Raw genomic sequence first — 67,552 nt, forward strand, 5'->3', positions numbered from 1 at the left:
TGCTGGCTCTGACACCTCAGCCCGGGACTGGCTTTTCACATGGTAGGTGCCAGGGCAAATTGTTGGATATGGATGTGGAGGGCACAGGCAGCTGATTGCAGCTATTGTGTCACCAAAGGCCAGGAAACTTACCTTTCCTTGGGCCACTTCTGATGTCTGGATCATTCTTAAAGAAGCAGAGTGTTTTACAGACCATCATCCCAGCATCTGGTCATGTAACAATGGGTATTGTTAAATCAGCCAGTCATAGCTGTTGGCTCCAGATAGCCAGACAGGCTGCAGCAGCCACAGTGGAACTCGTGCTGGTGGTCCTGTTTCTCAGGTTAGGAGTCTGCAGCTCAGCCCCACTTGGTGTTTTGGAAACCCATGTCATGTGGGGCTGACTGTGGTTACTCAAGGGAGAGGACTGGGGAGGAGAAATTACTCTGCACGTACACTTCACAGTTCTGAGCCTGGCACTGAAATGGGTTTAGGGGATGGATCCTGGTTCCATGTAAGAGAAGGAAATTAGTACCAATTCCCCTCCTGCTGGACGGCCTCCAAAGCCACCTCAGTTGTGAGGAGTTTTTACCCCACCTCAGATTCTCCTGAGATCTCCTGACACAAAGCCTCCCTCCCCAAGATGTGAGTCGGCTTCTTAAGGAGGGTGGGGTGAGTTGCAACCCACCAGGAAAGACGAAGTGCCACTGCCTGGGTCCATAGAAGAGGCAGGCAGCCAGCCAGCCAGCCAGCATCACCTCTATGTCATTCCATTTGTCCTTGCCCAACCCATGACTGACTCCAGGCACAGCCCTTCCTGGTACAGACACTGTCAGCACAGGGGAACTGCAGCTGAAGCACCTAAACCTCTTCTAAACTCCTTCTCCCTTGACTGAGGCATTCCGTAGTTGATGGCCCGGAAGGTGGCTCCTTGGAGAGACAGCGTAACCTCTTGTCTTATTCCACCAGGGTAGCCGAGGCCACGTTAGTTCCAAAGCTGGTCCAGAAGGATCAGGGTTTTCCAAAAGCAGCCAGGAGAGAGCGCCATCATCTACGACAGCGCATTACTTTGATATGCAGGCCTTGCTGCTAACATGCCTTGCCCATGGAACTGATGCGCCAGTCGGGTCAGAGAGGAAAGAGGAAGCCTTGGATCTGGGGCTTCTGCTCAGAACTCCTTGCAAATAAGAATCACCGTCCTGGCATAGAGCAGTATGGGAAAAGGATGGGACCTTGAGAGGCCCAGCCATGGAGCAACCGCCATGGATGCCCAGCCTTGACCCCAAAAGCCCTTGCAGTGTTGGAAGGCACGCGATGCCCCCAGCCATTGGTTGCACAGACAAGCAGCTTGCAGACAAGGCCGTCACAGAGCACTGAGAAGCCCATGAGAGGGGTGGCAGAGCAGACTCTCTTTCCCCACCCTACCACTTTTGGGAAGCAAACCTATTTGTGTTAAAAATGAAGGCAAAGGTGATTTTAAAAGGTGCCTTGATGATAAACTGGTATTGGCTTCCTGGTCTGAAGGATTCTGTTGTCCATGAAATTACTCTGTTCCATTGACCACAGATGGATTAATGTTGATCAGTTTGGGGTTAGACAATGCAGGGAATTTCCGGTGTGTTGTAAAACTCTGTTTTCCAGCAAGGCTACAGCTGAGAAGGTACTGGTTAACTGTATTGCATCTTCCAGAAGTGCATCTTGATATAATAAATGTGGCTTCCTTGTTTGGAAGAAACTTCAACTGAATTGAGCCATGAAGCTGGACAGGTACCAATCAATCAGAAAGAACAGCCAAGCCTATCCCTTCAAGCAGCAGCAGCCGAAGGCACAAAATTTGGCCTGACACCTTTCCCAGCACTGCAACGGTTTCCAGAGGGGTCACAGCTGTCTTACTCTATTGCAGCAAAAACAACTAAGAGTTGAGTGGTACCTTCAAGACAAATGCATTTATTCTGGCAAGAGTTTCCAGCTTCCTAGTGTGAAAGCTGCCACGGGTCTCCTCATGGTTTTTCTTTTGTGGCATGGATATTGCTAGCTGCAGATTGTGGCAAACCAAACTAAATTTAGAGGGCACTGGAGCCTTGCAGGGACTGGAAATTCCTCTCCTCTTCATGCTTTTCTCTTCCTGGTTTCTGTGTTACTCAACAAAAACATTCAGTGGCAAAGAGGATGGACATTTCTTGGAATTTGTGGCACAGATGATGTTGCAAAGCAGAGTTTAACTGAGGAGAACAGCTCTTTGGGTTCCCTGTTTGGAAAAGCCAATGTCCTAGCCTGCCAGCCTAAGGAGGTTAAAAGGGCTTTTCTCTAGCAAGCTTCAAGGCAACTTCGAGGGGGTCAATGCAGCTGAATTTAAGAGGTCTCACCCAGAGCAGTGGATTTGCCGTAGGTGCTCTTGTAACAGACGAGCTTGGAGTAAGGGACAGAGCATGCTGAAGAGATGGGGCACTCTGGGAGAAAGGAATTGGTGGGGGTGGCTGGCCACCCAGGCTGCCCCTCCTTCCCTCTGCCATGCAGAAGCTGGTTGGGCTCCCTAGTGCCATCTGGACAGGGCAAATCAGTGAAGCCTGAAAGAGGCCCTTAGCTTTTGGTGGCGTTTGCCTCCGTTCTGCCAGCCTGCCCTGGTAATGAGGGGCTGTAAGTACTTACCAGAGGGATGATTTATAAATCATCCAGAGGATTGCAAAAATTGTGTTTTTAACATGGATCTTCTGCAGAGACGCAAGCAGGGAGGGTATCCTGCCACTGTGGTTGCTGCCTAGGGAGAAGCTCTAATTGGAGGGCAGGCTGGTGAGAGAGAGGTTATGAAGGAAGTAGAGCAGAGGGATCCGTAACAGTCCGAAAGGAGAGGAAGCTGTTCTGGTGCCCTGCGTGGGGGGACATGGGGGGAAGGCTGCAGAGGATGGCTTGAAAGGGCAGGCAGGGCGAATGTTCAGCTGAAATACCTCTGCATGGGTTGAGTAGCAGTGTGACTCTCTTGCATCAGTAAACATTGGAAAGCTGCCCTCTGTCCACATGGGGCTTTCTCCTTGCTTCAGCCCAGAGTAGATGAAGAGATCAGACCCCCACCCAGCCACCAGGGACACTCCTTGAGTGGGTCTCTTGTAGGCCGTGGGCACCGCTCTTCCGGTGCTTCCATCAAGGGTTGCCTTGGACAGAGGATGGCCTCAGAGTGGGAGCAAGCCAGCTTCTCTTGGGCAATCCCACCAGGCTGCAGAGGCAGACTTGTGGTAACTTTCCAAAAAACCTGCTAAGAATGGACTGCCGTTTGGCTGGTGAGCCAGCCAGTTTGCCCAGCCAGAAAGCTCCAAGCAGCTGTGCCATCCCCTGATTAGGATGGAGAGACTCAATTCAGTTCTTGGGGGTCTTTCCAGAAAGGCAGGCTGGGGGATTTCTGTCCCTGGGTGGAGGTGTTCCTAATCAGTTCTGCATTCAGCCTGACTGCCCCACACAGACTTCCTTCAACCAACCTTGTTTCCTTGTTTTCTTTCTGTGATGGCTGCCAATCGAAAGTCCAGCTAAACCAGCCAGCAGAGCTGGGGGACTTTCCCTCCCTACTCCAGAAATGCTTCTGGGCTCTCCTCAGAAGACTGGGAAGGAAGAACAGAACTTCTGGCTGGCCTTGAGAGGACGGCTGTGGTCTGGCCCATGGCTGTGTCTATAGAAAAGCACTTTGTGTGTGCCCCGCAGTGATTGCTCATTTATTGGAAGGGATGCAGAGCTACTGAAAGCAAGCACCTGTAGAGGATGAACTGGATCCTCCTTTTTCCCCCAAGAAGAAATTAAGGCAGGTGGCTGGCCAGTTGAAGCTTCTCTGGTAACGCAAGGCCACCTGTAGGTTTCTGAGGCCCTCAGGACCCCCCCCCCAGTAAGCAGGTCTTCTCACTGCATAGTCAAAAGCTGCTGGGCCTCCTCTTCCTCACCAGGTTTGGCAACAGCACTCGGGCTGGCTGTCGCAACTTGCTCCGGCTCCTCTTTCCCCTTTCTTGCTTGGAGCAGAGCAAGAGGTAGCAAGCCAGTTGCAGTGGGGAGAGGAAGGTGCAAGGGGGCACTTGCCAGGGGTGGGCCCTTGGCACCTTCTCAACCACGTCTACTAGTCCTGAAGTCAGGCCACAGCCAATTCTGTGGCTGGAATCAAGTCCAATTTCCTGGTAGCACTCCAAGAACTTGGTGGTGTTCATTTCAGCTGCCCTATTATCTCCATCATCTGCTGTTTGCAGTTCAGCAACCTCACACAATCGCTGCTCTGGAGAGAAACACCGAGAACCCCCAGACGGGACACCATGCCTGGAGACCAGCACAGCCACCATGAACCCCTCGCCTCTCTCCAGCTGGACCCATCTGGCCTCTGAGGAGCCCTTCACGGGAGGGTGTTGTGCTGCAGAGGAAGCACCTGTTGCGTTCAGCTGCTTTCCACAAGTGCGGGTGCAGGATGCATAAAGCCAAGGGGAAGCCGTTTCATCTGCCCTACAGGCAGGCCTGTTCTGGAGTGTGAATGGCACTGGCACATGATCCGTGCCCCTTGGCAGGTTTGCACATCCTTTGCGGTCTCCACTCCTCCCTTGTCGTCGCTCAGGACTGACCTGTGCGGAGCCTGTGAGTTCAGGGGGAGGTGCCGGTGCCACACTCACCATGGAGATCAGAAATGGACTCAGTTGGATTGGCATCCCGCCTCACCCAGCAATGCAGGGAGGCTGGTTTTTCTGGTAACTGTTGGGCACTGCCCCTGAGTGCTCACTCCCACGTCACGGGCACATGCCGCTTTCCCCAGGCACAGGGGAAGAGAAACAGCCGCCTGGAGTGTGCGCGAGCCGCGGTGGTGGAGCCGCTGGGCCTGCTGGACTGTGGTGCAAGATCCTGGCCCCCAAAGCATGGGGGCACCCCCTTGATCAGCCCAAGTGGAGAGTGATGCAGCTGCCCAAGTTGGCCCTGACTGGGGGAGCAGCAGCCTTTCCAATTATTTAAAAACATACTTTCACCAGGTAGCAACCAGGTATGCCCATGGTCTCAGGTGCTCAAGCAGAGCTGCATTACAGATCTGTGCTAGCTTTTAGTTATTTATTTAAAACTTTTCTATACTGTCCCATACCAGATGTCTTGGGACAGTTTGCAGCCATTGTTTAAAAAATGGGCAGAGAAATGGTACATGAAACAGATCTATGGTGTATGTCATGTGTGTGCCTTCTCTTGCTGCTCGTCCCCGCTGTCAGCCCCTTCATGAAAGTAGCTGGGCAAAATTGTTCACCCATTCTGGGAGCCAGCGGCAAGAGCCTCTGCTTCCCCACTGCCCCACAACAGAAGTTCCATTTATGGGAAGAAGCCCTGCAGGCGCCAAGCAACAGGCAAGCATGCATGTGAGGAGAAATACTTGGAGCAGCCACTTCAAGAATTCTGTGCCATTTCCTTGTACTTCAGGGATCTTCACATAGAAACAGAGCGAGTCAGAAGGGGCCTCCCAGGCCATCTAGTCTGGCCCCCGGCTCCAGCCAGCTTCGCTCATGACATGCTCTTTATAAGAGCCATTTTCCCCATTACCGAACAGAGACGGATGGGAATATCCCCAAGGCCCCTTATCAAGTGGGGAGGAGACACACTTAAATCCAGCACATGGTGTTTTGCAAATGAAGCAAAGGTGGTTTTATTTCTGCCTTTAACACGTGTGAATCCCCTCAGAGCCTCCAAGGGGGAACTCTGACTTAAGAGGCTCCTGTGGCAATGCGTGGCGTTAGTAGCCACAGGTTCCAGGACCGGACAAACGTCATGGGGGGCTGGGGCAGGAATGAGGCAGCCTGGTGACTTGGCACCACCCGCCCTCTTCTGTGGTGCCCAGCAACGAGTGTGGAGGGCCACGTGGTTCTCCCAGGACGCTGTTCCCTTGCTCCGTGGGTGCATCTGCACCTGCCCGCTGCCGAGCTCTCCGGCTCCCTGGGTCCGCATCCAGGACTCAGGAGGAGAGGCTCCCTCCTCCGTGGCTGGAAGCTTCGGCCTTGCATCACCTTCGCAGTTCCTAGTCCAGCACGAGGGCATCCCGGGCGGCCTCCTCACTGGCGCAGAAGGGAGCCGTTCAAGAGCGCAGCTCTAGCTGGGTGACCCTCCTAAAGAGGGGTTTTGGGGGCGGGGGGCGATCAGCGGGTGCGCCTCGCTCCGTGAGAGCCCACGGGGAGAGGGAGACCGTCTCAGCGGGCTGCTCCCGCGGAGCGGGCTGCAGCGCAGTCTGCACATGGCCAGAGGCACGCTCCGTCAGCGATCGTGCTGAGCTGGCCCGGCGGACGGGCCGGGAGAAGGAGGCCGGCCCGGGGCCTGGGCAGCGAGCCCCGGAGGGAGGGGCCGGCTCGGCCCGGCCGGGGCGCGAGGAAGGGGGCGGGAGGTGGCCGCTTAAAAGGCTTCGCCCGGCGGCGCGGCGCTATCGCGTCCGCCCCGTCCAGGCGCTGCCATGGCTCCGTCGCCGCCGCTGCGCTGGCTGCTGCGCTGCAAGAGCCTCGCCACGCTGCTGGGGGCGCCGCTCGCCCTGCTGCCGCTGCCGCTGCTCGTGCCCACCCAGGTAGGCGCCCCCGCTCGCTTCGCCTCCGCCGCCGGGATGCCGCGAGCGCCGCCCGCCCAGGCGCCGTCCCAGGGGCCCCGTCGGGGCGGGAGTGGCCCTTGCCGGCCGAGCGAGGGCTCGTCCGTCGCCAGGTGGGGGCGGCGGGCGGCGGGCGAGCCCTCGTAGGGGACCGCGGGCGCGGGCAGAGCCGCCCCAGCCTTGCGCCCCGCGCCCGCCCGCCCGCGAAGCACAGGAAGACATTGGCGGCCGAGTGGGTTGGGGTTGGGGTTGGGGTTGGGCCTGGGCCTCGGAGAGCGCCGTCACCGGCTCGGCGTCCGGCACCCCCACGCCGTCAGGTCGGGAGCCCGGGCGGAGGGAGCGGCGGGCGCAGCCGGCGCAGCGTCGGAGCCACGCGGAAGGCTTCGCCCGTTCCTGGAAGCTTCACTCCCGAAGCGCCGGCGAACGAGCGCGAAACGGGAATGCCGGCAGTGCGGCCGCGGGTCAGCTGCTGGCCGCGGGTCGCCAGCCCCCCGGCGCCCGGTCTCGGCCTGGGGCGCCTGCCGCGTCCCGCGAGCGCCGCTCGGGCCCGCTTGCCCCCCCCCCCCGTCCTGGAAGGCTTTGGGCAGGTGGCACACGCAAATCAGCGCCGGTAGGATCGGCGGGGGCGAAAGCAGGACCGCGCTGCTCGGCGGGGCCTGGGAGGCCATCCCTGCTCGGCCCCGGTGCCAGAGGGGCGGGCAGGCGAGCGCTCGTTCCGGCTGGTCCATCTCAGCTTTTTCTCCCTCGGGAGGATCCAAGGGCTGCACCGTTCACTCTTCCTCGCGGGGGTGGGGGCAGAAGGGGGCACGTTTTCTTCCACCTCCTCTCCTTATGTGGGTGTGCGAAAGGACAGTGTAGTCCACAGGCCACCTGGTCCAGAACATGCCAAGGGTGACCTTCTCCACAGTACCCATCGTTAACTTGTGGAACTCCTCGCCACAAGGTGGCATTTTAGGGAACGTCACCTTGCCCGGGAACGTCACAGTCACCTCCCAGGTATCCAAGCTGGATACCTGCTGAGGCAAGCAGCAGGAGAGATTCTGCCGGGGGCCCCACAGCTGGCCACATTCTTGCCACTGCATCCTGTGCAGCTGAACAGGAAGCTGCCAGTGATTTCTCTGTCCTCTCCCTCTTCTTCGCCATGCGGCACCCACCATAGCAGGCATTGCCCTATTAGCCGCTGTGAAGTGGCGAGCCACGCAAGCAGGGAGTTTCCTGTTTTAATTGTGGTGGTTTGTATTTTACAAGCAAAGATCATGTCTCTTCCTTAGAATCAGAGAATAGCAGAGTTGGAAGGGGCCATGAAGGCCATTGCAGGACACCAAGTTACACCATCCCACTCAGAGGGCTGTCCAGTTCCTTTTTGAGTGTCTCCAGTGTGGGAGAGCCCACCACCTCCCGAGGCAGCTGGTCCCACTGTCGTGTTGCTCTGACAGTGAGGAAGCTTTTATGATGTTCAGCCTGAATCTGGGTTGTTATACCTTGCCTTGATTATTCCGTGTCCTGCACTCTGGTGTCAGCAAGAAGAGATCTTGACCTTCCTCTTTGTGACTGCCTTTGAAGTACTTCTAGAGGGATCTCATGTCCCCCCTCAGTCTTCTCTTCTCAAGGTTGAACATGCCCAGTTCTCTCCGTCTCTCCTCACAGGGCAGTGTTTCCAAACCCTGGATCATTTTTGTTGCCCTCCTCTGGACCTTTTCTAATTTTTCTGCATCTTTCTTAAATCTTGGTGTCCAGAACTGGACACAGTATTCCAGATGAGATCCAACTAGTGAGGAGTATAGAGGAATGACTACTTCTCATGATTTGGAAGTAAAACTTCTGTTTATGCATCCCAAAAGAGCATTTCCCCTTTTGGTGGCTGCATCGCATCATTGGCTCATGCTTGGCCTATTATCCACAATTATCTGTGATCTTTTTCTTCTTCAGTTCTGTTGAGCCACGTGTTCCCCATCTTGTATCGATGCCTTTGGTTTTTCTTTTTTCCTAGGTGGAGGACTTGGCACTTGTCCTTATGGAATCTCATTCTGTTGCTTTCAGCCCATCGTTCAAGTTATCAAGATCGCCCTCGATCTTCATTCTGTCTCCTAGGGTGTTTGCTAGTCCATCCAGTTTTGTGTCATTTGCAAATTTGATTATCTTTCCTTGTAGTTCCTCATTCAAATAATTAATAAATTTGTTGAAGAGGACTTGGTTTTTGGTCCTTGGTTTTCTTAACTTCATCTCAAGTTAATTGCTAAGCCCAGGTATATTCTTTAACTTTAAATCAATGATTTGCTCCTGGTGGGGTCAGAAACTTCAACCAGTGTTGATGAAAGTAGAGAAGTTTGAGGTTGCACCGGGCTTCTTCTTCAGGCAGAATGGAAAAGCTAAAGAGCACACTGACACTGCAAGCAAACCAAGGTCCGATCCAAAGCAGTATGTGGAGCCCGTAAGCAGCCTCATCACTGAAGGGCAGGCTTACCCCTCTTCCCCAGTGTATATCTGCTGTCATTCTTTCCCTTCTAATCTGCTCTTGTGATAGAGTAAGCACACTCTTTGGGTGGTTCTGCTGGGATGCGTTTTCCTAGAACTGGGTACTGCTTGACAGGTGTTCTCTGGAGCACACAAAGCAATGCACATGAAACAGACAGTTTGTTTCTTTTAAGTTAAATTATTAGAAACTCTCCTACCCCCCCCCCCCCAGTTGCAGAAGGTAAGCATTGTATTGTAGCTGCCCAGGTGGGTGCCAGCTGTGTCAGTCTGCAGCCATAAAATGAGAAGGAGTTATTTAGCAACCAGCCAATTAATTTGTTTGACTTGGGGCTGCCCCGGGACTCTTTACTGCCACAGCACAACAAATCTCCCCTCCCTACAGGCAGAGGAGACTCAACACTAAAACCCAGCACCTTAGCAAAAGCCTTCTGTTTGTTCTGGAGGAGTGTGATTAAGTGCATGTGGTTGCCCCAGCCTAGAGTGAAGCATGATAAATAGTCATTCTGGCCAAAAGGGAATTGAGATGCAGGAGGTATTTGCACCAAAGCACCGTTTCCAGCCAGTTAATTGGTCTTCCCACAGGAAAATTGCCTTAACAAATTCTAGACCATTTCAGTCCCTTGTCAGCAGTTTAAGCTGGCGTGTTTATGCAGCATTAATCCAGAAAGTCTCAGTTGTGGACAGTTTAATTGTGGCTCAAAAGAAATTCATTCTGATTGCAGGCAGAGGCATGATTTTCCTGCCAGGATTTCACAGTGTAGGTGTTTCCACAGGAGGAAAGTCTCTCTTGTGTGCTAGTAACAGTCCCTCCTTCACACGACCAATCCCTTAAAAAGTTACCTCTCACCTGTTCTCAAATACTTCTTGGAAAGCTCTTTTAGTGTCACCCAGGGAGACACTTAATTTACTCTGCAATCAGTCATGCCGGTTTCTGAAGCAGGAGAGGTACCAGGTAAACAACGAGGTTCCTATTTCAGGACTGTTGCAGCTCAGTCTGGCATTGCTTCAGAACGGCCTCAGCTCAAGCACATTCTGCTACATTTGCTTTGGAAAGCAGCTATTTGGGGAGGGGGTGGCATGGAAGCTAGTGGGTGTGAGTGCCCAGAATCACAGGCTGGGGTGGGGGGCAATGACTGAGCCTGATCCTGGTGTGTTGGGACCACGGGGGCAGGGCACAGTCTCCTGCACCTCTTGCCGTGTCCAGTGGCTCCTTGGGATGCCCTGAGGAAAAGGGCCTCAAGCCTCAGCCACCTCACAGCTGCTTCCTGCAACCAGCATCCCATTCCTTCTCTGCAGGAGGCCCGCTGTGCCTACGTGATCATCCTCATGGCCGTGTTCTGGTGCACAGAAGTGATCCCTTTGGCCATCACGGCGCTGCTACCTGTAGTTTTGTTCCCCATGTTCGGCATCCTGGAGTCCAAGAAGGTAAGAGACCCAGGCAATGCAGGAAAAACAGCCTTTTGAACATTTTTTTAAAATATACACTTTGTAAATCAGCTGCAACCAGTAAAATTTTCAGGGAAACAATCTGGGGGAAAGACAGAAACAAACTGAGGAATGGCTAGAACAGATGGATGGAGGAAGGGGGGAAGGAGAAGAGTGGAAGGGGCTGCAGTGTGACTTCTGCAGAGAAGAGTCTCCTTACCATGCTTTCCTTCTGATACTGGAGTTGCAAGTTGCAGCATTATGGATTAGGCAAAGACACTCTCCACATGTTCAGAGTTACATTGCTAAGGCTTCTGCTAAGGCATTCCAGACTGGGCTGAGCGTGGACCCCAGAGAAGGTCTTGCACCAGAGCAGGCAGAGAAGCAGGGAGAGATGGGGAGGGCCCTGCTAAGTCAGGGCCATGGGCTGGGAAGCGATGGAGAGGGAGAGGAGGTGTCTGCCGGAGAAGAGAGGGGACGGGAGGAGGGTGCAGCTTATTCCAGATCTTGTCGTTCGCGCACAACAGCCAAGGCTGAGTGATGGTGAGTTGGTCCTCTTCTCCCTCCCCAGGTATGCATGCAGTACCTGAAGGATACCAACATGCTCTTTGTGGGGGGGCTGATTGTGGCAGTTGCAGTGGAGCATTGGAACCTGCACAAGCGGATTGCACTGCGGGTGCTACTGATTGTTGGTGTAAAGCCTGCGCTGTAAGCAACTCTCCCCACTTCCTAGACTAGGTCAGGATGAGCTAGGGCGCACCTCTGGTCCAGAGGTAGGTGGTGGGCACCCCTGCAGTCTGAGGAGCCCCCCGGAGCCCCCCCCCCGCACTCCAGCAGGTGCACAGCCAGCTGTGCTGGAGCAGAAGGAGGCTGCAGATCCTTTGCTTGCTGCTTGGAGGGGATCCTGCCTGCTGCTGGGACGGGCAGCCCGCTGTTTCCCCTCCGCTGGCTCAGAGAACGCCGCTGTGTCTCCCGCAGCCTGATGCTGGGCTTCATGGGTGTCACAGCCTTCCTGTCTATGTGGATCAGCAACACGGCTACCACGGCCATGATGGTGCCGATCGTCCAGGCAGTTCTTGACCAGATGAACAGCTCAGACCAGGATCCGGCCTTCACAGATTTGGCTGCTGGACACATCAGCGCTGGGTCTGAACTGGAGGGCAAGAAGGTCTTCAGCGTCTCTGTGGTGCAAGGTAAAAGCCCCCCCCGCCCCACCCCCCCACACACACACAGCCATGCCTGGTAGGGTGTCAGTTGGGAAGTGTAAAGAGGAACACTTCTGGGGGAAATGGGATCCACACTAGTAGATGCTCGGGGGGAAAAAGAGGGCCAGACTCCTCAACCAGCCAAGATAGAGTGCTGGTAGTTCAGGAGGACAGGGAAGGGGCTTGTGGTGGGTTCAAGGCAGACAGAGTTCAACTCTCTCAGGTGCAGCCCCACTTGACGAAGTGGACGGGGAGTTCTCCTCCGCTGACAAAGGCATCTCTGCCAGCAGGGTTCAGATTGGGGCAGTCTTCCCTGGACATGCCGGACTGCATGGAAGGAAGCTGCTGCATAAAGTGACTAGAAGGCTCTAGGTGGGAAAGGCTGCGCCACAGAGAGACAAAATAGAGAAGAGCAGGTCCAGTGACTGCAGCATCGAGCGAATATTTCACACAATGGGGACTGTGTTTCCCTGGGTGTGTTTCCAGGGCTTTTGGCTGGCTGTTTACCTCCTTGTTTTTCAAACTTTCCTGCCTAGTGGTTACGACCCCTCATGCCTCTGACACTTCCGGTTGTGTCCCCCATGGGCCACTCAGCCTTTAAGCAGTCTTATCATTCCCTTTTGAGGAGTGCGGTGGTGGTAGGGAAGTCACACAGAAGTCCCACGAGGACTGAAAACTGCCTCCTGCAAGCAAGAATCCAGTTCTCTGGGCATGAGCCCCACTGGACTGGGTGAAATCTAGTTCTGAGAAGAAGGCAGACCATTAGCTCTTGGAAGATGTAGCAAGAGCTACCAGTTAGATGGCTTTTAAAAAGAAAAACTACTACTGCCCCGGATATCAGGTATCAGTTGTAGTAGGTGAGTGGCCCAGGCCAGGTACCTTTCAGTCCTGTCAAAGTAGCTTTCAGCTGAGGGAAGAGAGCCAACTCAGGAGATCTGGGTTTGAGTCCCCGCTTGGTCATTCAGCTTACAGGGAAACTTTGGGCCAGTCCCTCTCAGCCTAAGTGATTTCACAGTGTCGTTGTGAGGATAAGGTGGAGAGAGGAAGAGGACTGCAAAAGCCCCTTTGACTTCGTGGAGGAAAAAGGTGGGAAATGCACACGCAGCCAACAGAAACTGGCTGGCTGGGGCAGGAGGCCAGAGGGGGTGGGTCTGTCCGGACAGCCTGGCAGTGGTCTTCATGCAGCGCCATCTCTGCTGCTCCACACCCCACGTCCCTGCAAGATGCCAAGCTGTGCTTGTGTCCCTTCATTTCAGCCAACGGCCACCTTTCTGAAGACTGCAAGGAGCAAGAGAGGGAAGCCAAGAAGCGGATCAACAAGGGGATGACTCTGTGCGTCTGCTACGCTGCCAGCATTGGGGGAACGGCCACGCTGACTGGGACGGGGCCCAACCTGGTCCTGAAAGGCCAGATGAACCAGTAAGTCTCCCCTGAAGCACGGGGAGGGAGCTCCGGCTCTGCACTCTCCAGTCCTGCCCAGTGGAGGTCTGTGTGGTGGCAGGCCCCTTCCTCCAGCCCCCCAGGCAGCTGGCGTATCTTGCACAGGCTACGGTGAAAGCCCTTGAAATGCCTCCCCACCTGCCCTCCCCGCACAGGAAGGGCCTGCCCCAGACTGGGAGGCCCCCGGAGCAGCCTTTTGCCCCAGACGGACTCCCCCCCACCCCCGGGCTGTTGGGAGGGCATGGAGCACACGTCCCCTGCCTGTCGGCTGCCTCACACTGCCCCAACCTCCCTCCACAGGTTGTTCCCCGAGAATGGCGACATCCTGAACTTTGCCTCCTGGTTTGGCTTTGCCTTCCCCAACATGCTGCTGATGTTGGTGCTGGCCTGGCTGTGGCTCCAGTTCTCCTTCATGGGCTTCAAGTACGGACTCGTGCTGGCAGGGAGGGGGACGCGGGGGGAGGAAACCGCTTGGCGGCTGATTTTTGGCCACAGCGAGCTTGCCTCGGCTATCGCCTTCTCCAGTGCAAATGGGCTGGGAGACGAGCAGGATCTCCTGGCTGCTGCTGGGGCGGCTGTCGAGGCGCTCTGTGGGGCAGGAGCGTTTTGCAGGCCAATCCAGGCTGCCCTTTGAAGTGGGGCAACAAAAGCCATGTGGGGCCAGGAAGGCAAACGGGGGCTTCACAGGGAGTTTGACCAGAAATATCAGGAGGACCTTCCTCGACCACTTTGTCTTCTGCACCTGATGTGGCAGATGGTTCCCTGCCAGCCATGTGGAGCCATCAGCAAGACCCTGAGCAGAAGGCAGCCCCGTTCCCGGGAGGCCACCTGCTCATCTGGCTAGTGCTGTGGCTTCTGTCTGGCAGGGACCCTGCCCAGTGGCCACCGTGCGCTCGCTGTTCTGGCCACTTGCTGCCTCCACCCATGCAGCATGCTGGCCCCTGCCCTGGCCCCTCTCCAGGGCCCCCTTTCTGGATCTGCCTCCCTCCCTCTGCTTCCTCTTCCATTCCTCTGGACAGTTACTGCTCCTGCTTGAGTTCCACTTGGCCCAGGAGGCCCCAGGGCCTGGTCCAGCCCAGCTGCCCTTGCCCTGGGCCCCGTCCCCGGCTGCAGTGGGAGAGGCCGACCAGCCAGCCCCGACCTGCCCAAGACACAGCTTCGCAAAAAGGCAGGGCTGCAGCCGGGGTCCAACCCTCCTGCCCCTCTCTCTGCAGCTTCCGGAAGACGTGGGGCTGTGGGACCCAAAGGACCGAGAAGGAGAAGGCTGCCCTCAGCATGCTGAAGGAGGAGCACCGGAAGCTGGGCCCCGTGTCCTTTGCTGAGCTCAACGTGCTGCTTACCTTCATGCTGCTCGTCGTCCTCTGGTTCACCAGGGACCCCGGCTTCATCCCAGGCTGGGCCACCTTCCTCTTCAACAAAGACAAGGAGTGAGTGCTGCTGGCAGCTGTCCGGTGGCCTGCTGCCTCTGTGTGACCTCTCTCTTCTCACCAGGGCTGGGCCTGGGCCTTCTCCCTCCCGAATTTCTCTGGGCTTCCACGGGGTAAGGGCTCAGCTTCAGCAGGACGCAATCCAGGGAGGAGGGAAACGCAGCTAACCAGAAGCAGCCACCAGCACAACTTGGGGTGGGTTGGACCTGGGCTGTGGAGCATGGGGCATGAGTGCCACACTTGGTCCAGCCTGTTCTGAGTTCCAGTTGCTGCTCAGCTGTGGAAACGCAGCAGGGCAAGTCCAGTCTCCACCCTGAGGGGACTTCTGAGGGTAAGGAGGTGGGACCCTGTCCTGAGCAGTTTGCTGGCAGTGGCTGGCATCAGAGCAGTCCTCTGCCTTGGGTGCCCGTTGGCTCGAGTGGGCAGGAGATGCAGGCTGCAGGTGCCTCGAGGCAGCCCAGACTCTGGACCAGAGATGCCAAACCGCTTCCTGCCCGAGGGCCAGTTAATCTTTCCAAGCGGGCCCGTCCCCCACTGCTCCTCCTTTCTCCTGCCCCCAACCCAGGTATGTGACGGACGCCACGGTGGCCATCTTCGTAGCCCTGCTGCTATTCATCATTCCCGCCACCTGGCCCCGGTGCGGCTTCTGTGGCCAAGGCAGCTGCGATGTGGAGGCGGCCGGGGAAGGTAAAGGAAGGAGGGCTTCCCCCGGCACGGGGGCACTTCGGCCCTTGCCCCACGGGGCTCTGGGGAGAGCAGAACCGGCACCGGTGGTGGGGCTGTTGAGCGAAGGCACGTCAGGCCAAGCCGCCGCCGCCTCCCCCCGACGCACGTGGGGTTGGCTGTGGGAGGCCTTTCCTGCCGCCTCTGACCACCTGTGACCTTCTTGCAGCTGCAAGGGAACCATTTCTCCCAGCCCCACTGCTGGACTGGGCAGTGACCCAGAGAAAGATGCCGTGGAGCATCGTGCTGCTGCTCGGGGGAGGCTTTGCCCTGGCCAGCGGAAGCGACGTAAGTTTGGGGCGGGGGGGCTGGCCCCATTCTTGGAAGAGGGGAGGGGAGGGGAGGGGAGGGGAGGGAGGCTGGGGGTGCTGTGCAGGCCGGGGTGCCCTCCAGCCCCCATGAGGCTCAGTCCAGAGCTGGCGGTGGGGCAATGGCCCCCAAAGCGGCAGGCAGGTGCCCTCCCAAGGAGTGACCTCAAATGATTGGTGCGCATCCGAATGCAGCCGTGAGAGTGATGGGTGGCCACAGGCCACCCGTGACCTGTCTTCAGGGAATGGGGAGTCCCCACCCCCGACCCCAGGTAGTCCCACCTCTTATCTTCGTCAGGCTCAGCTGTTTTCAGAGAACAAGATGGCTGTGCTTCTGGGCATGTGCAAAGTACACTTTCCTTTTCAACTAAGTGAGCCCCAGGTCTTCTCTGCCATGAAATTGTGGGTGGCAGGGGAGCTTCTGAACTAGTAAGCACAGTTCCCAGGGAGCATTTAGTCTGGCTCTGTTTTGGAACCTGGAGGGCCTGTGCAGCAGCGTTCATCAGAGATGCTGACCCCGTTTTCAGGGAAACCCTCGAAGCAGCACGGGGTGGGAAAACCTCCCAGGACAGCACTTGTGGAATGGCTTCCCCAGGGTGGTTCCCAAGCCCACTGCAGAAGCTGGCATGAGAAGCTGGCCGCTGCCCCAGCCCGGGCCCCTTGCTCCACGCAAGCTGCAGCTTTGGCAGGTTTGGCTGCTCCCCATGGTGGGAGGCACCCATTGCTCAGTGCCGCCCCCCTTGCGTGAGTCACCCTGTCCAGCTTTTCCGGGGGCTGGCCTTTGCCATGCCTCCTGTGACTGCTGGAGAGGATGCATCCGGCGCTGTCCGTGTGCTGGGTCAGGGCAGCGCGCTCCACGTGGCTGCTGCCGGCCGTATAAGCTGCTGCTCTTTGCATTCAGGCGACATTAGGACAGGGAGAGGCTGGCCTGCAGGGAACTGGTTTGGAAAGTGAATCTCAGTACTAGGCTGCAAGCTGCCACTGTTCGTTCAGACAGGCCTGCCTGTCTTTCCCAGGCTTTACCTCACAGGTTTGGAGCGAAAAGATCAGGCATTCAGCTGGAAGAGTCTGTAAAACAGGCTCCCTTTGTCCTCCTCTAGGGCCTTGGCTAGATCAGAGAGATGCAGAGCCCAGACAAAGAGGATTCTGTGTGCTTCTGTCCCAGCTGGCCAGCCACCGCAGGGTCGGGAGGAAGCCTCTTTGGCCTGGCTGTGCGAGTGCCGGCACTCGGAGGGGGCCCTGCTGGGCCTGCCCGTCCTGGTGTGCTGGGAGCCATGGCTCAGCTGAGGCCGGGAGATGGAGGCCCTGCTTGGCAGCCCTCTTGTTGCCACCAGCAAGCCTGGCAAACCAACTTGGGCAGAGCAGCACCTGGCAGGCTTTGGTGGACTGCGGCTTTCCCCGCTGGGCTTCCTCCCGAGACACTGGGCTGCAACTCCTGCTGCGGTGATTCGACACAGCTAGTGGGCCCTGGGTTGGGGATCGCATTCATGATCAAGAGCTGTGCAGGATCACTCCAGCTTCAGCGTCTTCGTCCTACAAGGCATTTTTGAGTGGTGCCATCTAGCCTCCGCTTAGGTACTTCCAGCAAAGCAGAGCCTACCACCCCCAGAGGCAATCTGTCCTGCTAGGACATTTCTCCTAACGTTTCGCCAAAATTGGCTTCCCTGCAAAGTGCTGGTTCTAGACCTGCCCTCAGGAGCAACAGGGAAAGAGTCAGCTCCATCTCTGTCACGGCAAGCTCAACTTTTATAGCATCATAGAATAGTAGAGCTGGAAGGGGCCATCAGGTCCGCCCCCTGCTGTTGCAGGACCCCACGTCACACCATCCCATGCCGGTGGCTGTCCAGCTTCTTTCTGAATGTCTCCAGGCAGCTGCTTCCACTGTCGTATTGCTACAGCAGTAGGGAAGCTTTTGCAGATGCCCAGCCTGAACCTGGGTTGCCACAGAGCAGCAGCTGCCTCCTCCCTTAGCTTTTCTCTTCCAGGCTAAAGGCATCTAGTGCTTTCAGCTGTTCCTCAGGGGACGTGGCTTCCGGACCGCTTGCTGCTCTCACTGCCCTCTTCCAGGACCCTTTGGAAAGGCCTGTCCTTGTCGTGCGGCCCCAGCACTTTGTGCCCAGAGAGGTGCTCTGGCTGAGAGCATGGGAGTCCCTGCCAGTCCTGCTGGGAGCTGACCAGGTCTCTCCTGCCCCACTAGCCAGGAGCTGGCAGTCTGACAGCCAGTTCTGGGTGAACTGCCCCCTCCTCTCCTCCACGCAGCTGTGTTCCCCCAACAGGGAAGGGACTCTGTATGGACAGGTGGTGGCACTTTCTCTTTTGGGAGACTGCTTGTTAAGCCAGGAATTGTGTCTCTCCCTCTGCAGGTTTCAGGGCTGTCCAAGTGGCTCGGGGACCAGATGACCCCGCTGCACAGCATCCCCCCCTGGGCCATCGCCATCATCCTTTCCCTTGTCATCGCCGTCTTCACAGAGTGCACCAGCAACGTAGCCACGGCCACCCTCTTCCTCCCCGTATTCGCATCATTGGTAACGCTTTCCCTGTGTCATGGACGGCCCTTTCCATTCTCTGCTGCCCATCACTGCCCTCCAAGCAGTGCATAGTGAACTGAGCCAAGGGCCACAGCTGCTCCTGCCCCTCACTTGGGGATGACCCCTAGTGGCTCCTCCCTCACGGGGTTAAATTTGGTCCTTTGACTCCAGTTGCTAACCTTACATCTAAGAAGTCCTAAGAACCATCCCCAGCGTTTCTGAGTTGTTTCTTGGCCTATCCATGTATAAAACAAAAGAGGACGGCTTCTGTCCTGAGGGGCTTCCAACAGAGGGATGCACCTAACGACGGTGAGAGAGTGAGAGGAGGGAAACAGAGAGGGGGCAGCGGGTCTCTTTCAAAGACACCTTCCAAGGCCCGGTTGCAGAGAGAGCTGGCGGCATAGGCTTTTCAGAGAGGTCTGACCGGAGCAGGGTTAGCTTCGGGGAGGTGCCCCGGGAGGCAGCACGAGGGGCTGCGAAGGCTCCTTGGAAACTGCTCTGGAACCTGCCGTGATGGCCTTCTGGCGGATACGGTGGCAAGTGGAAGGGAGTAATCTCTCTTGTGTCTGTCCTCTGCTCCTTCTAGTCCCAATCCATCGAGGTCAACCCGCTGTACCTCATGATCCCGGGCACGCTCAGCGCATCGTTTGCTTTCATGCTTCCCGTGGCAACCCCTCCAAACGCCATAGTCTTCTCCTATGGCCACCTCCACGTCTCAGACATGGTAAGCGTGGTGAGGCCTGCTTTTGCCAGGCCTCCTTGGTGGCTACCAAAAGGCTGCCCTCTGCCGGCTCCCGCTTGCCCACTGCAGGCTTGGGTGGGCACCGCCGGCAGACTTTGCCGGGCCAGTGGGGATTTCTTTGGCTACCCAGCAGCCCGTGCAGGGCTACTGTGACTCCACGGTTCCCACACGGCAGTTTGTAGGGAGTCCAGGAAGCTCCTTGGACTGGTCCAGCGTGACGGTTGCCCAGGAGCACCCCAAGGGCCCCCCAGCCCAGCGCTCTGTCCACAGTGAGTCCATAAACCGGACAAGAGTGCAGCAGCTCTCTGGCCATGCTCATGAGCCACTGGTGTGCACGGCGTCCTGCCTCTGGTCCTGGAGGCAGCACAGCAGCATCCTGACTAGGAGCGACCGAAAGCCCTTTCCCCCTCCACAGATTTGTCCAATTTCCTTGGAAAGACATTGGAATTGGTGGCCACCACTGGAAGTGAATTCTATAGTTCAGCTCTGCACTGTGCAAAGTCCTTCCTTTGGCACGTCTTGAGCCTTTTTGCACACCTGTCTCTTCCCCACCTCCAGCTTAAACAATTCCAGCGCCGGGGCCTTTCCTCGTAAGCAGGTGCCCCAGCGCTTGCATCGTGCTACTTGTCCTTCTCCGCAAAGACCATAAATGCAGAAGCTTTGTTGGGGGCGGGGAGTCCTCCCTCCCTCATCCCATCACAGCTGCTACTCTTACACAGAGGCAATGTTCCCCTTGAGCACATTCAGACCTGGCCTGTTTTCCACGAGGTCACTAGAAGCAATGCGTCCCACAAGACTTGAGAATGGGAGTGAGGGACTGCAGGCGATAAGGGGATGAACTTTGCCGGCCACCTGATGTGAGGGGCCCGCAAAGAGGCATCGTGGGGTGGGACGCCTCGTCTGCATTTGGCGAGTCCCTTGGTTGAAGCGAAGCTCCGCTCGATCTGGAGTCTCCGGAGCGCCTTTGGCCACCTGCCCAGGGGGCGGGCAGGCACTGGCACTCTGGCTCCAGCTCCACCGGCAACAGAAACAAAGTGCCCCATGGGCACTTGAAGCAGAGTCTCTCCCTGGAAGTGTGGTGGCTGCCAGTGTTGTGCATTATCTTCTGGGGCTTCCAAGAACCCATCCAGGGAGAGCAAAGGCTGCTGCACAATTGTGCTCTTGGATGAGGGGAGAGACCTGGAGGGGCTTTCATGGGGACCTGCTCAGCCACACTGCCCCTTTTCCTGAACGGTTGCTCAATGACTCGGCTTGAGGACGGGCCCTCCAGTCCTTTGGACTTCACCTGGCTGTTTCCTTGTTTACATTCCCTTCAGGCTAAAACGGGAATAGTGATGAACATTATTGGCGTCCTATGCATAACCCTGGCGGTCAACAGCTGGGGACGAGCCATGTTCCACCTGGACAACTTTCCATCCTGGGCAAACACCACCCTGGGGAAGTGAAGAGAGAGGCCGGGGACTCCCTTCAGCTTGCTATTTTGTCCCAAACCTTTCCCTGGCATTAGCAAATCCCCCACCCTCTACCCTGGGGTCCACAGTTATCTGGGGCCAGGGCAAAGCAGCCAGAGACTTCTCCAGCGTCACCCAAGACAATGAGGCTGTTTTTGGATGAGACTAAGAGACCCTGGTTGCCACTCCTGTGGGGAAGACTCAGTCTGGCTGTGCCTCCAGAGAAACTATGGGTCACAATATGGGATATTTAAGGAAGCAGAACCTGACGGCAAGCTGCGTTTCCGTAATGGAGGCCAATGATACTGACAGGACTCGGAGGACTCAGCAAGAAGAAGGAAGCGGCAGCCGCTGGGAGTGCTGAGCAAGGGGAAACAGCCACTCCTGTCTGCCAGTTTCTGCGAGTTCACCACTGCATGGGGGCTCATGCCACCTGTAGGTCAAGAAGCACTTAGGATAGAAAAGCACTGGATGAGCCCGCTCACCTGGACCTCGTCCACTAGCCCAGTGCCCACGTGGCTGCTGACTGCAGAATAATGGCACAAGGCAACACAGGCAGCGCTGGGCGGAGTACTGTGATGCCCGAGGCTGCAGCCCCCAGGGAGGCAGAAGCCCAGCTCTTGAAATGCACCAGGAGGTGTTAGCAGTGTGTCTTTTTAGACATCTCCTGTGCAAGCTCCAAACCAAAAAGGCAGCAGTGAAGAGGCTGAAGGGGGACACTGATGGGGATGGGGGGAAGTATATTTGGAGCATCCAGATTCTGAAGACAGGAGCCAGAGAGGTTTGATGATGTTATTTAATTGCCTTCAATATTAATAAAAGACTATTTGCATTTTGTAAAACTGATTAGTGTAATTTTTCAATTATCCCAGAGCCTTTTCCATTCAGTGACCAGAATTCCAGAAAGGAGGGTGGATTGCTGAAGTGTGGATTCTGCTTTCAGCATTTTCATAGAAACATAGAAACAGAGTGAGTCAGAAGGGTCTCCCGGGCCATCTGGTCTGACCCCTGGCTCCAGCCGGCTCCGCTCACAACATGCCCACCACGCACATGTCCAGCCTATCTTTGAACACCCGCACCGATGGGGCCTCAACGACGATGGGGCCCCGATTTTCACACTTGGATTAATTGCCTCAGAGCTGACAGGGCTTATCTTTGCGTGCTGACACACACACGCTGGCAGGTGCCTTCATGCAAGCACATTGCAGTTTGCAACCTGCACTTAGGGCACTAGTGGACTGAGCAATCCAAGGGTCATTCTGGATGCATGCACAGTCCCTTGGGAAATGTTCCCACAGCCATCATGTCGGGAGCTGCCGAGCACGGTCCAGGAGCACAGTGCCACGGAAGCATGTGCCCCACTGCCACAGAATCCCACTCAAGGGAGCCCGTCCACTTGGAGGGCTCCAGCTCAATAGCTTATTTTGCACAATGGATCATCCTGCCCTAACTGGAGCAAAACAAACTCTTCCAGGCAGTTGAGACAAATGGTCTTTTCTTTCCTGCTGGGCGAGCACTTCAGGCTATTCCACCAGCCTGGACTGCAGCCATCCAAGGGCATCCTCCATTTTCCAGGGTTCAAAACAAGCTGCAGCACCTTTGAGAACTGTATAACAGTATAACTTTGACATATTCACCCATTGCAAAAGATCTTGACAGAAGGCCAAATGTCTTCCCTGAGAGATGGAGGGCCCCTCAAAAATAAAGTTTCTGTTGCCATGAAGAGACTTGAGGGTTATCACATTACAAAAGCTTCTTTAGCTTTTTCTCCATCTGTGTTTCTTAAAAGATCCACCAAATTAGCTTAAAAAGGGGGGGGGGTGGATGTACTGTTGCTGTTCCAGCCAAAATGGTGATTGGATGCAGGGCAGTGGAAGGCCAGTCTTCCCTCCTGCTGGCCGTGATGATTATTGCTGGAATTCTGATGGGTTGCCAAAAGGCTGGGACAAAAGGAGGTGAGGCAGCAGATACATGGAGGGGACAGCGGCTCAGCTGCACTCCAGCCCAGCGGCGGTATTCCTGCTTCTGGTTTAAGTCTTTGCTTAGACTGGGCCGGGCAGGTTGGGTGCCTCACATTAAGAGGTTGAATTTCACGAAAAGTCCATGCTGTGTGAGTGCGAGGAGAAGGCTGCCTACTCTGGCCTGGACAGCGCTAGAGCCTCTTACTGGCGGCTGAGTGGAAAGCCTGCGAGATGCAGTCACTGAAAAGCCAGAAAAAGACCCATAAGCTATGAGCTGAATGAAAAACAGCCTGGATGAGAGCCCCACTGCAGCACGTTCCTCTTGCAAACTCCGAAGAGGTGCGGCCGAGATGAGTCGCTTTCCCCTCCAGCGTTTGCCCTGACAGTGAGGAAGCTTTTCCTAATGCCCAGCCTGAATCTGGGTTGTCACAACTTGCCTTGATTATTCTGGGTCCTGCACTCCGGTGTCAGCAAGAAGAGATCTTGACCCTCCTCTTTGTGGCAGCATTTGAGGTCCTTATAGAGGGGTCTCATGTCCCCCCTCAGCCTTCTCTTCTCAAGGCTGAACAGGCCCAGTTCCTCAGTCTCTCCTCCCAGGGCAGTGGTTCCAAGCCCTGGGTCATTTTTGCCGCTCTCCCTTGGACTCTTTTCAACCACTTCTTTATCTTAGGCAGGAAAATATAGCAGAGTGGCACAGGCCTTCATACGGGCAGTGCTGGGTGTCCTCTGTTGGGAGAGGAGGGATCAATAGGAAAGAAGATCTGGCTTTCTGCCAGAAGGATGGGTGTGGGGGGGGGCAGTGTTCCGGAGAAAGCAGAGACAGAGGCTGCTGGGGGGCTGGTTACAAAGGGGGCTGGGACTGGAAAATGTCCTGTGGGACAAATCAGTGGGGTGGGGCAAGGCAGCTCTGACCTGCCCCATCCTTCTCTCTTTGAGCTCATCACCCCATATTTTGTTAATGATTAAAGGATTCGATCCCTGGGACATCATGTAACTAGGATAAAACCAAACCTGAATGTTCCTGAAGGAAGCAGTGTCTGGATTAAAGTCCAAAGACACTGACCGGCACGAGGAAGAGAGCGCCAGCCCCAGGCAGGCCACACAGATGTGGCAAGTAGTGAGTGGAAGGGTAAAGCAGTGATGGCAAACCTGTGGCACTCGTGCCACAGCGGGCACGCAGAGCCCTCTCTGTCGGCACGCGAGCCGAATCGCCCCGGCATCACCCCAGCAGCCATGCACATATTCGGAAAGAGTAAAGGCACCAGGCGACGTCACTCATTATTATTATTATTATTATTATTATTATTATTATTATTATTATAACATTTCTATGCCGCCCCTTGCCGAAACCTCGGGGCGGCTTACAACATGATAAAATACATTGAAATACAATAGTACATAATAAATTACCATTAAATATAACAATACAAAAAATACATTGATTTACAAATACAAAATTAAAATTATCAGTATAAAATAAAAATATAGGAGGAGAAAGAGAAGGAAGAAGAAGTTGCCCAGGCCAGATCATATGTTTTAACAATTGAAATGATGTTTAAATAAAAAGGTCTTTACCTGGCGCCGAAAAACCAGTAACGACGGTGCCAGGCGGACCTCTTTGGGGAGTGAATTCCATAGGTTGGGCGCCACCGCAGAGAAAGCCCTCCTCCGGGTACTTACTCTCCTAATTTCTTTCATGGAGGGTTCCCGGAGAAGGGACTCTCCCGCAGATCTCAAAGGGCGGTCGGGCATATACGGACGTAAGCGCTCGTTCAGGTAGCCAGGACCCAAGCCGTTTAGGGCTTTGTAGGTCATAATCAACACCTTGAATTGGGCCCGGGCTTCAATGGGAAGCCAGTGAAGCTGATGGAGGACTGGAGTCATGTGAGCATAACGCCCTGTCCCCGTCAGCAACCTGGCAGCTCTATTTTAGCCACGATTTGCTGCAAGAGGCATCATGGGGTGGGACGCCTCGTCTGCATTTGGCGAGTGCCTTGGTTGAAGCGAAGCTCCGCTCGATCTGGAGTCTCCGGAGCGTCTTTGGCCACCTGCCCAGGGGGCGGGCGGGCACTGGCACTCTGGCTCCAGCTCCACCGGCAACAGAAACAAAGTGCCCCATGGGCACTTGAAGCAGAGTCTCTCCCTGGAAGTGTGGTGGCTGCCAGTGTTGTGCATTATATGTGAGGATATGAGCTCCAGCAAAGACGCAAGTACTGTCAGGTCATCAAGGAAAGAAAGCATCTTAAGTGTGTGATGCGAGAGGCTCAGCCAGTGAAACAAGCTTTCTCTAAGGATGCATGGATTTTGTTAAACCTGCTCCATCCACGTTTCATTTCATCATTTGCTGAATAAGATGTTTCTTTCCCTAGGAAGCACTCGGGTCTCCTGGGACAGCCTGCCTATGTCACTGCACTCTGCCTGCAAGCCCTGGTCAGCCTCCGCATGCCCAAGCCAGGCTGACGTGTTCCAGGGTTCTCTGTGCCTTGGCTGACATGCAAAAGGTGTGAGCAAAAGGCACATCCTCCTGAACCCATTTGCAACTGGATCCGGCCAGAGGAGGCAGCCGGGCGTCAAAAACAGGTCAAAGGTAGGAGGGTGAAAGGAAAGACAACTTCTCTTGAAACTGTAGCTCTCCTGGTGCTGCTGGACTTCACTTCCCATCAGCCCCAACCAACAGTCAGGAATGACAGAAATTAGAGGCCGGCAAAATCTGAAGAGGCTTAGGCCTTCACCCATGCTTCGTAAGAAATCAAGTCTCGCTGCTGCTTTTCAAAGTGATCAGCTTTGTCACAGGACAGCAATGCTTCGCCTTGACCTGAATGAACCACTCGTGCCACACTGGACGATGCCCGCGCACAATGGAGCTTCTGTGGACTAAGCAGCATCACCAGCTGCTACCCTCTTCACTGGATGGACTGGCAAGTCAGCCAAACCTGTAATCAAGCATGCTTTCCACATCACACCAGGCAGCAATTGCTCCGCGATCCGGCTGCTGTCAGTGCGTAATGACAGAGCAAGAGGAAAGAAATTGCCGCTTGCAGCTCGAATGGTTATAAATAAGCATTTGCAAGCAGAGCATCTCTTTTGAGCAGCTGTAAAAATTCTGTTGGAAACAGCACATTTGCTGGAAAAGGGCTTTGAAGATTTCTAGGTAACTTTGAGAAGGCAGGCCATGCCCAAAGACCTTTCGATCCTACAGGGGATAACCGCGGTTGGTTTGACATCCTACTTGAGACAATCTGCTGCTGTTATCCCAGTCATATCTTAGAACATGGGGAGGCAGAAAGCAGATCTCCAGATGTGCTCAGTGTACCCAGCAATCCTGACCACTGGCCATGTTTCTGGGATTTCTGAAAGCTGAAGTCCCAGACTTCTGGAAATCTACCTTTCAAGTCCACCCATCACAGGAGAGCTCTTTTTATGGTTTTACCTTTCTGGGTTTTGTTGTTCAGTTTCTTCTTAGTAAGGATATTTTAGGTTCTGTGGTATCCTGTTTTGTTTTAAAACCATTCATGCTACTCGTATATTCCTTTTCTTTGCTACCCCGGAAACAAGTATGTAGATGGAATAATGAGTTAGCAGTGAGGAAGGCAAGTTTGCCAGTACTGTGGATAATTCAGGATGATCCGCATGGTAGGCATATCATGAGCGGAGTCAGCTGGAGCCGGGGGTCAGACTAGATGGGCCGGGAAGCCCCTTCTGACTTGCTCGGTTTCTGTGTTTCTATGATGAAAGGCTGCTGTATGAGGCAGCATGAGGCTGAAGGGTTTTAAGAAAGAAGATGTGACTAAGCAAATCTTTTAAAATTACAGTGTGGAGAAAGTGAGTAGAAAGGAAAACAGCAATATTTATAACACGAAGTAGTCTTCTGGCACATGTATTCATTCATTTAAAGAATGTTTGTCCCACTCTTTACCTGAAAAGGCTGAAATGAAAACAGGTCCAGCGCACAGGATTACCCTTTAAAAGACAAGATACAAGAGGGAAAAGGGATGGGAAAGCTGTTACTGTGGTCAACTGGAATGGAGAGTCGAGGGACAGGAAATGCCAAATGTGGCTGGTCTTCCAGCACAGCAGATGGAGCGGCTGCCTTTCCATTCCTCCCTGGGCTTCAGCTTGAAGGAAAGTGGGCTTTATGCTCACACTGCAAAAGACAGACAAGCAGATTCCTGAGCTGAAAGCGCCTTTGCTTGGTTTGAAGAATGGACCCAACTTTGCTAGCAGGTGCTGAACGTCCACATTCACACTGTTGCCAGCAGTGAAAAGAGCTCCTAATGCAAATGCAACTGCAGAGGGGCTTTCCCAAAAGCCTGGAGAGGGAAAATTTGCTTGTAGGGCTTTTCAGGGGCTGGATGGGCAAACCCTAGAACGGTCACTGGCTGCTCTTTGGCCTGGGATCGGCCGCACTGGCCCAGCACCATTTCTAGCTCCAGCTCCGCTGCCTGCCATGTCTCTGGAGCTGCAAAGAACAAACACACATTCAGGTTTCACGTAGAAGGCAAGGGAAGGCACAGGCTGGTCCCAGGGTCCAGGAGATAGCAAGGAGATCCAAAGGGCATTTGGCTTCATCAAGCTTTCAGGAAGCCAGGACTGGAAAATGATGGCAGGTGTGGAAAGCACATTCAGTAATGTGTGGAAGAAAACATTTGCCGCCCCAGCAGTCTCTGTTTTTCTGCAACAAAGGGTTCTGCAACCGTGCCTGCCTTGCTGAAGACACTGCAGTGTTCTTCACAACACAGTAACCCTAAACAGCTTACAAGGCAGGGCAGAGGAGAGGCAGACGGGTCGTACATGGCAAGGTCTCTGTATCAAGCCCTAATTCTCCTCGTTCCTGCAGAATCATGACCATGGTCTGATTCATCTTTTTCTCCCTCATTAACTGCTTTTTGGCTGGGCTGATTAAGAGCTGTCATTATGAGCTTCAGGGCTCGTCTCCCTCTTCCCTGACTGGGATTTCGTCTGAACTGGCAGCGCTCAACTCATGGCCCCCCAGATGCTCTTGAACTATGGGCCCAAGCCTGCCTAGCCAGTGGCTGGGAGCTGCAGGCAAAGGCAGCTGGAGAGCACAGGCAGGGAAGGCTGCTTTACCACCCATGTGCACAGAGCACATGCACTGACGATGTTGCTCTGCACTGCAGCAGCCAGGGAGTATTTCCACCTTCTGTGTGTAACTTATAGGACTCAGCCCCAAGAAAATGCACTCTCCGGACCTTCAGTCAGAGCAGGACAGCATCTCTCTGCGTAAATAAGTGCAGCACCTGGCAACAGAGGAGCATCTCAGCCGTGCACACTCCCGGGGTTGCACGGGAAAGGCTGGAGGATCTGCAGGGGCTCCCCACTCCGCCGATCGGCATCCTGAGCTAAATTTGTCAGGAAGAAGCCGTAGTCTCCATAAACTCAGTGTTCTGGGACATCCTTGTCCCCTCCCCTTTCAAAAACTGACTCCAGCTTTTGGTGGCCAGGAATAGAGATACTGATGTATATTTTGGCATCTGAACGTGATCATTCTTGACCAGGGCTGCTGAAGGAGTGCACCATCTTCTGAAGGAATCAGAATAGCAAGTGAATGTGTGGTTGCTCTCTGCTTTTAGCCCAAGGCTGTGTTTACTGGGGAGGGATTTGTTATAACCACTATGGCCTCTTTGAGTAAGAGATACCCTGTCATATTAAGAAAGACTAAGAATAAGTCAACGTTAGAAGCATTATAACTTAGTTCCTTAATGTACTCTTGGAATGGGTCAGATTATAGGATGCAGCTAAAAGGTTTACAACATCTCACTGTTTAAAAATAACAAAACCATAACTAAAAAAAAGTCAGAAAGACATTTTGAGGCTGCTATATAAATGGTAGCTTTAAAAATAAAGGAACGTCCAGTGAAATCTTGCTGGGATTGCTCTGTGGGTTACCACAGGGGTTATTTGAGCCTCCCTGTGCACTGAGGATCTGGGTCACTGGGCAAGACAGAGCTGGGACCAGCCTGCCAAAAATCAGCCTTGCACAGAGTCCTTTTTAGGACATTCTCATGCAGGGCATCAGGTTTGGCTTGAGCTCTCCTGGACAGAACTAGAGTCTTAGCCCTTTGTGGTGGTGGTGGTGATGCAGAAGGAGGAGGAAAAGAGGAGGAGGGCCTTGCAAACAATTTCAGTCAAATGAACTCAAGTGGGTTTGGCTGGCAACATCAGCCTGTTTCATGAATGAATGGAACTTACAATAGCAAACGTGACTGGTTTGGAAATAAGCCCCTTTGTAGGATCCAGGGATGCTGTGATCTGATGGATTTGTATGTCTGAAGGAAGCCAGGATGACAGAAGGGGCCTGCTTGAAATGCTCTGTGAAGACAGCCATCACTGGCACATTGGTGACTTGGAAACACTGCTTTTTTCAATGCAGCTCAAAATCGTATTAGCCTTTTCTTTGGAGCCACAACACATTTCTGACTAATGCTGCCACTGCTGCTATAAATGTCATTGTTGATGTTTTGTTGTTGTTGGATACAGACCACTTTTCTTCTTCTGGCAAGGAACCCAAGGTGGGTTGCACAGCTACAGTTTATCCTAGTCTAAAGTCACCCAGTTTGCTTCATGGCTGAGTGGAGACTAGACAATCCAGATCCCCAATCCGACATTAACCACCGCACCAGACTAGGTCTCAGCTTGGGATCAACCACACTGATCTCACCTGTACCATTGCCAAGCCAGATATCCTGATCTGTACATTTGAGTAAGAGATATTGTACAATTTTAAGGAAAAAATCCTTCTGCTTTTTTTAAAACCAGGAAAGGGACATGGTTCAGTGGTAAGGCACCTGCAAAATGTCTCAGGTTCAATCCCTGGCAGCATCTCCAGGTAGAATTCCTGCTTGAAATCCTGGAGGGAAAGCCCTTGGTTGCTCCAAGACCAGTGGAGCAGTGTATCCACTCCTGGTTTCAGTCTGAGCTTTTAAGCACTGTAGACAGCCCTTTTAAAATGCAGACTAAACCGTGAAGTAGATATACTGCCCCACAGGCATTGCCCCCACAAAACTTTACAGAGTCAGACTAGGCTGAAGGTAGACAGAACAGCATGCCCCAGGTAAAAAAGGGGTTAGTCCAGCAGGTGGAGGGAAGAGCAGGCGGCCTTTGGCTAGCAAGGCTGAAAATCAGAGGCGGTGACGGTGTCACTACAACTAGAGCCCCACATCTTTCACTGGAGCCCCAGATCTCTGCACAGCCCTCTGTCCCGCCATCCTAATCCTCTTCCCCACCAAAAAGCGCAACGTGAGTTGAACGGTTCGCGTCCCCATATTGTAACCTCACAACAACCCTGTGAGGTTTGTTTGTTACATTTATAGCCCGTCCTTCTGCCAAGCGCTCAAGACGGCTTACAAAATTAATGGAAGCCATTATGGATTTATCAAAAATAAATCCTAGCAGACTAATTTAACCTCATTTTTTTTTAACTGGGTAACCTCTCAAATGGACAAAGGGAACACTGTGGACATAATCTACCTAGACTTTACCAAAGCTTTCGACATGAGATTCTGAAAAGCAAATTAGCAAAAACTGGACCAGATAGAAAACTATTAGGTGAATCCAAAATTGGCTGCTGAATCGGACACAAAGAGTGCTCATCAATGGCACCTTCTCAAATTGGTTGGTGGTAATTAGTGGGTAATAAGGTTCTAGGTAATAAGGTTCGTCAGCCTGAAATGATTATTTATGTTAATACAACTGAAGGCTAACAGGCCGGCCAGAGCTGGGGAGCAGCGCAGAGAGCGAGAGGGCGGGGCCAGGCGCGACCATCGCGGTTGCCCCGGCAACGACAACACGGTCGCCTCGCAGCGGCTTCCCGGCGTGCACCGGGCTGCGCCTCAAGGGCGCAGGCGCGGGCGCAGGCGCCTTGCCCGGTTGCCTGGCCGAGCGCCGCAGCAGCGGAGGTCGAGGCGGCCGTCGCATCATGGAGAGCGGTGAGTGCGGTCCAGGATGGGGCCTCCATCGAGGCGTGTCAGTGTGGCCCCCTGCCCTCGCCGCCGCTGCAGTAGGCGCTGCTCAGTTTAGAGCAGCTCGAAAGGGGTCCGTGGGACTCGCGGCTACAAGGTGCGGGCTGTTCCGGGAGGCCTGCTCGGGCAGGGAGCGCCAGAGGCCGCGGAACAAAAGGGAGCCTGTTCTGAGTGGGCAGCAGGGCAGGGACGAGTGCGAGGGCCGCTGGAGCAGCCTCTTGCGTGACCACCCGGCTCCGAGCGGTGCCGGCTCTTCCGGGCGTTTGGCCTCGGCGCTGCAGTCGCAGGGAAACAGTCGCCTACGCCGGTCCCCGCTGGCTCGGGGAACCTCCTGTGCTGAGGGGGTGTTACGTTTGCGGAGTACGGAGGCAGATACTCTAACGGAACGGAATGGGAACCATTTAAATGGATTAATGGACCCCACTGCATTCGCCGGACGATGTCGGTGCCTAATAATTCGAAGCTTGCCCGTTTTCTGTGCAGGCGAGGGCCTGCTATTCCTAAATGCTTACAGCTCTGTCTCAAGTGGTTTTAAAAGTAAACAAAAACAGCCAGCACATTATATCAGCCCATGCCATGTTGCATACTGTAATTTTTTTGTTTCTTTTTGTGGCTTCAGATGATACTGGGAATCGGCTGAGGTTTCAGCTGGAGCTGGAATTTGTGCAGTGCCTGGCGAACCCCAATTACCTCAATTGTAAGTACCTGGGACAGATATGTGAGTCAAATCCAAAACTGAATTAGGTGAATCCAAAATTGGAGAGTGCTTATCAATGGCACCTTCTCAAATTGGATGGTGGTAATTAGTGGGGTGCCACAGGGTTCAGTCTTGGGCCCAATGCTCTTAAATATCTTTATTGATGATTTGGATGAGGAAATACAAGGAAAGATAGACCAATTTGGACCAATTTGCAGATGATACAAAACTAGGTGGAATAACAAACATCCTAGAAGACAGAACGAAGATCCAGGGCAATCTTGATAAGCTTGAATGCTGGGCTGAAAGCAGCAGAATGAGATTCAATAAGGACAAGTGCCAAGTCCTCCACCTAGGAAAAAGAAACCAAATGCATTGATACAAGATGGGGAACACGTGGCTCAGCAGAACTAAAAAAGATCTCAGAGTAATTGTGGATAATGGGCTAAATATGAGCCAACAATGCGATGCAGCTGCTAAAAGGGCTAATGCCATTTTAGGATGCATTAACAGAAGTATTGCTTCCAAATCACTAGAAATAGCAGTTCCCCTATACTCCTCACTAGCCAGACCTCATCCAGAATACTGTGTCCAGTTCTGGCACAAAGATTTAAGAAAGATGCAGGTAAATTAGAAAGGGTTCAGAGAAGTGCAATGAAAATGATCCAGGGTTTGGGAATACTGCCCTGTGAGGAGAGACTGAGGGAACTGGGCATGTTCAGCCTTGAGAAGAGAGGACTGAGGGGGGACATGAGATCCCTCTATAAGTACCTCAAAGGCTGTTACAAAGAGGAGGGTCAAGATCTCTTCTTGCTGACACCAGAGTATGGACATGGAATAATTGATTCAAGCTGTGACAACATAGAGCAATATGACAGTGGAACAAGCTGCCTAGAGAGGTGGTGGGCTCTCCCACACTGTGTTTAGTTGCAAAGTCGTGCCTGACCCATCATGACCCCATGGACAACATTCCTCCAGGCTCTCCTGTCCTCCACCATCCCTTGGGGTCCACACAAGCCCACACCCACTGCCCCAGTGACTCCATCTAGTCCCCTCATCCTCTGCCATCCCCTTCTTCAGGGTTCTCCCACACTAGAGACATTCAAAAAGAAACCGGACAACCACCTGAATGGGATGGTGTAAACTGGTATCCTGCAACAGCAGGAAGTTGGACCTGATGGCCTTCTTGGCCCCTCCCAACTCTGCTATTCTAGGATTCTGTGAAAGGCAGTTGGGCTACAGGGCGGATTGGACAAAAAAGGAAACACCCCAGGGACTGAGAAAACAAACCAGTTCATTCAACTGTCTGCCCAACAAAACTATATGGACCAGCTCTCACTTTCCGAATTGCTCTGTAGCAACTTCTTTCCTTTGGATAAAATGTGGGATTAAAGATTTAAAGGGGGGGGGGGCGGTGATTGACCTTTGTCCTGGACTCTTAGTCTGTGTTTCTCTAAAGTGGGAGAAATTTATAAACAAACTGGGAAAAGCCACTTTAATATTTTTTTTTCAGTTCTTGCCCAGAGAGGATATTTCAAAGACAAAGCATTTGTAAACTACCTAAAATATTTGCTGTACTGGAAGGAACCAGAATATGCCAAATATCTAAAGTAAGTGTTATCATTGTGTTGACATTGCCTTGAGCTCCAGAAGCACATGGCACACAGCCCTCCTGGAAGCACACTAAATAGGAATGGTGGAACTGAATGTAGAGAAGGCCAAACTGTGATTCTTTATTTTCCCAACTGTTTCTTTGAGAAAATATACACTGGCCTGGTTCACATAACATGGCGAGTCCGAGTATAGGTTGAGTGTAGCTTGTTGTTAAACTGGGTTGCTGTGGTGTTCATCTAGCTGCCCTAACAAACCATGGTTTGTTAATTGCAAACAAGACATAGTTCAAAGCCCAACAGCAAATGATGGGTTCTCTTTCTGGGTTGTGTGTGGTCAGCAAACCATGATTTAGCAATGTGGCTGGTTTCACACAACAGAACAACCCTTGATTCAGTGACAACCCACACGTAAGTCATTCTCTAGCTTGTCATATTGTTTGGCTCCGGCTACTCTATGGTCAAGCAAAAGGCTTATGCCTCATGTAACCTGAGATCCTGGATAGGCCATAGATTCTGTAGATACAAAACAATCTTTTAATTCTTCTAATCACCAATTAATATGCATGCTTGTTTGCTCAACATAGTATTTCGAAACATGATTTAGATTAAGTGCCTTGGGAATTTAGATTGCTTTGATTTAAATCAATCTCACCGGTGTGCAGAATTGAGTGTTTGTTTGTTAGTTTGGGGATGGCCAGAGGGAAAGGTATTCCAAAAAGACATTGCCCTAAAGCACAAGTGGTCCTTCTGTCGTAAAGGTACCCTCAGTGTCTACATATGCTGGAGCTGCTCCAGTACGAACACTTTCGCAAAGAGCTGGTGAACGCACAGTGCGCCAAGTTCATCGATGAGCAGCAGATCCTCCACTGGCAACACTACTCCCGTAAACGGATGCGCCTCCAGCAGGCTCTGGCAGAGCAGCAGCAGCAGCAGAACAGCACTTCGGTCAAGTGAGCCGTTTGGCACCCCAAGAACACTGCTCGCACACGCAGGACTTTGTGGCCTCAACCCGGGATGCAGCTACCTGATCTGAGCAACTGCACTGGTGAAATGTTGTTGTCTGTGAAAGCTTGGCAGCTTGCTCGGTTGGCTTTGGTTTTCCAGAGACTGTAGAAGTTACTTCTGAAATGTGTAAGATGAAATTGCCAGCTCTTGTCCCAGCTGAATTGAAGGGAGTAATTGCGTTACTGAGGGACTGGAGCAAAATGGTAGTTTGGGAGCATGTGGTAATCTCTTGTGAAGTAGAAGTGTGTGGTTATTTTTCTTAGTACACTGGTTGTGGTTGGGGATAGCGAATAGAAATGCCAAGTTGGCAGAAGGTCCCGACTTTCTCTTCCTTAGGAGGAGTCTTGTGTCTGTAGTATGCTTTTTCCTTCTAGAATAACCTGGGCAGTTTCTGCAGTACTTGCCTGCCAGATTGCTAAGGTGATGAAAGCCACAGGTGTAAAAGAAGTGGCGACAGAGAACCACTTCTTGCTGGGCAATACAGAATGTAGAATGTTACGCAATTTTTAATCTCGAAATATTATTTACTCATTGGTGAGTCTTTGCTGCAATGTGGCACTAACTTTTGGAAAACCTTCTGGAAAAAGGCAGCTTCTGTCAAATTAGATGTTTTACCATAGTAGCTAAGCAGTCACTTAGACCATTGCCTCACAACCATCCATTCCTGTTGATTTTGATGCATGAACTTAAACAATAGCTCAACCCTCTCCACATACTTAGTTTTCCTGTGAGGAACTGTAATTTTCATGTATTCAAACTTACACATAAGTTTGCTTTAAGTCCTCCTCAAACTCTGCACCCATTTTCTGCTGCTTTGGTCTGGAAGAATAACTGCATTAGCTCTGGCTCATTCCTACCTTCTTCCTATTGTCTCTTTGACTCTGAGGGCAGGGAACTGTCTGTCTTTATAAAACCCTGTAAATTAACATGTGTTACATAATAGGATTTGCTTCTTTCTCATACAGTATTCTAAGAGGGAATATTGTATTTTTCTTTTGGCCTTTGAGAATGGCTTGATGAATAACCACCAGTGCACTGAGGCAGGGTTAAGAGACTTCTACACTGGCAATTCAGTTGGTTATCAGTTTCTCCAGATATACCCATAAGTGGGCGAACCAAGTTGTACTTCATAAGATACAATGGGAAAAATTATTCTGATAAATTGATTTGTAGGCCACAAACCCCTTTACTTGTACTTTAAGACATGATCATGGTCCCCTTCCAAATTAAAGCACATTGTACAGCTATTCAGCTGGTAGCAGCATCCAGATTAAAGCAGAAATAGCTCAGTCTTCTGTGAACAGCATCCTTACAAGCTCTGCTTTAAAGCACTCTTCTTCCACCAACTTTTGCATCTGGAATAGAAATTATAAACCTTAGAGAAGTTAAAAATACCATATGGGGCAAAGTCCTTGCTTTGGCATCCTCTGCTGTTTTGCCACACTTCAATAGTTTTGCACTTGTGGGTTTTGCAGTTTTCAAAATAAAATAGAAATATTGCCTAATTGTATTCCCAATCATATGCTTACTAAAGTTTATTTGAATGTAATGGAACTTAATTTTGAGTAAATATATGTATAGGGGAAGTGAAGCTTGCAGCTTCAGGGCTGTATTTCGTTTTGGAGATGCTCTCAGGAGCAGCATTGCAGTGCTAAGTGGAATCACAGACAAAATGGACAGTGTTGAAAAATTTACCTACTCTCCACCTCAAATTCTGTTCCTTACTACTTTTGTAGTGGGGGGCCGATCAACTCAAAAATAAGTAGGATAAATCTGCATGTATATTCAGAAGCAAGCAGAAATTCATCACTCCGCAGACTTTCAAATAGCTTCCCACGCACCAAGCCTCAGAATGTCCACTCTTGTAATGTACACTCAGAATGTAAGAGCAGACAGCATGCCTACTAAGAGGTAACAAGGACACAGCTCAGAAGGATTGAACTTCTCAGCATTTTCTAATGTTAAGTGGGGAAAGCATTTCTTTTCAATTGTGGAAATAAGAACTTTTCCCTTTATGGCAAAGGAGCAAGGGAAACTACTGCTGGATTCCTCAAACCTGATGGATCGGGCCACATTTCTTAGAATCAGCTGAATTGCTCTGCAGATGTGCATAGTTTTCAGAAGACTTTAGAATACCTTAGGGGTCCAAAAAGCCCATTTTAAGAATATGGAGGATCTTTTTGGACAATTCTTGAGAGAGAAGCACAGAGCCCCCTAACCACATAATGTCCATTCCAAACCATTCTTCATAAACTGCAAATATACTTACAGTTCCATATTTAAGTAGTGTAGGTACTCCAGTTAGTTTAAGTTTCTTTCTGAATTCATTATTGGGATCTTTCCAGCTATAGAAAAATAAAAATCAGCCTTTGAAGCTTTAAAAAGAATTAGATGCATTTATGCAAGTGTGCAGAAAGCTGTGTTCAGTATTCTGTGAGGACAATCTCCCATGATGGGACTGCTCTCCCCATCAAGGCTTGCCACAGAGTACAGAATCAAAATGCACCTTACCTGATTGAGCTTAGAAGGGCACTTTTGTTTTCTTCCCTCACGGCCTTTCATCTCAAAATGATTGGGAAGGCACAAGTATATGCCTGCAATCACTATTCACTCTCCCCACAACTTCCCACCCAAGATCAGTGTGATATTTATTTAAACTGATTAAACTTGATATCTGCAAGCACTGTTGCACTTCAAAGGAACTCGCATGATCAGCTAAGAGCATGTCTGTGTGTGGGGAATTCACATGCTATACAAAGAGAAATCTAGGACTTGTACCAAGCAGAGCAAGAAGCTGTAACAAATCACACTTGCAAATACAGTGTTACACTTTGAAGTGTATACCTAAAAACCATAAAGCATTAAATGGCCTTTATCTCCTGGGGCCATCTCCTAGATGCACTCCAAGTTTGACCTGAAGACTTTTGCTTCAGATGACAAGGCAAAGTCCAGCTGATAAGCGCAGAAACCTGCAGAGAGGTAGCTCTCACTAAAGCATAGCATTCTCTGAATATACCCTAAAAGGCAGCAGGGCATACTTTAGTCACATTGACACTGGTAAAGCATTGTGCTGCTTGCTGATCAGGAATAACACTGCATAGGCCTAACTACTTTGCTCAGTTCACCATACTCACTAAGTTCGATCTCCTACTTGGCAGTAAATGAACACAGACCCCTCTGGCAGATGTGGGAGTTCAGCCCTCACAATGGGTTCCGCTGGAATAAAGAAAAAGGAAATGTGCTGTGAGACCTCACAGGCAACACGAGCATTTGATCTTTGAACCTAACGCAACCCCTGCCACATACGAGGGGTGGGCAAGAAGATCTCCAGATGCCTTCCGGCTCCCGGTATTCTTGATCACGGGCCGTGCGGGTTGCCAGAGGCCTCAGAGAGAGAGCCCCCCTCTGCCCTCAGGACGCCGCTTTCTGCCTCGAGCAGCTTGCGTGCATGCGACCAGCCAAGGAGAGCAGCTTCTCTCCGGTCCCCCCCCGCCGCCATTTTCAGCCACAGTGGTCAACGACGGGAGATGCGCCGCAACAAAGCCAGAGAGCCCCAGGCGAGGCTTCGTCGTAGTGGCGGCGGCGGCCCCTTTCGCAGAAGGGCCGGCAGAGACCTGGCCAGGAGCCGCTCGCTGGAGAGGCCGGATCGGGCCGCCGCTTAGTCAAGCGAATGCCGTACCCTTGACGCAGTCCGGGCACCAGCTGGCGCCGCTGGCAGGGTCCTTGTTGCCGCTGAAGTAAGCGAAGACGCGGCCCTCTCCGCGGCGCTGGAGCTCCTGACGGGCGACGCGGTCGAAGTCGGCGAAGCCCCGAACAGGCACCTCCTCCCAGCCCATGGCGGCGGCGGCGGCGGCGGCGGCGGCGGCAGCGCGGAGACGAGACGATGGCGGCGGGAAGGCGAGCCGGAAGCGGCCGCGGGCAGGTCCCGCCCACCGGGCGACGGCGGCTGCGCGGAGCCAAAAGGCCTCGGGCGGCGTGTGGGGAGTGTCCGCTCCTGGCGCCGCTCGTTGGCGCCTCCCGGGGCCCGCCCGCCGCGGAGGGCCGGTTCCGGCCGCTGTTGGTTGCGAGGGGACGGAGGCGGCGCCGGTGGCCTGGCCGAGCGCTTGGCGAGCCTCGGGCCGCGGCTCCTGCTCCCCGCAGCCCTCGCGGTGCAGCCCTCCCGGAGGCCGCCCGGCGCTCAGACCCGCTGTGCGAGAGCGCCGAGGGTCCGCGGGCCGCGCTCCGAGGCGGGGTCACGAAACGGCGCGGCTGCGGCTGTTCGCGGGCCTCGCCGGCTCCGCATCGGCTCCCGGTGCGGGAGCGGAGTGGAGCGAAGCGGCTGAGCTGGGTGAGCGCCGGAAGCCGCGGCGCTGGCGGGAGCGGGTGCCCGGTGCCCGCTGCGGCCTAACGGCGTTTGGGCTTCCACTGGACCGAGAGCAGCGATGCGCCCGGAGAGCGGTTGCCTCCCGTCTGGCTCGTCTCGGCATCCTGCCGGTCGAAAAGCGGGTGCAGCGGCGCGGCAGCTGGCCGCGTGCTGCTTGCTTTGCCCACCTGGCCCAAGGATCTGTGGCTGAAGCCCTGGGGCTCAGCTAGCCCCGTGGGAGGACTTTCCTCTCCCGACTGCCAGTCGTCAAGGCACAAAGGCCTCGTGGGGGGATCCGTTGCCCCTTGCCGCCGGCTTCCCAGCCTCCACGTCACCTTTGCGCATCGCAAGAGCAGACCCTGGGGCGTGAAGAGCGGCGGGGCTTCTGGCCTGGCTCTGCAAGCAGCCCAAGTTCTTCATCCCTGTAGAAAGTACACAAACCAACTTTCTCTTGGAATGCCAGGCACAGGGGCAAGCCACAAGGGAAGGGAAGGACTTTCAGCCTTGGAGCCTGTCATTTGGTCTTTTTCAGAGGCTGAGGTCAGGGGGGCAAACTGTGGACTCTGGTTTATTTAAAACATTTCTGTGCCATGCCTATAGGGACTGTTCTCTTTTTCGCTCATCAGCTCTGCTCCTGCCCTGCCCTGATATAATAGTTAGCGGGTTGGAGTGTGCTGTGGTTTTTGGCACACTCTGGAAAGAAATTAGGTTCTTATCTGTTTGGTTGTGAGAGAAGAGTCTTTAGGGACTAAGTAGAGAATATGTTCCTATTAGCAGTTCTAATACTGGTTGGATCTTCATATTTTAGCAACATCCTAGGAGCTGGCAGGAGATCTGCACTCTCAGAGGCACCTGCCTGCTGTGATGGAACTCAGGAAAGAAGGGGCAGTCGCTGGTTCTTTGACATCCCATCACCTGCAGGCAAACAAAAGTGCCACGGGCCCCTCACAAACCCAGGTACTGGCCTCAAACTGCTTCCTTTGTGGGCTTGGTTTGCAGACATTTTGAAAGGCCAACTTGAGCTGATAAACTGGCCATTTTCACACTGCTAGCTCTGGCCTAATGTACGTTGCATGTTTCTTAGAGATGTACTGACAAACTTTAACCAGGGTGAGGAATGACCTGTTGTCAATCTTGCAATGACTTACAATCCAGTCACATAATTAAGTGTGTGTGTGAAGGGGAGTGAACCTACTTCCTGCTGCTAGTCCTGCTGCACTCCAAAGGGCTATAGAAACCTGGTTTAAATGCAGTTAGGATGCATGTTCAGCCAAAAAAAAGTTCAGTAATGCGTAGCATGCCCCAGTTAACATACCGGGCATTATGGGACTTCTTTGTTTTCTGCCAAAGCATGAGTAGGATCACTCCCATAGAGAAATTGTGATGGTGGGTGTCTTCTGACCAGGCTCGGATAATCCACTAATCCACAGTTGGTTCCCTTGTTTCCCTTCCAAGAGGTGCTGACAACATCAAAGGGGAGACACTGGGTGGGGGAGGTGGCAAGGATGGTCAGCTTTACTTGCCATTGTCTCTTGGGTATTCTGGCTCTGATGAGCTAAAGTTGATTAGCTTGCAATCACCCCCTTGGGGGTTTCAAGGTAAGCTAGTGGACATCTTTTATGTTTCTTTACAATAAGCTGCCTTGCCTTGAGACAGTGGGCCTTGTGGTCCAGCAAGATCTTGCTTAATGGTTGAGAGCAGATTGAAAGTTTGATCTCTTTGATCTCAGTGCGTTGCTCTCTCTGCTCCAGCACTGTAACTGTGGATGTTGATGTTTGGTACAGCTCCAGTTCAGCCTGAAGGTGCCTGCCCTGCTTGAGAACATGCCTGCCCGCTACACCACCCCCTGTCCCATTATCATAGAGAAGTTGCCGCAGTCGGAGGGCTGGCAGGATCAAGGGGCCGGCAGTAGACTGGGTCCCTCCAACTCTGTGGAGTTTTCTGTTGTCTCTGAAGAGGAGCTCAATCGGGCTATGCTGCTGGCCAGGAGGGATGTCAAGCGAAAGCATCTGAAGGAGCAAGTGAAGCTGCACCAGCTCAAGAGAGAAGAGTCCAGGCCAGCTGCAGGGCGAAACAGCTCCCGGGCCCTTCTGAGCACTGAGTGCCAGCTTGACGACTATTCCCAGATGGAGACGATGGGCTCTGGAGCCAAAGTCTTCCTCTACGCACCCACTCAGGTCAAGTCAGACCTTTCTCTATCTGATTCACCCCCCACACGTGATCCGGGCCTTGGGCCGCCCACACAAGTCCCCAGAAAGGAGGAGGACCAAAGCAGCCTGGAAGTCAGGCGACTGCAGAAAGAACTTCAGAAGTACATCCAGAAAATCGAACAGCTGGCAAGGAAAGGTGAGGGAGAGAAGGGTGAACTGTTGCCGTGGGGCAAAAGCTTAGTCCTGAGTTCCTTCCATTGGAATATCGGACTGCAAGGGCTGGTGGAGTAGGCTGGCACGTGAGAAAGGTTGTGGTGCAGTGCCAGAAAAAGGCAGGAGTCCTTACCCAGCCAAGATAGATGCATTGTGGGGAGGAGGATTGGGGCCTCCTCCGATGCCCTTGGCTCTCTCCCTACTGGCTTGGCTGTTTTTTCACAGATGTTTCCATGGCAGTCAAGGCTGTTGCTGTGCGTTGCAAGCCCAGATGTGGCCCACCCCTGTTCTGGAGGGGAGGGCAATGTGAGGAGCCAGTTGGCTGGTGTCAGAGCCCCCGCTGTGGTCACGGATGTGGAGGTCTCTGGAGTGGCTTTTGCCTGTTGTGGACAGGCCGGCCTCAGAAAGATGATTTGAGGCAGGGACACCTTTCTGTTTGCTCTGCACCTGCTGGGGCTGATCCCCAGCACCCCCTGTCTCCTCCACCGCCATTTGCCTTCAGTGGGTGTGCGGGGGCGGGGGGCTGCCAAGTCCAGAGATTTCTCTTTCTTCTCTCTGGGGTCTTAGGAGGCATCTTTGTCCCCTGCCTGCAGCAGAGCCCATTGGTTTGAATGGGTAGCCCTGTGGGAAGGGGCCTGTTTCCAGCCGTGGCTGATCATCTCTTAAGGCTGGCGGTGAAGGATTCATTCAGGGTAGGCAGATACTTCCTCCCTCCACGTGGGAAAAGACAGGTTAATGAGCTGACTTGTTTTAATTAGAGATCAGCAAAGAGCTTGAACTGAGAGAATCTTTGGGAGTATTGGTTGACTGACTCATCAACAGCAAGACTCCCTGCTGCTAACACTGGGACTGGGGTGGAGACAGGAAGGGGGCATTTGGAGCATCTTTTGGAAGCAATGCAGTTTTGCATGCATCCTGGCTGGGCTCTGTATCATCTGGGGCCCTCTTAACTTGGGGTATGTGTGTGCCAGTCATTCATGGTTTTAGTGCCAAAGGGTCTGCTTTTTTCTAACTGAGCACAGCCTCCTGTATTTCCTTGCCCTCAGAGAGAAGCGAGACAGTGTTGGATCCGGATGAAGAGCACCGCATCCGTGTCCGGAGGCAGGAACAAGCCGTACGCTCTGCCCGCATGCTCTATGTGCTTCAACAACAGGTCTGAGTGAGCCCTGGGCAAGTTGACTGCTCGAGTTCTGTGCACAACTTGGATTTTGGCTCTGCCCTGCTTGGAGGCTTCTCTGGGCTTTGGGGTAGTTCCGACCCCACCTCAACTCTGGTTCCAGATCTGTAGCTTGGCAGCCAAAACCAGGCAGCTGTGAACTGGAAGGCATACAAAGGACTTAACGTGTTTGTCTGTAATCTGGCTAATTTTGCTGTGTGATTAACCAGGTCAAAGAAATCCAGGAAGATCTGGAAAAGCTAAGTCCTCATAAAATCAAGCACACAAAGAAGGTGAGACTGAGTTGCTATGGAGACATGTGGAAGCAAAATCACAGTGAGGGAACAGCCTTCCCACCCATGCCGGAGTCTCCCTGAATGACTCCTGGTGAAGGGGACTAGAGCGTATTGGGGTGGGAAGGCTGGGAGCGCTTTGCTTGGCACAGTGCCCAGGGTGCCCTTCCGTCTCCCTGAAGTGAGAAATGGGTTGCCTTCAATTCTGGCTGGACATCTAGCCCTGCATCCTGCCATCTGCCACTGCTGTAGCTCCTGCCAGAGTGCACTGAGGGTGTTTCCTCACAGTTGGCAGAGGTGCCTGGCTACAGGACTGCTGTTTCAAGCCAGCCCCTTCCTCCTCTTGTGATGCAGTCGCGAGCCATGGCCAGACTGGCAGCAGCCCACAGAGGGGCCGTCCGGGCCCTGCAGACATTTGTCACCCACTGTGCTGACCAGCCGGAGCAGCAGCCGGCTCTTGGCCACTGCAGGGAACTGGGCAACCTTGTCCGGCAGCTCTCGCTCTGCTCCGCCCGCCTTGAGATGGACTCCTGCATGCCCGACATCATCATGGACCTGCTGCTGCAAATAGAGGTCAGTCTGGAATGCGACTGGGAAGAGAGCAGCTTGCTTGGTTCCTGCGGGTGCGTGCTGAGCTTTGCGCTCCACGGATAAGAGCCAGCCGGCACAAATAGGCCTTGGAGGAGGAGGATGTGCTGGGTGACACTTTGGTTTGGGCTTTGGAGGGCTGGCTGGACCGTTTGGTTTCTGGGCACTCTGGCTTCACAATTAACTGAAGATGCCGTGCAGCAACTGAGTTTGCCGCGTGTTTGCTTCAGCTGTTTTCTAAACTCCTTGTGTGGATGAGATGCTGCTTAAATATGCGAATGGGCTTTTGCAAATGGGGCAGCATATAAGTGTTCCAAATAAAGAAAAAAACAAATATTTTTATGGGCTGCTGCATGTGGGGCACCTGCAAATCAGATCATTTCATTCCTGCAGCTTGTCCAGGGGCTTCCTGATTGTTTGTTAGGCAGGAAAGGAAATCGCACATGAACTGATGGGGGTGTCAAGTTGCAGAGGTTTATCTGTTTCAACTGTTTTGTATTGTGGCAGGACCTGGACTGTCTGCTGGCCCAGAAGACATCTAAGAGAGGGCCAAAATGGCTGTCTCCCTCTCAGGCTGACCTGGTGAAGGGCCCTGCCAGGCTGCCAAGGAGAGAGAAGAAAACGTCTGCCTCAGAGCTGAGGAAGCCACCAGTGGCCAGGAAGCTTCTCCCTGGTGGGTCAAGAGAGATTTCATTGGCTTGTGCGCTGCACAGCAGGATATGTCCTTTAGGGGCCTCGCTTTGCACAAGCATGATACTGTGGGTAGAAGTAAGAGCTGCTTGCTCATGTGTCACCGTGGCTGACAGTCTGTTGAGTGCGGTCCCCCTTGAAGAGGCGCCATGTGCGTGGGGAGGGCAGTGGTGACTTGGAGGCTCTCTCTGTCGAGGGTGTCTTGCTTTGCGGGCACCAGGAGGCGAAAAGAGGCTTCTGGTTCTGAGGTTTATCACCACTTTACTTTGTTTAGGAGAAAAGCTCTTGCTCTGTTCAAAGCTGAAAAAGGCTTAATATATTCTACATGATGAAGTGAAAACTGACACAACCCAAATTAAGCTTGTCTAGGGCTGGATCCAGGGAGACTTTGCACCTTCAGCCTGAGAAGGTGTCTCTTGTGTACCTTATGTAGTAATGACAAAGCCACTAGTCACAAAGTCATTTCAGTTTCAAGTTGTAATGTTACAAAATATTGAGAAGTGAGGGGGGGGGGGGAATGGCTGAATAGATTTGTGAAGTGCTGAAGGACCTTTAAGTTACTTGATAAATAATAGCATTTTGATCCTTGGCTTTAGATCCACTTGTGGAACCTGACGAGATCCTGGTGCCACAGAGGAGAAGTGGTTCCAGTTGCACCAGGGGCAGGGAGGGGCCGTCTCCTCTGGACCGCAGCGCAGCTGCACAAGCCAGGAGCAAGGCCGTGGCGCGAACCCAGCCCACGAAGCAAGGCGCAGGCCTCGAGAGCGGCCCCCTGCAGAAGCGTGGCGTCCAGCTTTCCACCAGACCACAGGTACTCTGGTGTATGCTTGGTGGTCTCTCTTCTGCCTACTTGTCTCTGAACTTAATTTCAGGTGCTGCCAGATAGACTCTCTCTTCCTGTAATAATATGTTGCTTTTCTGAGTTGCATTTGTTGGAAACAAGGCACTGGGCATTATTTTGGAGGAAAATGTCTTAAGCGGTTATAAATGCACCTTATTTGTATGTGTTTCCGTTTCTCCAGGGGAGTGGTCAGCCTCACAGGACAAAAGTGGCTCAGCCTTTAGTCAAGCAGGCCCGGTTCCAAGAGCCCACCATTGCTTTCCAGCTCAAGGAGATGAAGCCACCTGTCCGAGAGAGCCAGTCCCCTTGGGTGCCTCCCGGCCTTACTTCTCCCCTGGCCTTGCCTCAGCGGTAGGTCAGCAGCTGCTAGGGCGGTGTGCAGGGGAGATGGGGCCAGATGGTCTGAGCGGGTCGGAAGAGCCACCTTGCAGTCCTGTCCAGAGGCTCGCATGTTGGAAGCGGCTTTCTCTTGTCAGTACGTAAGACTCAGCGATGGACCGGTTGCGGTGGCTCCCCAGGGCCACAGGCGAAGCGTCTTCCTGTGCAGAGATGCTAAGAGCTGGACCTGAGACGTGCTGTTTGCAGAGGCTCCTTGGGAGGCCCTTCCCTGTGGCAGAAGTGAGCGTTGGCACTGCAGTTGCAAGCTCCTTTGAAGGGCGGCGCTCACTTTTCCTCTTTTCCCCAAAAGCCTTGGCAGTCCTCTACCTTTATGCCCTGGCTGATGTTTCCAGCAGGTCGTTCTCAATCGTGCTCATTAGTTCCTTTACAGAGTGTAAATCCTGCTGAGGTAGAATCCAAACTTTCTGCAATTGGTGACGCAAGGCCACCATTTACTGCTTCTGCCAATTGTCTTTTTCCCAAGGGACTGCATGAGTTACAATCTCCTTCTGTCTCTTTCTTGTAGGCACACAGAGAAAGGCTGCAGAAGCAGAAATCCTTCTCAAGGGCAAGAGGCATTGGGAGAGGGAGCCCCAGGCACCATGAAAAAGGAAGTGCTCAGGTTGGCAGTGGCGAGCAGGGATTGGGAGCAGTGTGGCTGTGCCTTTTTGGCACATTCCAGGACTCCTCATTTCCGTTACCCAGACACATGAATTATTTTGTCAACTTAAATTGGCATGGAAGTGTAAACAGGAAGGAATTTCTCTTCTGAGTATATCTGAGTTGGGCGTGACTTCTAAGGCTAGCATGGACCAGAAAATAACTGGGAAATGGAAAAATAACTGGCAAAAAGCTGAAACATGGCCATGCCTCAGATTGAACATTCTGATTCCAAGGAAAAGCAGTTAGTGACTGTTCTCGCCAGATGCCTGGGGCCATTTGGCACTTGCTGGGAGACCTGGATCAGTCGGCCCCAGCTATCTCTTGTCAGGAGCCAGGCTGGACAGGCACTTCCAGTGCTCTTGTTTGTTTATTTAGAATTTTTGTATGCCGTCCCATTTGCATGAGCCTTGGGATGGCATACATACAATAAACAAACACAATACAAATAGTGCACATAAAATCCAGATTGCTTGCAGCAGAAGCCGCTGTCCCACGGCTTCTTGGGCTTCCTGAGGTCCAAGAAGGCTATGCAGCTGCTCACCAGTCTGACTTGATGACCTTCGCCTGCATAGTGTGCATCTTCCGCATATAATCTCTGAAGCAAGCAGGCAGCAGTGCAGGCAGGGGGTGCAGGCCTTGGTCCTTGCCGTTTGCGAAGGACTTTGAGCTCTGGAGCTGCTCAGTATTGAGGTGCCGCTTCCCTTCCTTCTTCCTCCTGCATGTGGAGGGAGCAGGAGTGAGCCCCGGGTGGCTGGGGCTGTTTTCATCCTGGTCCCCGGTGGTGACATCACAACCATGCAAAAGACGGGTGCCACCAGAGCAAGCCTGTGAGTTCAGGCCTGGGTGCACGCCGACCTGAGGGTTTATTTTGGAGGGCAGTTGACCATCTTCCTTGCATCTCAAGCATGGTTCTTCTCTACGGGTTGGAAATTGCGGAGCACTTATCCTTGTTCCGTAGATGTGTGCTCAATCATCACACGTCATCTTAGAGTGAAGGTGTTAAGGATCAGACTTTCACTGTGGGGCATGTTTGTACACCTCTAGAGCTGAGGGTACCTCGCCGACCCAGAGACTGGAGAAGAGTAGACAAGCTGTTCAGGAATTCCTGGAGCCTCTCTTGGCAAAAGCTCAGGTACAGCAAGGGAAAGCATCTCCCTTCCACACCCCTGGCAAGTATTTTGACATAGCTTTGCACTCGAGGATATTCTGCAACTCTGTTCCCCAAGAATTGCTGTGTTGCTCACAAGACGCATCATCCCATTCTTCTCACTGCCATCCCTACCTCTTGCCTTTTGCAAGCATGGATGAGGAATTTCTCACCTGCGAGCTTACGGGAGCCCGTGGAAGCTTTGCTGTGGCCTCAGAGGCTTGTGCAATCACCACCTCGAGTCCCACCTTGACTGAAAGTACGGGTCCCTTTGCTGTGCATATCTGGCTTTGCCTCTTGTCTTCCCCCCTCCCCCATTTCTTATGTTTCCAACTTCACTGTGCTTGCTGGCTGCATCCCATAAATATCCATCAACCTTTTCTAGAAGGCTGCAGAGACCTTTGGTCTCAAAACTGTCTGCTTTTCTTCAGTATGGCCATCTTTCCCCTTCCTACAGGCTGCTCTGAGTGTGTTTCAGCTGGGCATCTTCCTTGTAGTGGGTGCACAGCGAGATCTGAAGCTGCATGGTGTTATACCTTGATTTTTGTATTTATTTATTTGATTCCTGTCCTGCCTTTTTTCTTACAAAGACTGAACGTGGCTAACATCATTCTCCTCCTGCTCTCAACCTTATCCCCACAACAACAACCCTGTGAGTTAGGCTGGGTTGAGAGTCTGGCCTGGAGTCACCCAGCTGGCTCCGTGGCTAGGCGGGAGTCAGAACCAAGATCACGCTCTGGCTTTTCGACACCCCCTCCCCACCACTCTGACCTTGTGACAGGCAGGCTGCTTTCCCTTCCTTCAGAAGCTGAAGCCACTTCAGAAGCCGGGGCTGCTCTGGCTGTGCAGGACGCATCGTGGGTCTTCTTGGTTCTCTCATTTAGACTTGAGATGGGGTAGGGAGACCCAGCTAATCCTCTGGTATACTTTTCTCTCTTAAAAGGCGAATCTCTCCTTGAAGCCTCTGCTGGACAATTCACAGGAACCCCAGGATGCTGGAAAGGTATGCCCTGGCTCTGGGGACGGAGGAAACCTTGCCTCACCCCGCAACTCTAGGAAGCCTTTGCGGTCTGGCCCAGTTAGGAAGGAGTTTCCCAGTGGTCCCCAGCAGTGCTGCTCTTTGTGAAATGCTTCCATGTCAAGATCAGAGTGTGTAAAGAAGCCACTGAGCAGAGGATCCGTTCCAGCACTCTCCCCATAGCAACCAGCTGTCTCGGCAGAAGTGTCCTGACCCACACCTGTACAGGGCAAGCGGGACCTTTGTGACCAGCTCTGGCTAGTCAGTGGCGACTGCTTTGGCAAGTGGTGCGAAGCCCAGCCAGAGTTTTTCAGGGACAAGTGAGCTCCTCCACCAGCTTTAAGGGGTGAACCCAAGTCAGTGCTTGGCTATAGAACTGCTTCTTGCAAAGCCTGTTCAGGATTCAGATGCATCTGCCAAATATTTTGTCAAGCAGACAAGAGTGGAGGATGAGTGGAGGGCAGGAGCTGGAAGTTGGCTAGTCCTGTGTGAACGAGATCACCAGGGCCTCAAGCGGGCAACCCTCCTCTGCCCCCCAGGACTCTTTGTGGGGAGGAAATCCTGTCCTGAATGAGTCATCCGTTATGGGGTCACACATAGCAAAACCTCTTTTCTGTGTCTCCTGTCAGACTGCTGATGGTTTGAACTGTGATGAGAATGCAGAATTCGAAGCTGTTCCTGTGCTCAGCTCCTCTGATCTGGAGTTGATGCTGCAAAGGATGGAGGAAATTGAGGTGCATTCAGGTTCTGACATCTGACCCTTGCTGAATTTCTCTCAGGAGAGGCCTCACTGCAGGCAACTTGCAATTTGCAGTGATTTCAAGATGGGGGCTCTTCAAAGGAACTCTTTTGGTGCTGCATCCTGTCCCAAGGTCCCTTCTGAGGTGCTCCTGGAAGTCCCTTGTGTTCACACCAGGAGGAGCTCCATGCCATGACAAAGAACATGGCCCAGCTGCATGCAGAGGGACCCACTGGCTTCAGGATTCTTTCCAGGCCCCTGTCCCTACTCAGAGTTTCTAGATCTGTTTGTCTGGGTGCTCCAAGATGGATGAGGGCACGGTTGACGGGCTGCAAGCAGAGGGGGACTATCATTTGGATTTTAAAATTTTTAGCCAAGAATGCACTGGGGGTTTTTAAACGATTTTTAAAAAATTGTTATATTATCATTATTTATATATGTATTTATGTATTCTTTGTGAGCCACCCCGAGGCTTTGTTGCGATGGGGGCGGCATAGAAATGTCTTAAATAAATAAATATCAGTGGGGAATCATCAGGATGGCAGCCAGTGACAAGTGGGATCCCCCAGGGCTCAGTTCTGGGGCCAATTCTGTTTGACTTTTTTATCAGTGACCTGGAGGAAGGGATAACCAGCCTGCTGGCTAAATTCACAGATGATACCATGGTGGGGACAGTGGTCGCAACTGAGGAGCAGGAGATCCAGATCTGGAAGGACACTTTGAGATGGAGCTCACGGGGTTCTTGGGCTAGTCCTTGACTTAGACTTGCCTACCTCGCAGGATCGTTGTGAGGATAAAAAGGGGAGGGGAGAGGGACCGTGTGCAATGCAGTGGGCCCCCTTAGCCGTCCTCCTGCTGCACAGGCTCTGGCCTTTCAGTCCACAGGGCGGGCTTTCCTTAGACAGGCCACGGTGGTTGTGCCTCCTTCGTGCCACCAGCATTCATTTCCCTGCCTGGAATGACCTGTGAAGTAACGCTGGGTTTGTGTGTCTTGCAGCGCTCCCAAGAGGCCGTGCACAGGCGCTACACCCAGGTGGCTTACTCAGACCCTGAATTCTGGACTCGGGACAAGAGGAAGGGTGAGTTTCTGGTCCTTTGGCATTTTGAGGTGGAGGAGGAGCTGCCAGGTAATGAGCAAACAGCTTGTCAAGGGGGTGTGGTAAGAGTGAGGACGTACCTGGTTGGTGCCTTGCCCCTATTTGCATGAGCCTGTCGGGTTGGGATTAGGGTTTTTGAGACAAGTTCCCTGTAGATTCCTCTCTAGATGATGCCTCTTTCCGGAAGAAGGTGCTTGGGAAGGAGGATTTGTTAGGGGATGTGTTCCCTGTCTAGGAACGGGGCTGATGAAATGTGGTGGAAGGTCCCTGCACCCAGCCCGGTAGTAGGAATCCAGGCAGTTATTTCTCTGGCTGTTGCTCCTCAACTGCCTCAAGATTCCACCTGTTTTCCTTTCTCTTGTCATACTTGAACTCAAAGGGACACATGTTAAGCTGATGCGTAGGAGATTCAGGACAGATAAACAGAAATCCACCACTCAGTGTGGAATCACACTATGAAATGCATAATGCTGATCACCGAGTTGGATGGATTCAAAAGGAGATTAGACAAATTTAGGAAGGAGGAGGCTAGCAACAGTGCAAGAACTACTAGTCCTGATGATCATTTATTTGTTCATTTATTTCATTTTTAATCCACCCAACAGCTAACTTTCTCTGAATAGATTACAAACAGTTAAACATTCTAAGATGCTAAAGAATGAAATGCAAAATTTATTTATTTAGCAAACTTATATGCCTCCCCCTTCGCATAAGCCTCGGGGTGGCTTACAAACATAAATAAATACTACCAATACAATAATATAAAATTGGAGACATACTGGCCAAAGTTGTTAAAATCAATAAATAAAATCAACAATTAAAATGACATATAAATAAAAGGTCTTGGCCTGGCGCCGAAAAGCGAATAACGACGGAATGCAAATAATATGCATTCAGCTCTCCCTATTTGCAAGGTTCGGGAACAGGAGCTCTGCCAGTGGAAAAATGTGAATATCTTTTAGGCCCTCCCGCAAGCCCTGAACTCTTAATACCATACATGTCCTGGTAGCTGCATTACAATTTCCTCTTTTGCAATTTGAATAACCTTTGACCTAAAACGAGTCCTGAGGCATGGCCTGCTGGGTGCTTGTCCTGCATTGCATCCTGAGCCTTGCCTGTGATCGCACACCCTGTCCTGAGTCCAGTGCCTGCCCTGCCCTGGCTGGAGGTGGTGCACCATTCGGGGCTGGGAAAGGGAGCACTCCCTGCGTGACTGTCTGTGGCGTAGTGGTCCGTTGGCCACAGTAGACCACAAAACTCCAAAATATTCCCATTTAATGGCACACTCATGAATAATAAAATCCATCGAATTTAAGCCGTGAAAGTCAAGGTTTGAGTGTAACACAAAACAATAAACAGTACAGGTACCAAGTACAGTGCAGGCAGACATAAAAATCTAGAACTGGGTCTCTAAAATGACCTGGAGAAGAGAATGGGCTTTGCCTGGCACCCAAAAGAGGTAACAATGTAGGAACTAGGTCCACATTTTGGGGAGTTTCTTGTATATGTAAGATGCTAGCACCAGAACGCCCCTGCCTGAGAAGGTTTTATGGAACCCCCATGGAGGCTGCATTTCTGGGCAACCTGGGTGGGAGGTCCGCCTGGCACCGTCGTTATTTGTTTTTCGGCACCAGGCTAAGACCTCTTTATTCAAACAATATTTTAACAACTTATAATATTTATAGGTTTTAATGGTGCAGCCAGGGTGCTTCCGGGTTTTATCTGTATTTGTATTATATTTATTTATTTGTGTGAGCCGTCCCGAGGCTATATAGCAAGGGGACGATATACAAAAACTTTAAATAAATAAATAAATGCTGTGGCGGGTTTCCTGTGAGCAGGAGGGTTGGCCACATTGTGAGCTGGTTGAGATGGACATTAGGCTGCACAGTTTTCTTACTTTCCTCCTCTACCTAGGGAGAGAGTGTGCAGTGGGAGGCCAAGAGCTGGCACTTCCTCCTCCCATCCAGATAAAGAAGCTGGATAGTCTCAAAGAACTGCAAGTGGATATTGTTCTAGAAAGACCCTTGGACACCAAGTGAGTCGGAAGTACAGGAGCACAGCCTGCTTGTTTCTGCAGCGTCCTGATCACTTATCAGCCTCCTTGCCGCTTGTGCTGAGAGCTTGCCCAGCAGCTCTGGTGCTCTCCCAGCAGTCTGACCTCCCACAGTTTATGTGATGGCAGTGCTGCTGTTTCTGTGAGGAAGCAAAACTGGATGGAGGCACCCTTTGCCTGCTGGAGCTCAGGGATGGAAGGGCCTGCGTGGTGCTGATGGCCACCAGGAAGGGCCCCACTGGATCACAGCAGTGTGGCTCCCTCAGACTTCCCTAGACTGGCCAGTCCAGGGAAGTCACTTACCTTTTGAAAAACAAGCAAGGAAGCTCGGGCAGGTGCTCCTGCTTTTTGCAGTGCGGTGGGCGGGTGGACCTTGTCAGGAGCCAGTTCACTGAACCTCTGTGGTGCCTTCACTCTCCTTGAGGGAAGGGCCCTGAGTGAGGTCTGGGTGGGAAGGGCTGTATGTTCTGGACCCAAAGGGAGCCTGCACAGCCTTGGAGGCAGGGGGCCTTGGGTGGCAGTCTCTGGCGTGAGGCTTCTGGGAGCATCCATCTTGGAGGGAGGGAGGGATCCATCCATCTCTCACTGTGTTGTGCTTTCAGTGCTGTGGAGGGAGACATGGAAACAGTGGAGGAGCCCCGGCCTGGGACTCCGCTTCCTTCCACATGGCACCTTCGCCCCCAGAAGTGGGCTGGCACCTTCCTCTCCGTCCCCAAGAATATGCTTCAGAGCATCTGCGATTACCAGGCGTGCTACATGCAGCACCTGAAGGGCATCTCTCACGAGGCAGTGGAGAACTTCAACCCGTGGCTGATCGCAGAAAGGTGCGGTGTCAAGGGCCATGCAGGGGCCTGGACTAGAGAGGCATTTGTTGGCTGGAAGGATGGCAGGCTGATGGCACGGAATGTGGCCAATTGGCTTCCTGGTGATCCCACCAGGCGGGGCCCATGCCTTGCCCTCAAATGCTGAACACGCAAGAGGAGGGACCCTCCCCTCCCCTAGAATGCAGAAACAAAGTGAGTCGGAAGGGGCACCCCAGGCCATCTAGTCTGACCCCTGGCTCCAGTCAGCTCCACTCCTGTAATCCCCAGCCCTCCCTCTTCCTTTCTTCCCAGTGCTGCTTCCCAGCCTGGTCAAGGTACCTGAGCGTGAGCAGTCGTCGTCGTCATCATCGCAGCCTTTGCCCATCAGTGGCTGGAATCCCGTTCCCAGCCCCTTCCACTTTCCTCCACAGGTTGTGCCTGAGTGGGCAAGCAACCTCCCCTCCCCTCTCCAGGCCCCCCTGCGAGGCTTCGCGCACCCCCCCCCCACCTCGCCGGGACCAGAAAGGCTGCCTGCCCTTTTGCAGCCCCTTGCTGTGAGAAAGAGACTCTCTTGGGGCCTTCCTTCCCACCTGGGCAGATCTCTTAGCGACAGCGGAGAGGAAGCCCCCTCTTTGCCATCCCCTCTGAGTTGTGGGGTGGCGGGAAGACAGTCATGCCCAGAGCAGGCAAGGCCCCTGACCCCTTGTTCACAGAGGGCCTCAGTGGGTCAGTGAGAGAGTCCTGGAGTGCGAGACCTGGCCATTCACCTCTGCCCTGTGGGCCTCTTTCCCTTCAGCCTGGCAGAGCAGCTGACAGAGGAGGCTGTGCAAGACGTGGCGGCTGAGTTGCACGGGCTGTGCGAGGACTATGCGGAGACCGTTTTCACGGCCGAGTTCTTGTGAGCTGCTGCACACGCAGTGCTTTTTCTCTACCCATGCCGGGGAGCTGCCAGCCTGAAGAACTGGCCATGGCCGCGGTTCCAGTGGAAGAGACTCTGTCTTCTGTGTCTAATCTTCACACAAGAAGCATCTCAGGGAGGGGATTTGAATGCTCTCAAGTGGCTTCCCATGAGCCTTTGGGAGAGAAGCAGCAGAAACATGGCCGTCCCCATCTGGCAGCTGTGGCTCCAAGCAGCCATTCCAGCCAGCAGCTGCCCAGGGTGCTGCCACCATCATTCTGGTCTCTGGCTTTGCGACTGTACCCCTAAGTGACCGGGGCTTCCTTGAGACAGGGGCCTGCTCTCCCTTCTCTGTGCTGGATTCAGCCTGCTGGAGCAGCCCGGTTCTGCCGTGGGCAGCAGGCCCTGGCGCCCACTGGGGAGCCCCTTCTGGGCAAGAGGAGCCCCCTCCCATCACATGGCTAGTGGCCTGTGAGCCTCTGGGACAAGCCCAGGGTGCGCATCCAGGGGGCCTGGCATGTGTTGTCTTGGGGTCTGTGCTGGAAGGCCGCTCTTTGCCCTGCAGTACCACTACACGCTTCCCCCCTGCTGCGCCTGGGTTCCTCCTGCCTCGTGTCCTTTCCTGCAGGAGGGAAGGGAGGTCCTGTGGAAGCCGCTGCTGAACCGCCCCTCTGAGCACTGTGTGGTTTCTGAGGTGATGATGCTGAGCATTTTCCTGAAGGTCAATACTTTTAAAATAAACAGTAGAGCGTTCTTTTTAATTGCATGATTTTAGAACCTCTTTTTGTATCAAGGTAATATTTTTGACATGGTGGAAAGTTTTGTACAGTAAATCAGTAAATTTAATGAGTTGTTTTCTAAAGATGAAAGAACCTCAATTTATTAAATAAGTTTCTTTCGATACTCACATGTATATGTTTTTCTGCAATAATGTTTCCATATTCATTAGGTTTTTAAGACCTTTTTCACCACCTGCTGTGCTGCACAGCATTCAAGGAATCAACTCTGAGGGAAAGATAAGGGTGTTTAATTATGGGGGTAGCACAGGAGACATTTCAGTATCTGTTGTGTCTGGTAAATGGAAAGGAAAGAGACTTGTGTCATTTTCAACCCACAGAAGTTCAGAGAATCGTACAGTGGTAGAGTTGGACGGGGCCAGAAGACCATCAGGTCCAGCCCCCTGCTCGGTGTGGCCACTAAGCTCATCATACTGTATTTTTGTGCAGAAATATGTATCTTTAACAATATTGTGTAACTCTGCCTCACTTCCTGTTCTCCTTGAACAGCTTATATCCTTCAGTGGTTGAATTCCAGTCAGAAGAGTCATCCTACCAAGTTTCTGTTAAACTTACAGGTTCTAATCACCTTCCTGTTGTCGTGCGTGCGTGCGTACGTGCTCTGGCAAGATTCCCAGGCATACGCAAGAAACAGCCTGTTTGGTGGGGCTGATAGCTCAGACTCTGAGGATGATGTAGAGCTGGCTGAGCCAGAGGTGGCTCAGAACTCTCGCACTGGTAACGCAATTGTTGGTGTAACGGACAGGCCCGGACCCGCAGACTCCCTCCTGCAGTACCCACCCAAGCCTGCTCTGGATGGAAGCAGCTCAAGGACACCCACGGCCCAGTCTCCCTCCCGCCTGGGGAATGAAGCAGACGAAGGGCATGAGGGGGGAGATTTGGAATTGGGGAGATTAGTCTCTCGGATGGAGAGCACTGGCCGCCTGAAGATGCGGACCCCGTGGCCAGCCGGCACAGCCGCAGGCCGGGCCACTTGGGGGCTCAGAGTGCAGAGCGGAGGGTCGCCTGGTCCCACAGTGCCCCTCCTTCCAGAGGCAGGGGTCATAAGAAAAGTTTTGGGTAAACGGGGGTAGAGAGGGGTCAACACAGCTTGTGCATACTCGGGCTTGCGAGTGCTTAGAGTCTTCTACGTGCGTAGAATAAAGACGCTTAAAAGAAGTGCTGGAGAGACTGTCTTGCTTGGGAGGGGATGACACCTGTATTAAGTTCATGCTGTTTGTTTCCCATCATTGGTATATAGGCATTGAAGACCACGTGCATATTTTGGAAGAATGTTTTTGGGCACTATTGGAGCTGTTTCCTCTGTTGTGGGACATAAACCTTTGTCTGTTGATGCACCCAAATACACTTCTCCCTCCCCTATAGGACTCAGTTGAAACCCTCCTGATAAACTACTTCATGCTTCAAACTTTAGTTATTTAATTTCTGTTCCATCTTCCATCGTCTCAGAATCCAACTCGCATCAGCACCACTTTCATAGTCAGGCACTGGGGTTGGCTTCTGGCTCCTTACATCATCTAATAGAGTGTTTATTATTGCCAGCTTGAATTGTATAAATTGGCACTTCCTGTGTGAATTTCCCTCTTTTCTTTGGCATTGAAAAACTGCAGAAAATGTAGCAGGGGTGTGGCTCAAAATCACCTGTTTCTTCTCTGCAGTGGGAATAACAATATGAGTGTTGATTAATGCCAATGCAGAGCCATGATCAGTTTGTTTCTTTAATATTAGCTTTTATATCCCACCCTCCTCAGTGTCTCACGAGGAGCTTGGGCAGCAGTGGAAGACCTCAGGCCCATGGGACAAATACTGCTCTGCAAGGTTCATAGAAGCAGTGCAAGTCAGAAGGGGTCTCCCGGGCCATCTAGTCTGACCCCCGGCTCCAGCTGGCTCCACTCAGGATGTGCCTACCATGTGCATTTCCAGCCTATCCTTGAACACCCGCACCGATGGGGCCTCAACCACCTCCCGTGGAAGCCCGTTCCACACCCTCAGGGTCCTAACTGTCAGGAAGTACTTCCTGGCATCCAAATTGAACCTCGGTTCCCTGAGCTTTGATCCTTCATAATCCATTCCAAACATTTTCAAAAAATTCATAGCGGATTGGCTGGTCTGTAGATCCCAAATCCCTCCTTTTTTCTTGGTTGGATATTGGGATACCCTCCTCCAGTCATCTGGCAGTTCACCCTCCATTATTTCTTAAAGATGGTAGTGTTTCTGAGAGTTCTCCTGCCAGTTCCTCTGTTCCTTTAGGTTCCAGCTCATCAGGCCTTGGAGATTTGAACTTGTTCCAAGTAAGGGGGTGTTCCTGGACCCTCAGTTTGTATTTTGCCTTTACTAAGGAGATGATAGACCCTCTTGAGAGAAGACTGAGCCTCTCCTGCAGTTGAATTACAGGCATGAAGAGCTTTCAGCCTACAGTATGTTGGTGGTCTCCCAAGTTTTTGGCCCCAGCCATCATGAGAATGGGGCCCCTGGGCACTTCTCCAGACTGAATGTAGCTGAAAGAGACTCCAAGGCCCTGAACTCCAACCTCAAAGAAATGGGGCTGTGAGCAGAGATGTTACAAGGCACTGAGCTCGCTTCCTGGCCATGCTCTGCATTTAGCACCAGTATGAGCTGCATCGCTGGACTTGGAGGAGCTGAGGATACTGCAGAAGGATTCATTCTTCCAGAATCTGACTCTTGCAGCTTTAATTTGACTAAATTCAGCTTGAAACTGCACATGTCTCCAGCAGGAAAGAAGAAACTCACGGGAGAGGGGAGATGACTGCATTCCAGAGGTGGGTGAGTGTTGAAGGCAAAGGAAACACGACACTGTGGAAAATGGCCTCCTCCTAGCCCTTTCCCTCTTGTTCTCATTAGCAGGGGTATCTGGAGGAGGACTTCCGAGGAAGATTGAAGTGAGGAGGTAGGTCTATATGGAGAGACTGAGCATACTAATACCCAAATGCCAGTATACAGTAACTTCAAAGTTCTTACTGCTAGTGATTAAGCCTTAGGAGAAGTGCTTTAACCTTCTAAAACTGCTGTGCAGGGAGAGCTGCATCAAAGCTGGAAAACACCAAATGATCAGTGGCGGCCACACGTCTGGGGTTTTGGCCACAGACCCAGAGTTCCCCACTCCAGACATAAATGGTGTCAGACATGGACCTGCGACCTACAGAATCGGCAGACGTAGACCCTGGAGCTGCGCTGTGGAAGAGCCCACAGTGACTGTCTGATGGCTGTGATGTGGAGAGATGGAGATACACAGCTGGGACATCATTCTTCTTTTAGCTGTAGCCCCCGCCTGCCGCACTTCAAAATGTAGCCTGCTCTGAAGGTGTCCCCCGCAGGTCTCCTCAGGCAGTTGTCACCAGGGGCTGCAAACAAACCCACGCCTGCTGCTTCAAAATGGCTTTGGCCTGCCTGGATGAGAGACCCAAGAAAGTGTGAGGCAGTGTGGGGGGGCGGGGGTCCGGGGGGGGGGCTCTCCCCTTCTCCACCCCAGCAGCTCTCCTTTGAGTGGCCCTTTCATAGGATCCTGCTCAAGCAGGCACTTTTTCTGGCCTTTCTGCTGCTTTGAGGGCCTCCTCTTGATGGTCTGGAGGTGAGGCTGCTGCTCTGCTTCTGCTCCCAGAGCCCAGACAGCCAGTCCAGAGAAGGCCCCCTGCACTAGCACGCGAGTGGACGCCCTCCTGCTCACTGACCATGTGGGAATGGACGGGTCTTGCATCCCTTTGCTTGCACCCCTGAAATGAGGGAAGTTGAGAAGAACAGAGAGGGCCCAGGCAGGCTTTTGGGGAGTTAACCCTTCACACCTCTCCCGTGCTTGGGCGCATTTCCAGCTCCAGGGGCAGAAGACTGGGAGACCCCCAGGGAGCGAGTGGCAAAGGGCGGCCGGCTGAGGGTGACTGCCATCTGCCAATGCCCACAATGGACAGGAGGGGCTCCCGAGGAAAAGACGGTGGTGCCTTTGGGAATGAAAACATCCTCCTCTCCGATGGCAAATGGAAAGAGCCTCCAAGGGCCCTCTGCTCTCTGAACATGTGCAGAGGGCTTCTGGCAACGGGAGAGAGGTCGTGTCCCTCAGTTCCTAGTGAGGCAAGTAGGGCTGACTTCCCCCAGCACGACTGTATGAGCTCGAGAGACATTTCACTCCATCCAAGCAGCGCGGGCGGGCGGGCGGGCGGGCGTCCTCTGGAATCGCACCCCCGATCTGCGGTTCCCTCTGGCATCACAGGGGCTTCGCCTTGCGATCCTCCGAGCGCGGGGGACGCGCTTCAGCCGGGCGAGGTGGCGGCGCTTCGCACATGCACGGGCGCTTTTCGCCGCCCCGGTGCCGCGCTCGGCGCCCGGAGTCACGGGAAGGCGCAGAGCCGCCTCCCCTCCGCACGGGTTTCGCCCCCTTGCGCTGCCTGCGGGGCTGCCTCCGCCGTCGCCGCGGCCCCGCGTCCGGCGCCGCTGCGGGAAGGAAGCCGGGCCGCCCGCGCCCTGGACGCGTCCCCCGCGCGCGGCGGTGGCGGCGCCGCCTTTAACGGAGGAAGGCGGCGGCGGCGGCGGCGGCGGCGCCTGGGCAGGCCGAGCAGAAGACGCAGTGCCGCCGCCGGAGCCGGAGCGCCGAGCTCGACGGAGCCGCCGCTCGAGGGCGATGGCGACCCAGCTGCCGCCGCGGCCAGGTAAGCCCCTCCGCCGCCGCCGCCGCCGCGCCTCCTCCCGGCCGGCCCTCCCGGCAGCCGTGCCCGCAGGGGGGCTGGCGGCGGCCCCCCGGGAGGGATCCTGCGCAGCCCGGCGGCCCGGAGCCGGTCCCGGGGTCGCGTCGGGCCAGGGCGGGGCTCGGGCTGCGGCTCCGCGGCGGAGAGAGGACTCCGAGCATGTGCCGATGCGCTTTCCCCGGCTGGTCGTGCTGCGCCCCCTTCCCGCCCCGCTCGCCTCGTCCCGAAAGGGGAGGCGCTGCTCCGTCCCCCGGGGCCTCATCCCGAGCGCGGGAAGGGCCCCGCGCCCGACTTGGGCTCCCCCTTCCCGGCGCGTGCAAGAGGCAGGAGGTTCCAAAGGTGCACCTGTTGGGGGGCCTGTGCGTTGGCCCGGGGTCCTTGTATTCCGAAAAGGAGACGCCCCTTGAAGCAACCCAGGCGCTGCCAGGGAGGTGCGCCCTGGTGAGGCAGCCCTCCTCTTTGTGTGTCCATGCGCATCTCTTCTGACAGTCTCCGCCATTCGCTGTGGGTTGTGTGCGGGCAGGCGTCAGCCCTCCAGGGCTGGCGAGTGGCCTGTTGGGGAGGCAGGTCCACCTCTCCCTGTGCCAAGGAAGGACCTCCATCAACTGGAGAGGCCTGGAAATCACACCTGCAGCCGCGTGGCCAGCCCCCTGAAGCTTTCGTGGCCAGACTTCCAGGCTTTTCCCTTGTGGACTTCTTTGCTGTCCCCCTGCCCACACTTTGAGGTTGCCACAGTAGCAGAGTCTGGTTTTGCTGAGTGCCTTGCCAGATTCCCTTTCCATGTTTCAGCTTAAGACGTGGGCCTCACGCAGTCCATGAAGGGATCAAGCCCACCCCCAGACCTCCATGTTGCACGAGTTGTTACTGGGCTGTAACAAGACGATCCTCCTAGGGCTAAATGAGATAGGAAGGCTTTTGCCCACAAGTAGAAGCTTTTGTGGAGGGTGGGGGTTGTGGAGTGTGGGCTGCTGCTCTCCTCTTAGATTGCTCTTGCATGCCAGGAGGACAGCCGCCCCCCCGTCCCGTCCCGTCCCCCCCAGCAGCTGCCCAAGGACTCTGCAGCCCAAACAGCTGCCGTGTGTGTGTGTGTGGAGGTGAGGCGGCAGCTGCCTCAGTGAGCAGGGAGGACGCCATGCTCGGCCAAGAGCTCCTAGGCTGTGGGCCCATCGGGGCGCTGTGCCTCATCAGCGCAGGCTGGGGTCCTGCTGCACAGCACGGCCGTGGTGGCTGCGTCTGTGGCACAGCCGTCCCCCCTCAGAGCCCCATCCGCTGCTGTGGCTTGTGTGGCCATTTGAACGACCAAATGCCCAAAGGGCAGAAGAATGAACTTGAGCTGCCTGGGCTCTGAGGACCCCCGTCCCCCTTGGCCTGATATGCGAGGTTTGCCGTGGGGGCTGTCCTCAAAAGGGGGAGAGGGGTTAAATCTTGCCATTTGTTCCCTGACTCCGGCGGCTCTGAGGGATTCCAGAGGCAGCTGAAAAGCTGTGTGTGGTGTTCTTCTTAAATAAGTGCACTATGGAAAATGGTGGCATCTGCAATTTGTGCTCTAGTTTACAAGGGTAAAAATTGAGCATGAAGAGGTGAGGCAGCTCCAATTCTGGCTCCCTTATGAAGAAAGCAAACCAACCCTGCTCCACAGGTGCTTCCGCAGGCCCCCTGAGCACTTTCCCTATTCAGATTCTACCTGCAAAGCTGATTCAGAGCTGTTTGGCCACCTTGGCAAGTCTAGTGTCCCGATGGGGGTGGTGGGGAGCGATTCCTGCCATCAAGGAAAGTGGTTCTTCACCGGAGGCCCCAACTTAGAGCAACCAGGCAGGATGAGTGGATGGAGAAGAGGGCTAGCAAGTGGAGTCGTCAAAAATGGACGCCGGGTCTCCTGCAGGGAGTACTTGCAACTGTCCGGGCACCTGCCCTGGGATGCCTTCGGGGTGCTGGACCTGGTGCCCCGCTGCCAGGCGCGGCCTCTGAAGCCAGCCGACAGAGGAAGCCCGATCAGCTTTTCCCTAAGGAAGGAGGCCCAGAAGGCCCCTCCAGGTACCTACTCCGCTAGCAGCAGAATATAAAGCACTCCATGGGGTGGGATGTGGGGGGGGGGGGGCGAGCTGTTTTGTCCAATCTGCTCACCAGATCAGACTCTTCAGCTCCTCCCTCAGAGCTGCTGTTTTCTTTCCAGGGTATTTCCATCTCTTCTGCCCTCTCATTTTACTCACTGAGAGTGCCATTGTCACCTGCTCCATGTTCTGGGGTGACTGAACCCTCCCTTTCATTAGGAGGGTGCCATTTTCCAGCGACCCTCCAGCTGCAAAGGAAGACCCCCCCACACCCCCCACCCACCCTGCAGCAAATGCTCTCACTGTGGCCACAGACCTGCAGGCACATCAGCTCCCAGTGGTCCAGGCAGCAACCTCACCAGGGTTGAGGAGCGGCCCACCGGCCCTGGCTGTTCCTGCCCTGGCATGGGGAGAAAACTGGGTGGGAGTGTCTGGCTGTCCCTGCAGGGGAGGAACAGGCAGGCTGGGAAACTCAATCTATTTTCAGTTAATTTGGGTAGAGATGAGTTCTTTCTTCCTTAATAACTGGCTGCTAATCAGATTGAATTTTGAAAGCTTGCAGGCGAGCAACAGAGCTGGGTTGAGGGGCCAACATTAATTCATTTGCTTCTGCATAAGTGCCAGTAAAGGACTGTGTCACTGTGGAACAGAGCCCTAGCGCCTCTTTGGCCTGCCTTCGCTCCTGTGCTGGCATGCGGAAACAGCCAAGGCGCAAATGCTTGGGGCTGGTGTTTAGTCTGGAAAGCTGGGCAGGATCCGGGGGGCAGCTGCTATTTTTCTCCTCTCGGCCACTTGGCAATGTTTCCCATGGCAATCATGGAGGGGAAGAGACCCCTGTTTTTCTTGGGTGAAAGGGTAGTCCACATGAAACCTTGGTCAGGGGCCTGGCATGGCTTCTTGCAGTGACCCCAAGAGGTAGAGTTCTGTGGGGCCTCAGCTGAAAGGCTCTGCACGTTCATGAAACTGCAACCGTTTCTTGGGGCTTTTGTCTGTCAGTGGCCGAATATGCTTTCTGGGCTTGCTGACCTGGGCCTTGGACTGGCGGCTGGGAGGGGCAAGTGAGCCAGCACAAGCAGGCACCGCAAGCTGGCTAAACAGCAGCATGGATAGTCCTGAAGGGAGGTCACCTGGGAAAAGTAAAGCGGCTCTCTTAGCCAGGGGTGGATCAAGCATGGCATGCCCAGGACCCTGATTAGCAACAAGCTCTAGCTGGAATAGGCACTTGTGGCCGCATACTTGAGCCCAGGGCTCCAGCTTCTGGGGCACATTTGAGCCTGTGGCAAAATGTCTTCCCTTAGACTTTAAAAAAAATAAGTAGCAAGCGACCTCTGGCACTTGGCCTGCTGCTGCAAGAGGCGGGCAAGGGCAGGTTCTCCAAACTGGGCCTTCTTGCCGTCTTTTCTCCAGACTGTGTGCATGGGATGCCCCGGCACCTCTTTTGTTCGTTGAGGGCAGGACGGGGCCTCCCTGGTGCACAGCGAGCGCCCTGTGTATTGGAGAGGATGAGAGCCCCTCCCACCCCTGAGCCTTGCTCTCCAAGCTCCCAGCGTGCTGGGCGCGGAGTTGGCAAACACTTGACAGGAACTGGGTGCAGCTGTGGGGTTGGGCTGGAGCTGAGGGTGCTGCGGGGTAAGTTCAGTGTTCTCTCTCTGTTGGTGCGATTTCATTGCATGCAGATGCACAGTTCTTAAAGAAAGCTGCTAGAACTCCTAGGCCCAGGGGGTTCAGGACACCTTGTTCCCATCATCCTCAGCCAACAGGATCAACTCTGCAGCAAACAGCACTGCCTCACTCCCCCTGCTTAATGGTCAGATGGGCCTGCCCAGCTTTGGAGAAGGTCCAGCTGGTTCCTTGGAGTATGTTTGCCACTCTCAAACTGGGATCAGGGATGGCTCCCCCCCCGCCCCATCCTGCATGAAGAGGGCTGTGGGCTGCAGTGCATTACAGGGTCAATGCCACTTGGGATGCGGCTGACGCTGCTGAGGGCTCAGGCTTGCACGTGAGGGAGAGGCAGGCAGCCTTGTGGCGGGGAGGCCGTGGTGGCCACTGCAGCGGGGCAGGACTGCCTCGCCTGGCTGCGGGATGGCCGTGTGCTGGGGCTCCTTGGGTGCACCCTGAGGATGGCTCTGCTCTTTCTAGAATGCCACCAAGGCAGCAGTTTGCTCATCATCACCGTCCTCCAGCAGGCCAGCCAAATTAATTGGGAGCATGTGTGTTGGGTCAAGGCGATCAGTCGCGCAGGGTGCTGCACAGTGCGCCTTCTGCATAGGAGCCCCGTGAGCTGTGCCTCGTGGGTGACTGGGCTTCACCAAGAGGGCTGGGGAGCTTCTGCCAGTCTTGGCCTGATGGGCGGCTGACAATCCCCTTCCCCACAGGGTTGCAAGGAAAGGTCCCAGAGTTCAGCTGGTCTTCATGCTGGGCTGTCTCTGGGCAAAACTCGGATCACAGAATCATAGCACAGTAGAGCTGGAAGGGGCCAGGAAGGACATCTAGTCCACCCCCTGCTGTTGCAGGACACCAGTTTACACCACCCCGCTCAGGTGGCTGCCCAGGTTCTTTCTGAATGTCTCCAGTGTGGGAGAGCCAACACCTCTCCAGGCAGCTGGTCCCACTGTCCTATTGCTCTGACAGAAGTGGGGTGCTCCCTCCCTCTAGCCCCATGGCTCAGAGAGGGAGGAGAGCCCACTGCTCAGCTGGAAGCACTGGATGACCGATGGGACTCGAGGGGAGGCACAGGTGGCCCTTGCCGCAGAGTCTCCCTGCTGGTTGGGCACAGTGCAGGTGAAGGAGGCCAGGCGTGTGCTGCTGTGGCAGCCGAGCAGTCGTCCGGCAAGCCAGGGCTGGCTGTAAGCGGCAGTAGCATCATGGGGGCTAAACAGGTATTACAGGTTCTTGCAATGGCATTAGCTTGTCCGTGCTCCTGCGGGGTGGAGGGAAATGCACATGTGCAGCCCCCATAGATCCCTCTTTCAAAGCACTTCCAGAGTTCCCTCCAAAAACCCGAGACTTGTCTTTCTCAGTCGGACAACTCTGGTTTCGAGGTTGCAGCCAGGCGTTGCCGCTGCACCCAGGACTGTGGCCTTGAAAGGACCCCCTTTGCACGGGGGGGAGCGGGACCCAAGAAAGTGGGCCTGGGCAGCCTTCTTCACGGTGGCGTGGGCAGGGGGTGCCCTCCGAGCTCCCTCATGCCAGCTGCTCCCGGCCACTGCCACGCGGAGTGGCAGCAGAGCCGTTTCCATGGCAACACAGGCCCGTGTAAGAGCGCTGTGCAGCTGCTACCTTGCTTGCTGGCTTGTGGGGGTGCAGCAAGGTGGCTCCGGGATCGTTCCCTGAGGCCAGTGAAGAGGCACCGGGGTGCTGAACGAGCCGCGTTGGGTTATGCTTGGGCTGGCGTATCAATGGAGGGTCCAGGGCACGGGGTGGATGTCACGGGGGTGGTGTCTCATCTCCTCCAGCAGGGGCGTTCAGACCTGCGAGGTCGGGGCCTGCTGTTCACCTCTGGTGGCCTCTGGTGGCCACGGCCTGGACTGCTCTGGCGCTGTGTCTCCTGGGTGGCCTCTGCTTCCAGCCCTCCTTTCCGTGCCATGGCGCTGGACAGGTGCCTGTGCATCCCCAGTGCGTTGAGTCCTGCTCCTCCTCCTCGGCTTTGTGGTCCCCATGGCTGCACCCCAGAGGCCCTTCAGAGGTCTCCCTACCTTTGGAGTAACCTCTCCAGGACTGTCCTCTGCAGGATCCTCTGTACTTCATGTGCAGGGGAGCTTCAGCATACAGGGAGCAATCTGACTAGACCAGCACCCTGCTTTTGGCTCAGCAGCCCTGAGCAGTGTGGCGTGGCTGGAGGGCTGTGTGCCTTGAGCTGGTCCCGTCTGCCCATGGTCCTTGGCCTGCCCTGCCTCTGAGCCTATGTGCCTCTCTGCCTCCAGTCTGTTCAGGGACCCTTCATCTGGGGCTGCCCACCCCTGTGGTGTCTTTAGAAACATAGAAACAGAGCGAGTCAGAAGGGTCTCCCGGGGCATCTAGTCTGATCCCCAGCTCCAGCCGGCTCCTCTTACGACATGCCCACCTTGTACACATCCAGCCTATGCTTGAACACCCGCACCGATGGGGCCTCAATGACCTCTCGTGGAAGCCCATTCCACGTCCTTGGGGTCCTAACTGTCGGGAAGTGCTTCCTGGCATCTAAATGGAACCTGGGTTCCCTGAGCTTTGCTCTGTTGGAGCGCCTCCTGCCTTCCTCTGCAGGGGAGAACAGGTCTCTCCCCACCTCCGTGTGACACCCCCTCACATACCTGCATGTCGCCAACAGATCCCCTCTGAGCCTCCTCTTCTCCAGGCTGAAGAGACCCAGTTCCCTCAGTCTCGCCCCATACGGCTTCCCCTGCAAACCGGCCACCAACCTTGGGGCCCTGCGCTGCACTGGCTCCAACCTGGCTATATCCTTTCTTTAATGAGGGGCCCAAAACTGAGCACAATAGTCCAGTTGTGGGCGCACCAGAGTCGTATAGAGTGGCAGTAATACCTCCCTCGATCTAGAAGCCACACTTCTGGCTGTGCAACCGAGGGTGGCGCTCGCCCTCTTGGCCACCGCTGGTGCTGGACTGTGAGCCTCAGAGCCACCTCCATGCACTTAAGTGTCCAGAGATGGGCACAGCAACTGTCTGGCAGCCTCTGCATTGGCTGGGGCGCATGGCTGCCTGCCCTGGCTGGATACAGAGAGCAGTTCCGCCTTTCTCCCAGCTTCACTCGGGGCTCCAGACCACTGATTTGGGGGCACTGGGGACTGATAGTCCTGGGCTGCCTTGCCTGCACTGGGGCTGTGTGTGTGGCCTTCCTGAGGAGAGTGTTGTGTGGCCCTTAGTCCAGGCAACCCGGGGGGCTTCCTTTGCACAGTCACTGTTGTGGAGTCACCGTGACAGTCACCGCTCTGGCCCCCTGCGACCAGAGACCACCATGCCTGCGACTGAGCTGTGAGCAGGAGTCCTGAGCTCCTCCAGGCCTTGGGATACCTCCAGCTGAGGAGCAGGGCAAGGCCTTCCAGGTCTCGCTGGACCCCAGCCCCCCCGCCTCGGCTGCAGCCAGCAGAGCTGATGGGAGGGACAGTGGATCGCAGCCCAGCCACTTTCGAAAGGCGGCGTGCTCCAGGTGGGATGCCTTCCGCTGTCTGTTCAAAGGCTCGTCCTCCTTTTCTTCCTTAAAGGATTTTTATGAGAAAAACAGAAGATGAAAGACATGGAGGAGAAATGTGGGAGGGCTCCCAGCCCAATGGCCCACTGACTATGCCCCTGACAAGCTCTGGGTTGGCACAATCCATGCCTGGCCAGGCAGCTCTCCCCTGCCCTGGGTTCAAGGAGTGCTGTGGCCTCGTCGGGCCACAGGTAGGGGAGCAGTGAGCTCTCCTTTCTCCCCATTCTCTGGCAGGGCTCCTCCGTGGCTCTCCACCCTTTCTCCCTCTAACTGGGATGGTTCCCAAATTAGTCCCTGCTGTCACACTGAGACCCGACGTGACCTGGAAGGCAGCCACCTGCTCGCATCGGCAGCGGCTCATCGGCGTTCTCCTCCCGGCTTGCTTACCTCATCAACGTGCACCCCGAGTTTCAGCAGGGATATTTTTAGCTGGCCGAGCTTAGCAGAGTCAAGAGTCTCTGCCCCAGTGCAGTTTCCTTCTACTTCCACAGCTCCTACAAATCCAGCAATGTGTTATGTTGTTTTTATGACACAGACACGGTCTGTGGCAGATTAAGATGCTTGTCATTCCATGTGCCCCTCTGAAATGGCTCCTGGCAGCTTGGGAAGGCAGGCCGTGCTCCGGGCAGCCTGAAGCCGCCACAAACCAACACCCCACGCCAGAGGGAGAGTGTGGCTTTCTTTCACCTATGCAGAACTTGGGGGAATGCCATGGCACCCCCCCCCCCCACTTGATCTCCTGGCAGCTAGGCTGTGCATAACATGGGGGAGGTGAGAAGGCTGAGGAGGCTCCGTTGCTGCTTGGCCTCGTGGAAGCCAATAAGGGCGTTTCAGTGGAATGCGAGTGTGCCTGGCCATTTCAGTTTTACTGCTGTGAGTGGCATCTGGCTTGTTCCTTGATCGAGACTGGGTAGCTGCTAATGATCAGGCTTCTTGCTTCCAGGTTGGAGGGTTCTGACAAAGGCCTTCTGACAAGCAGCAGAATTAGCTTGTCAGAAAGCTGCTTCAGATGCTTCATGATCTTGAAGACGTCTAAAGCTCTCGTGGTCACACTATGGGGGCAGGGCTGAGTTAAGGGGGACAGACCTGATCTGCTCTGCAAGGGGGTACCTGATCAGCTCTGGGGAGGTGGGGCAGACCTTCCAGTGGGAAAATAAGTTGTGTGAATCTTATTTGCACTGCTGAAACCTGCCAGGATCCTGAGAAATGGCAAATGAGACCTGCCTGATTTAGCAACATCCTTTCTCTCCATTGCCCATGCCCAGTTAGTTTGCAGTCCCCATGGATAAAGTCTCGGGCATGTCCAAACCCTTCTTTCCTTCTTTTCTTGTGATTAAGCGCTTGGCTGGCACAGTTCTTCCCCAGTGCTTGGCTTTTCCCATCAGTTTGAGAACAGTGTTTGTTCCTCATCACTAATCAGGCTTCAGTTTTCCAAGCATGAAAAGCGTTGGGTGCTCTCTTGGGAAAGTAAATGGCCAGAGTCCAGAAATAGTGCCTGTCAAGAGTTTTTCACACAGGTGATTTCTTCAGTGCCTCTGAAGCAGCTGTCCAGACATAATGGAGAACACCGGAAGCAGGCGGCTCTTGGCTTGTCCAGCAGTGATTGTGGGGGCGGGTGCAGGACGGCCGCTGTGTGGCTGTGCCTCTTGCATCCCGCGTGCGAATGCACCCTGTGAAGGCTGAGCACACTCGCTGGGGATGGGCTCAAGGCTGGTGCCAAGTGGGCTGGAGTCTGGGAGCCGAGCCGAGGGGATCTGAGGACGTGGATTCCTCACCCACCTGCAGTGCCCCCAGAGCAACACTGGTGCCTGCCTGTCAGAGCCCACACTGCCAGAAGGGTACCAAAGGGCCAGCCACGAGAGGAGGCCTAGTGCCCACAGCAACCTGCCTACAGGCTGACCAGAACCTCCTCCACCGGTCCGAGTGGTGCAACCAGTAATGCTCCCAGAACTGGCAGCCCTGACCTCTGCTGCAGCCCAGGAGGCCTCCTTATGGAGAAGAAGGCAGAGCCTGCTCACCAGAGATGCCTCTGGGCAGGGAAAGCCTCTTGCTTTCGTGGGCTGGGGTGGGCAGCACACGGTCCCTGGAAGCCAGAGACCAGGCACACCAACTCTTCCAGCCCGGGGCCAGATGCCACTGCAGAATCACGCTCAGGGGTCACATTCCAGGCTGAGTCGTGCAGGGCAGGCCTCCCCTTCCGCCAATTTTAGCTGGAAGCTGCTGTTTTGAACATGTCT

The 67,552-nt window shown here is 53.9% G+C and overlaps 4 protein-coding genes across 5 annotated transcripts; 3 read left to right on the plus strand and 1 right to left on the minus strand.

The window, feature by feature from the left end:
- The first annotated feature begins 4,411 nt into the window (after positions 1–4,411).
- Positions 4,412–21,104, plus strand: SLC13A5 (solute carrier family 13 member 5). The gene is made up of 12 exons (XM_044456146.1): positions 4,412–4,452; positions 10,310–10,438; positions 11,010–11,146; positions 11,417–11,631; positions 12,900–13,062; positions 13,384–13,506; positions 14,298–14,510; positions 15,076–15,197; positions 15,403–15,521; positions 17,905–18,066; positions 18,656–18,793; positions 20,128–21,104. Exons 2-12 carry the CDS (start codon positions 10,340–10,342, stop codon positions 20,254–20,256), a joined length of 1,620 nt encoding a protein of 539 aa, XP_044312081.1. The 5' UTR covers positions 4,412–4,452; positions 10,310–10,339; the 3' UTR covers positions 20,257–21,104.
- An 8,998-nt stretch (positions 21,105–30,102) lies between these two features.
- On the plus strand, positions 30,103–35,022 carry MED31 (mediator complex subunit 31). The gene is made up of 4 exons (XM_044456154.1): positions 30,103–30,169; positions 30,822–30,899; positions 32,413–32,509; positions 33,271–35,022. Exons 1-4 carry the CDS (start codon positions 30,160–30,162, stop codon positions 33,464–33,466), a joined length of 381 nt encoding a protein of 126 aa, XP_044312089.1. The 5' UTR covers positions 30,103–30,159; the 3' UTR covers positions 33,467–35,022.
- Positions 34,680–37,425, minus strand: TXNDC17 (thioredoxin domain containing 17). Its single transcript, XM_044456153.1, has 4 exons — positions 37,197–37,425; positions 36,652–36,733; positions 35,787–35,862; positions 34,680–34,872 (listed from the first exon to the last, which is right to left on the minus strand). The coding sequence occupies exons 1-4, from the start codon at positions 37,351–37,353 to the stop codon at positions 34,804–34,806; spliced, it is 384 nt and encodes a 127-aa protein (XP_044312088.1). The 5' UTR covers positions 37,354–37,425; the 3' UTR covers positions 34,680–34,803.
- Positions 37,426–37,775: 350 nt separating this feature from the next.
- KIAA0753 (KIAA0753 ortholog) lies at positions 37,776–53,492 on the plus strand. 2 transcript variants are annotated; one of them, XM_044456158.1, is made up of 17 exons: positions 37,776–37,844; positions 38,668–38,816; positions 39,644–40,205; positions 41,269–41,375; positions 41,609–41,671; positions 42,026–42,244; positions 42,767–42,932; positions 43,546–43,760; positions 43,972–44,141; positions 44,695–44,790; positions 45,876–45,963; positions 46,922–46,981; positions 47,626–47,730; positions 48,733–48,814; positions 50,750–50,870; positions 51,491–51,712; positions 52,488–53,492. In XM_044456158.1, exons 2-17 carry the CDS (start codon positions 38,724–38,726, stop codon positions 52,591–52,593), a joined length of 2,475 nt encoding a protein of 824 aa, XP_044312093.1. In that variant the 5' UTR covers positions 37,776–37,844; positions 38,668–38,723; the 3' UTR covers positions 52,594–53,492. The 2 variants fall into 2 exon arrangements, with proteins under 2 accessions (XP_044312093.1, XP_044312094.1); XM_044456159.1 differs by lacking the exon at positions 37,776–37,844 and having other exon boundaries at positions 38,775–38,816; positions 39,611–40,205.
- The last annotated feature ends 14,060 nt before the right edge of the window (positions 53,493–67,552 follow it).

This window comes from Varanus komodoensis, unplaced genomic scaffold (genome assembly GCF_004798865.1).
Source record: "Varanus komodoensis strain SLA01 unplaced genomic scaffold, ASM479886v1 scaffold81, whole genome shotgun sequence".
Lineage (NCBI taxonomy): Eukaryota > Metazoa > Chordata > Lepidosauria > Squamata > Varanidae > Varanus > Varanus komodoensis.

Bases quoted from the DNA above. Each gene is read 5' to 3' on its own strand.
- SLC13A5 (XM_044456146.1), top strand. From the start codon at position 10,340: ATGGCCGTGTTCTGGTGCACAGAAGTGATCCCTTTGGCCATCACGGCG. The intron at 13,507-14,297 runs GTACGGACTCGT...CTCTCTCTGCAG, and splicing joins TTCTCCTTCATGGGCTTCAA to CTTCCGGAAGACGTGGGGCT. The intron at 15,198-15,402 runs GTAAAGGAAGGA...ACCTTCTTGCAG, and splicing joins TGTGGAGGCGGCCGGGGAAG to CTGCAAGGGAACCATTTCTC.
- MED31 (XM_044456154.1), top strand. The intron at 30,900-32,412 runs GTAAGTACCTGG...TTTTTTTTTCAG, and splicing joins GAACCCCAATTACCTCAATT to TTCTTGCCCAGAGAGGATAT. The intron at 32,510-33,270 runs GTAAGTGTTATC...TCTGTCGTAAAG, and splicing joins GAATATGCCAAATATCTAAA to GTACCCTCAGTGTCTACATA.
- TXNDC17 (XM_044456153.1), bottom strand. From the start codon at position 37,353: ATGGGCTGGGAGGAGGTGCCTGTTCGGGGCTTCGCCGACTTCGACCGC. The intron at 35,863-36,651 runs GTGAGTATGGTG...ATTTTTCTATAG, and splicing joins CAAGTAGGAGATCGAACTTA to CTGGAAAGATCCCAATAATG. The intron at 34,873-35,786 runs GTAAGTATATTT...TTTCTATTCCAG, and splicing joins CACTACTTAAATATGGAACT to ATGCAAAAGTTGGTGGAAGA.
- KIAA0753 (XM_044456158.1), top strand. From the start codon at position 38,724: ATGGAACTCAGGAAAGAAGGGGCAGTCGCTGGTTCTTTGACATCCCAT. The intron at 38,817-39,643 runs GTACTGGCCTCA...TGTTTGGTACAG, and splicing joins CGGGCCCCTCACAAACCCAG to CTCCAGTTCAGCCTGAAGGT. The intron at 46,982-47,625 runs GTATGCCCTGGC...GTCTCCTGTCAG, and splicing joins AACCCCAGGATGCTGGAAAG to ACTGCTGATGGTTTGAACTG.